The sequence below is a fragment of the Erythranthe guttata genome, chromosome 1, assembly GCF_056151865.1.
Source record: "Erythranthe guttata isolate IM_541 chromosome 1, IM_541, whole genome shotgun sequence".
Classification (NCBI taxonomy): Eukaryota; Viridiplantae; Streptophyta; class Magnoliopsida; order Lamiales; family Phrymaceae; genus Erythranthe; species Erythranthe guttata.
In genome coordinates this window covers 5488167-5559734 of record NC_142533.1, presented here as the reverse complement: position 1 = coordinate 5559734, position 71568 = coordinate 5488167, and the positions used below count along the sequence as shown (strand labels likewise).

Below are 71568 nucleotides of genomic sequence, written 5' to 3'. Positions count from 1 at the left end.
CTCTTCTATATGTTCGCATCTACATTTCGGGCCGGAGCCACGGGAATCTTCCAACCCTCTTCTATATGTTCGCATCAACATTTCGGGCCGGAGCCACGGGAATCTTCCAACCCTCTTCTATATGTTCGCATCTACATTTTGGGCCGGAGCCATGGGAATCTTCCAACCCTTTTCTATATGTTCGCATCTACATTTCGGGCCGGAGCCACGGGAATCTTCCAACCATTTTTCTATATGTTCGCATCTACATTTCGGGCCGGAGCCACGGGGATCTTCCAACCCTTCTTCTATATGTTTGCATCTATATTTTTGGGCCGGAGCCACGGGGATCTTCCAACCCTTCTCTCCCCTTTTTTTTTTTTTTTTTTTTTTTTTTTTTTTTTTTTTTTTTTTTTTGCGATAAATAAATGCTAAGGAAAAAGGACACACGACAGATTTTTTTTACGTGGAAACCTCCCGGAATGAGAGGAAAAACCACGGGGCCGGGGCCCATGTGCGAAAAGATTCACTTATTAGGGAGAATTACAAGTATTTTTTTTTTTTTTTTTTTTTACTAACCTTGTCGATGCGGTCTACTATGCATAGAATTTCCTAAGATGGCATACATTCCATGTTCTTGGTATCTTTTTTCCTTTTCGATCCTGTAGCTCGTATGCGCCGCTTGCTGCGACCTTCGTCACTGTGTAGGGACCTTCCCAATTAGCCTCTAGCTTGCCCGTGGGTTTCAATGCATCGGCTCGCCGTAGTACAAGATCGCCTACTTGAAAATTTCTTGGTTTGACTTTTCGATCGTAGCTAGCTTTGATTCGATTTTTGCTATCTCTCATCTTCAAGTCGGCTGCTTCTCTCTTTTCGTAGCAAAGATCTAAATGTTCTCGTATCATTTCTTCATTCTCGCTATCATCATATTCGCGAACCCTCAAAGACTCCAAGCCTATCTCTGCGGGTATGATTGCTTCCATCCCATAGACTAAGCCGAAAGGTGTTTCTCCGGTAGCCCTTTTGGGTGATGTCCGATAAGACCATAGGACTGAGTCTAATTCTTCTACCCAACCACCTCCCGCCTTTTCCATGCGTTTCTTTATGCCATCTACCAAGATCCTGTTGATTACCTCAACTTGCCCGTTTGCTTGTGGGTGCGCCACGGATGTGAAACGTTGGGCGACCTTCATCTCTGTGCACCATTTCGTTATTTTTTTACCATTGAACTGCGTCCCATTATCTGATATAATAATTCTAGGGATGCCGAATCGGCAACAAATGTTTTTCCAAATAAATTTCATCACCTCATCTTCAGTAATTCGCGATAGCGCCTCGGCTTCTACCCATTTCGTAAAATAATCTACGGCCACGATCAGGTACCTTTTTCTACGAACCGCCATGGTAAAGGGGCCCACTAGATCGATCCCCCACTGCGCGAAAGGACATGGCGACGATATGACTTTCATAGGTTCTCCTGGCTGTCGTGTTACGATGGCATGTGCTTGACAATTAGGGCATCGTCTTACATATTGTGCGGCTTCTGTTTTCATTGTAGGCCAGTAATATCCCGCCCTTAATAGCTTTTGCACTATTGTTCTCGCTCCTTCGTGATTGCTGCACCATCCTTCATGTATTTCTTTTAGCACATATTCAGCTTCGCTGCTCCCTAGACATCTTGCGTCTACATGCGAGTACAATCTTTTAAATAAGGTTTCACCTATCAAATAAAAATGCCGGGCCTTGTATTCTATTCTTTCTCGCGTGCGACGGTCTGAGATTGTGTTGCCTTTGAGATAATTAATGATTGGTGCTCGCCAATCCTCCTGCTCCTCCACTTCTGCGACAAGTTTCTCGCCATTACTCTTTAAAAACCGCCCGTCCGTAGATAATATGGTTACATTCCGCTCGCTACAATCCACAGATGAACTACCAATTTTGGATAAGAAATCAGCTTGTGTGTTTGATTCTCGCGGGATCTGGATGATTTCGCACTCTTCAAAGCCTTCAACCAACGTCTTGATAACTTCCGCATAGGCTTCCAATTGTACTTCCTTAATCTCGTATTCTCCCGCCAATTGTTGCACGACCAATTGGGAATCGGAATGAACTCTGGCCTTTTTTACTCCCATTTTTTGTGCTATCTCCAGTCCCTGTGCCAAGGCTTCGTACTCGGCTTCATTATTTAACGCTCTCGCATTAAACTTTATAGCGAAGTGGAACTCTTCTTTGTTGGGTTTTATGAGTAACACACCTGCTCCTGCGCCTTGATTTGTGGAAGATCCGTCCACATACACCTCCCATGGCTGTGAGTTCTCAATGCGCGTAGTTTCTTGCAGAAAATCCACCAATGCTTGCCCTTTTATGGCGGTCCGGGGCTCGTATTCGACATTGTATTGACCTAATTCTACGGCCCATTTGACCATGCGCCCAGATGCTTCGGCGTTACCTAACGTCTGTCGTAGGGGATAGCTAGTCCTTACTATTATAGTATGTGATAGGAAGTATGGCCTTAATCGTCTTGCCGTTGTGATGAGGGCAAGACCAATCTTTTCAACTTCGGGATAGCGGAGCTCTGCGCCTTGTAAGATTTTACTTACATAATACACGGGCAACTGTTTTCTATCTTTCTCTCTGAATAACACCGAGCTGATAGATTCGTTCCCTGCAGCTAAGTACATGTAAAGAGTCTCTCCCTCCTCTGGGGGGGATAACGAAGGGAGTCTTGAAAGGACCTGTTTCAGATTCTCGAAAGAGATTTGGCACTCCTCCGTCCAGGCGAACGCTTTCCCCTTTCGTAATGCTCGGAAAATTGGAAAGCTATGTTCGGCAAGTCGTGATACGAACCGGCTGAGCGCTACAACTTTCCCCGCCATAGTTTGTACTTCTTTGATTGTCCTTGGGGCAGTCATTGCTGTGATCGCCCTTACTTTTTCCGGGTTAACTTCTATGCCTTGTTTAGTGACCATATATCCAAGGAATTTTCCAGTGCGAACACCGAAAGAGCACTTAGCAGGGTTTAACTTCATGCCATATCTTCGGAGAGTCAAGAAGGTTTCTGCGAGGTCTGCTATATGGGATGTGGCTTTACGACTCTTCACTAACATGTCGTCCACGTATACTTCCAGATTTCGTCCTAACTGCTTGGCGAACACTTTGTCTACTAGCCTCTGATATGTCGCACCCGCATTTTTTAAGCCAAATGGCATAACTTGATAACAGTAGGTGCCTCCCGAGGTGATGAAACTAACCTTAGGCTGGTCTATGACGTCCAGTCTGACTTGGTGATATCCTTGCGATGCATCCATCATGCTTAATAGTTCGCATCCTGCTGTGGCGTCTACCAGCTGATCTATTCTGGGAAGTGGATAGTGATCTTTAGGACATGCGGCGTTGAGGTCGCGAAAGTCTATGCACATACGCCATTTACCACCAGGTTTGGCTACTAGGACAGCGTTGGAAAGCCACTCGGAGAACTGGATTTCGCGTATATGCCCGATTTGTAGGAGTTTGTCTACTTCCTCCTTGATGATTGCGTCTTTGATTGCCCCGAAATGCCTTTTCTTTTGTTTCACTGGTCGAACCTTTGTGTTAATGTGTAGCTTATGCACCATGATGTTTGGGTCTATTCCAGTGAGGTCTTCCGCTTTCCATGCGAACACGTCCGAATTATCTCGCAACAAACCGACCAGCTGTTCCTTTGTTTCTCCGTCTAGCCCAGACCCTATTCGTGTAACACACTCTGGGTGATCGGGTATGATTTCGACCTCGATAAGTTCTTCGCTGGTGCTGGTGCGGGTTGAAGCTGCCTCCGTTGTGTCAGTTCGTACTTTCTTCCCATCTATGGTTCCGCCTTGTGATTCCCTGCCCCTTTTGCTTTTTTCTCCCTGGCGAACTGATTCCACATAACATGACCGAGAGCTCGTTTGGTCTCCGATGACTTCTCCGACCTCCTCTCCTACAGGGAATTTTAGTTTCATGTGGTATGTCGAAGGTATTGCCCGGAAGGTGTTAATCAAAGGTCTTCCGAAGATCATATTATATGAGGATTCCGGCGCATCTACTATCATAAAATTAACTGTTTTAATTTTCACGAGCGGGGCCGTTCCTAGAGACACCGTGAGCTTCACTTGGCCCATTGGACGAACTGACCCTCCATTGAAACCATATAACATGGTGGATACCGGCGCAACGTCCACTTCGAGGTCCATGCGTTGTAGGCAATCGTAAAATAGAACGTTGACCGAACTACCATTGTCCACAAAGATCCTCGAGACATCATAGCCAGCGACGTTAGAGGTTATCACTAGAGCATCTGCGTGCGGCGTATCCAGGGCGCAGCAATCGTGAGGTCCAAAAGAAATAACAGGATGAGCTTCGGCCTTAATGCTGATCTGGTTTACTTCGGCTTTCCTGATGGTTTGAAGGCGGTAACGTCGCGCTCGGTTCGAATCTCCATCCGTCGGGCCGCCAATGATCATACTGATGAACCCCCTTTTCACTATGGGTTCTACCTCGTCTTCCTCGTTTCTCCGCCTTTTCTCGCTATCTCTCCCTCTTTCAGAATTCTCTTCTATGACGTATTCTGACAGAGCTCCTAATCGCACCAACCTTTCCAGTTCGTCCCTTAAGGTGAAGCACCCATTGGTCTCATGACCATAGTCATTATGGAAATGACAATATCCACTAGCGACCGCGGTTCCCCTTGGTGGTTCACTATGTCCCCTTGGCCATCGTAGTTTGGGGTGTTTGGCTATACGTTCGAGAATAACGGATTTGGGTAAAGTGAGTTCCGCATACCTGTCGAACCGGGGATCTCCTATTTTGAATCTGGGTCCTCCTGATGTAGGAAACGGGTTGCTTCTTCTCGCGCTAGCAGAATAATGTGTCTCCGGATGCTCTTCTTGTATCTCCATCAATGAGCGAACATTAGTTCGATATTGTTCGCTATTCCTATGCGAAGCTCGAACGATACGCTTATCGCTACTTCCCATATCTCTAGAACGTTCCCCCTCTTTCATCTTGCGACACTCCTCTAAATTGATGTATTTTTCTGCGCGTTCCAACAATTCTGCGAAGGTTGAGGCGTTTCTTTTGGCTAATGATCGGAAGAAATCGCTGTCTTGCAATCCTTGGACGAATGCACTGACCAGAATTTCGGGGGGTGTCACGGGGATCTCCAGCTTTTCCGTGGAGAAACGCTTCACATACTCGCGCAAATCTTCTCCCTCCTTTTGTTTTAATCTGAATAACACCATTGCCGTTTTCTGCTGTTTTCTTGAACTTGAAAAGTTACGCAGAAATTTCGTGCTAAAATCTTCAAAAGAGGTGATGGACTCTCTGGGCAAACTGTTAAACCAGAGCTGAGCATTCTTTACTAGCGTGGTGGTAAATACGCGGCACCGTATTCCATCGGTATATAGGTGCAACGTTGCTATGCTTTTGAATCGATATAGGTGATCTAAAGGATCACCTATCCCATCATAGAAAAAACCTACAGGGGTGAATGTGGACGGCAGCGGGTCTTGCAAGATATTCCATGCAAATGGTCCGGCTTCTATGACATCAACCGGCCGGCCCACATGGTGTTGCCTCACTTCTCTAGCATTTCTTCTTTCTTTAATTGTATCCTCTTGATCCATGGAACTGAAGCTATCTCCTCTTCCTTCCGAATGGTCTGCGTGTATTCGCACTTCTCGCGGTATGCTAGACGGAGGCTCTCCTTGGCTAGGTATTTGCCGCTCTCGTAATCGAGCGAGTTCTTTCTTCATATCCTCCATTCGAAGAACGCCCCTTTCACGTTCCTGCTCAAGCTTCCGGATGTTTTCTTTTTGAGCAGCGATCTGGGTCGACCAATATTCCTCTTCCTTCGTGCTCCTTTCCGTGGCCGACGCTTCTTTTTCGTTCTCGCGAGCTTCTTTTAACTCGCCTTCCAGTTTATGGACTTCTTCTTTATGCATTGCTAGTCTCCGTTGTTCTACACCCAGGGCGATCTGCTGGTCTAATAGATCCATGAGACCTTGAGTGGTTTCTTTGATTTTATCCCCGTGGATCTCTTTACCCAGCTTGTTTCGATCGGACATAGCGTCCATGGATGCATTGTTCGGGAGGCTCTCCTGCAGGGATACATCCATGATATCTCTCGAATTTTTTGTGGGGGGAGTTTTTGTTCCTAATTCGATTTCCAACCGTTTCGTGATGCCTTCTCCCTTCATAATGTTACTCACGCCTTAGCTCTGACTCGTGTTTCCCACAGACGGCGCCACTTGAAGGTGTCGAAAGCTCGCACCCTCAAGAATTTCCCACCGGGGCTCCGATTATGAGTCCTCCGATAGAAATCCTACTGTATAAATAATGATCGGAATATTTATGAACGTTTTTATTACTCTCTTCTGTATTTTTGTGTGTTCGTGTCCTCGGAATGATTGTTACAAAGGTTTTTTATAGGCTAATTGTTTCCCGGCAATCAAGGGGACAGATTGCGTCCATTGCTCCCCCGCCTCCTATGGGTCTTGATCTTTGGGCCTTATATAGAAGTTCTGATTTGACCCTCAGCCTTATTCTTATGCCAATCTCGCGCAATCCCCCTAACGTCCGCGACTCTCCCAGCCCTAATCATGAGAATTTCGATCGCCCATTAACTCGCTTGGGCCATCGCTCCGTTCTATTGGGCCTTGTTCGAGCGCATCGGGGAGAAAACTGCTAAAAGACATATGTTACCCTTTGGGCTTTAGTTATTACTAAGTTCGTCCGGCTTGGCCCAATCTCTCTGCGGGCTGCCCTTCTCGCTACTGGGCCCATTACAAATGGCTGGGTCGACAAACCGGGCCCTATCATATATATATATGAATATATATATATATATATATATATATATATAATATATATATATATATATATATATATTCTATCTGTTTATGAAAGCATGCATACTATCATACTTATATAAATATAATATTTCAGTTATTCGATCTATAGTATGGTTAAACAAAGTTAAATATTATTTAATTAATCTTAATTTCACAACTAATCCAATCTAATACAAAAAATCCTCTAACTTAAGTAATGTAAGCCGAGGTAATTAATATAAATTAAAGAAAAATATTGTTTAATTAATCTTAATTTCACAACCAATGCAATCTAATACAAAAAGATCCTCTAAATTAAATAATGTAAGCAGAGGTAATTAATATAAATTAAAGAAGTCAAGAATTGTTGTCTTAATATTTCATTAATAATTCATATCCAGTTCATCAACTAATTGTCTATACTCTATACATTAAACTATCTCTATCCAAAAGAGGTTTGTACTTATCCAGGTGCTATTGCAACTATAAACTATGTTTTGATTTTATCTAATTGTTTTCTGAACAAAATAAACTTATATTGTTATTAATATTGTATGTCAGTATGTGTGTGTATATATTTATTTATTTATTATATTACTATGCATTTAATACGAGTGAAATAAGAATCAAATTTCACGTTCCAACCTGATCTGATAACAATTTCATAACATTTCTTTTTTTTTTTCCTTTATGAAATTTTCAGATCGTGCTGAAAATTAGTTCGTAATTTTTGAAAAAAACTATTTTTTTCCCCTAAAAAATAAGGGTAAATTACACACACCCCCTGAGGTATGCTTAAATAACTGTAAGGTCCCTGTGGTATCGATAATTACACTCAGCCCCCTGAAACGTAGTCAGAAACTCTAATGGGACAATGAATTGGATACGTTATTCCGATAGGGTTCTAACGGACTATTGGTTTCAGAAAGTGGTGGAGACAACAAAGAGCTATGGGTGATTTAAGAAATGTTCGGGAATGTTCGGGGAGCCATGTCACCACATAGCTCTTTGTTGTCTTCACCACTTTCTGAAACCAATAGTCCGTTAGAACCCTATCGGAATAACGTATCCAATTCATTATCCCATTAGAGTTTCTGACTACGTTTCAGGGGGCTAAGTGTAATTATCGATACCACAGGGACCTTACAGTTATTTAAGCATACCTCAGGGGGGTGTGTGTAATTTACCCAAAAAATAATGAGATTTTCAATAACCAAGAACTACGTTTGCATTGTTAACGTTGGATGTGTCGGTTACAGCTGTGTAAAGCTAAAAACAAAAGGGTAAATTGACTCCTGTTGAGTGTATATTTTACACTCAATGTATACTTTCTTATGAGGATTTTTGTATACTTTTATTGATTTAATGATGCTTAATGAGTGGATTATTGTATTTTAGGTACAACTTGACGATTTGAGAATTTCAAGGACGAAACGAGCCAAAAAAGGTCAAAAACGGGCAAAAACGGAAGAAAACAAAAATATGCTGAAAATTGGCCCGCGCGGCCGTGCCAAATTTAGCCTATTTTTGGCGCGGCCGCGCCAACTGCAGAACTTGGGCAGAAGGTTTCGGCGATTCTCGTGCGGCCGTGTGATAATTACACTGATTTTCGCGCGGCCGCGCCAAAACACGCTGGAGACAATTTTGGACTTTTAATCACACAAGGAAACCTAAATTCTTCTACCAAGTTGGGGCATCTATTTAAGGGCAAACCAAGCACGAATTAGAGGACTTCTTTTGAACACAATCTTAGAGGAAGAGGAGCGAGAGAACGAATAAACGAAGACGGAGAATTGACAAATCTTCATCATAATTCTTCTTTCACCTCCCTTTACTTTTATTTACAACTTTTATGATTTTTCGTATTTTTATTATGCTTTTCGTTATGAGTAGCTAAGTTTTTAATCTAGGATTTTGTTGGAACCCTATGTGGGGATGGTGAACCCGTTTTCTTGAGATTATGCGATTATGATTTTATGATTATTTCTTCTACTTGTTATGATTGTTAATGCATGAACTTGATCAATTTATGTGCTTTATCTGTGATTATTGGGATTGACTCGGCAGAGCTATTTTGATAATTAGACGGTAAGTATAAGAACCTTCGAGTAGTTTTCACCGGATGAGTGTGTCAATTGCATGTGGTGTCGTAGACATACAGATATCACCTTAGGTAACCATTTACGAGACTTGTTAGTTAATGCTTTATTCATAATTGGTTTGCATAGATATATAGTAAACCGTTTATGAATAATAGACTCATAATACACGCGACAGCGGGTTATGAGTAAATTAGTGTCTCGGGTTAATAATCATGAATCATATATTTCATAATTAAGGGGTTTTGGGTGAGCAATTCTTGCATAGGGGGAAGATAAAATCCTAGGTCCATTTTTATTGATATTTTCTCGTGTTTATTTAATTTCATAATTAGTTTAATTATTTAGTTGATTCGATTTGACATCTTTGCGTAGGCTGGATAAAAATCATAATTGTTAGAGTTTGGTACTTAGGATTAGATAATTTGAGTATTCCCTGTGGGATCAACATCCGACTCTCACGAGTCCACTTTTACTACTTGTTTGCGATACGTGCACTTGCGTGTTAGGTATTTAGCCCCAACAAGTTTTTGGCCTCCACACTGAGGTAAGATTAAATTATGGAAAAATCGTCCCTCTTATGTGAATAATCAAAACCCTTTCCTTAATTATATATTTTATTACGAAAAACTCTCTCCTTCAGTATGCAAATATAACATCGTAAAGGTGGATCATGGATGCGTAAGAAAATACATAGTTAATAGGATGCAGTAGTAGAAAGGTTTTTTTACTACGAATTTTTTTGTTACGGTAAAAAGTCGTAACAAAAGGTACATTTTACTAGGGGACAATCTTGAGAGTCGTAGTAGATGCTAGGATGGCAAAATAGTATTTGCTACGACCATTTACTATAGCAAAATTTTTGTCACTCTTGTATATGCTACGGGGCAAATTCGTAACAAATGCGTAGCAAAAGTTTTTTTACTACGAAATTGGTATCTTTTACTACGATCAGTGGTCGTAGTAAAATACTATTTTTCTACTAGTAGTGGTTGTAATTATCCGACCAGAAAGGGTATTTTCGTAATTTGACCGTACCTTAGTGGAGTTGACATAGTTTGCCCAAACAAAAAACAAATATTGAAGACTAAAAAATAAAGGACACACTCCTCAAGTCATACATACTGTTTAATAATATGTTCATAAGATTGTGATCTAAAGTAGAAGAATACGACGTTTAACGATTGAATTAAGTACGATTTTCGCCGATAATAATATTTTTTTAGATCGATTTTATTACATATGTTTTGTCCAATTCAGTCTACACCTGATCATATGTGGTTTATATGTGAATTTTTAGAGTAAAATTTGTACTCAATTGGCATAGAAATTTTAAAATAGAATAATAGTATAATAATATTGAAGACTAATACAGTATTAGTCTGTTATTAAACATTGTAAGAATCTTTTTATAATTGTTAATGACATTTTAGTCACATGCAGAAGCATTTTTGACAGAGTTGCAGGGAAAACTAACAAGAAAAATAAAATATTATGAGCAAATTGCTCCAAGGATAAAGGAGTTAAACTTAAAATATGTGGATTTAATTTAATCAACACTGTTTTTTCCTTAACCTTTTTTGGCTCTGTTTTATGTGGATTTAATTTAATATTTCTGCATTTATGTTTTCCTTTTTTGGTGGTTGATGTTTCCCAGATGTAGGTGTAACTACATTAAACTCGATTACATTTTATAAAAAATAGGGCAAATTAGGGACGATTTTCTAAGGTGATGCCAAATTTACGAAAAAACTTCGTCATGTTTGAGTAATTACAATCACTTATCAACCATGTATTGTCTTACACATCCACTCGTACAGTGTCAAATTTACTTACTAAATTAAGAGTTTTTTGTAAGAAAATACATAATTGAGGGGGTTGGTTATAATTATTCAAATAAAAAAGATTTTTTCATAATTTGGTTTTGGCATGCACGGTGGCTGTAATTGCCCTAAAAAATATTCAAAACTTTCTTCACATGTGATATAATTTAAAAGTTCGATCCAATCTCAATAAATGATATTTTACTTTTATTAAAATATTTTGTTTTTGAATGTGTAAATAATTATCCACCCCTCTAAATTCCATGTCTAATTAAATCTAAACTCCCGTAAATATTAGAATGACTTTTTCAATTTGAGTCATTCTTGATATTTTTTATATTGTTGTTAAGTTGGAAATTAAAGAGATCAATAAAAAAGGGGGTAATGGCAAATATGCCCATGACAAGGGCACTTAATTAAAAGAGGGACATCCAACTTTTTTGTCTTTCAAATAAATCCACCCCATTCAAACTTATTTGCAAATAAGGAAAATCCTTTTATGTATACCAAAATTACCCCCAATTCATTGAAACCCAATTTAACTCCAATATCATGATTTATACCCCAATTTAGCTCAATTTCATCAATTAACCAATTTTAACCCTAATTTCAATTTTGACCCCAATTTTAACCCTAATTCTTATCAATTCCACCAATTATGCTCTAACTTTCTTAATATTACACATTGACCCCGGATTTAAACAAATATATCACATTAACGCCCAATATTTTTTTTTTCAGATTTTTTTTTTTTTTTCTGAAAGGTTTTTTTTTTTTTTTTCCGGCCAGATTCCGGCGTTGACCGCCGGAGACCGCCGGTCTCCGGCGTTGACTTTTTTTTTTTTTTTTTTTTATAATTTTGTTTTTTCTTAATTTTTTTTAATTAATATTACTGTCTTGGCTGCTCAATTACTGTCTCCGGCAGTTATTTAACTGCCGGAGACAGTAATTTAGCTGTTAATTGATTTTTTTTCTTCAAAAGTATTTTAATTAATATTACTGTATTTGTTGCTAAATTATTGTCTCCAGCAGTTATTTAACTGTCGGGGACAGTAATTTAACTGTTAATTGACTTTTTTATTCTTAAAAAAAATATTTTTAATTAATATTACTGTATTCGTTGCTAAATTACTGTCTCCGACAGTTATTTAACTGGCGGAGACAGTAATTTAACTGTTAATTGACTTTTTTTTTTTTTTTTAATTTTTTTCCTTAAAAAAATTATTTTAATTAATATTACTGCCTTGGATGTTAAATTACTGTCTCCAACAGTAACTTAGCTGTCTTAGACAATAATATTAATAATATTACTGTTCGGAAAAATAATATTCATAATGTTACTGTCCCAAACAGTAATATTACTGACTGAGACAGTAATTTAGTAGCCAAGACAGTAATATTAATTAAAATATTTTTTTTCTAAGAAAAACAATTCAACGCCGGAGACCGGCGGTCAACGGTGGTTGACCGACCGGAAAAAAATTTCAGGAAAAAAAAAGTTTCAAAAAAAAAAAAAAAAAAAAAAAAAGTCAACGCCGGAAGCTGGCCGGAATCTGGCCGGAAAAAAAACATTTCCGAAAAAAAATTATTTTCTGAAAAAAAAAAGTTTTGGGGGTTAATGTGATATATTTGTTTAAATTCGGGGTCAATGTGTAATATTAAGGAAGTTAGAGCATAATGGGTGGAATTGATAAGAATTATATTATTGATGGTATTTTTGACTAAAGACATGGGGATGGGCTTAATTGAGAGACTGTTTTTTTTGTGGACTAAAATGCATTTCAGTCCCATGTGATGGGCCTTTTTGCCATTTGCCCTAAAAAAAAATACAAAGTTTTTAACATTTGGGATTACAATGGAAATATACATGGGATATTAGGGGTGTGCACGGGTCGGTTCGGCTCGGTTTTTGCCAAAAACCGAACCGAACCGAATATATCGGTTTTTGTAAAATTAAAAACCGTGTATGTCGGTTTTTTATCGGTTCGGTTTCTTTCGGTTTCGGTTCTGTTTCGGTTTTTTTCGGTTCGGTTTCGGTTATTTTTCGGTTCAAGTGTCAATATATATTCAAGTTGTACAAACAAAAAAAATACAATTACAATTACTTTCACAACTTACTAATGCAATGGAAATATAAAATCTTTAATTTCATAGGACTTAACGTAATTTAGATGATGTATTATGCTTCATTTTTTTTTTCCTACTTTCATCTACCACATTATTAAAACCATGAACTCAAGTAAATTTTTACTTACTAAATAAATAAAATACAATGTCTCAATTTATGAACAAATGCTTAGAATGAAACAAGTAATTGAAAGATAGAAAATAAATATTAGGGTAAAATAATACATATATAATATAAAATGAAGTCATTTCATAGTTTCGGTTCGGTTCGGTTTTTCGGTTCGGTTATTTACCTTCCCACCATACCGAACCGAATAATTCGGTATTTCAAAAATAAAAAACCGTACATGCGGTTTGCTATTCGGTACGGTTTAAAACGGCTCGGTTTTTCGGTTCGGTTTTTCGGTTTTTCGGTTTTTTTCTCACCCCTATGGGATATGATGTTGCTACCGAGGATAGCAATTGTTGGGATATGTCTTATTTGTAGATATTTAAGAGTTTTTCGTGAATGTATATGTTATTTGTAAAGAATTATTTCATAAATAGACGTGTTGTTTGAAAAGAAACCCATTCATTCTAAACATGCATTTATTTGAAATACCATAATTATAATAAGCATAGGGTCAAATACTCACACAATTAAGTCCCTTGTGATGAGACACATAACATCTATAAATGGTGGTCACTTTCGGAATTTCTAACAACTTTCATGATATATCCTCTGATTTCCATCGACCGAATGGATTGAAAGAAGACGATCTCGATGGTACATTCGTAAAACTTAATCGAAATGTTATGCGACATGGATAAATTATTTGTTTATGATTATATATTTAGTTTTTTTATTTACTTAATGAAAAATAATCTTAAAGTATTAAGTGTATTGGACAACTCATTACATATATAACACATAAGGTCTCAATCATAGACTTTAAGATAAGTAATTGAGTATCAACGATAGGATTGACTGAAGTCCGCTCGGACATATTTGAATATATATATATATATATATATATATATATATAGAGGTAATGGCAAATAGGCCCATGACAAGGGCACTTAATTAAAATAGGGACATCCAACTTTTTTGTCTTTCAAATAAATCCAGCCCATTCAAACTTATTTGCAAATAAGGAAAATCTTTTTATATATACCAAAATTACCCTTAATTCATTGAAACCCAATTCAACTCCAATTTCATGATTTACACCCCAATTTAGCTCAATTTCATCAATTAACCAATTTTAACCCTAATTTCAATTTTGACCCCAATTTTGACCCGCCACCACCGGAGACCGCCGGTCGCCGCCGTTGACTTTTTATTTATTTATTTTTTTGAATTTTTTTTTTCCTGAATTTTTTTTTCGGCCGGTCAACTGCCGTTGACCGCCGGGTCTCCGGCGTTGACTTTTTTTTTTTTTTTTTTTATAATTTTGTTTTTTCTTAAAAAAAAAAATTAATTAATATTACTGTCTTGGCTGCTAAATTACTGTCTCCTGCAGTTATTTAACTGTCGGAGACAGTAATTTAACTATTAATTGACTCTTTTGTTTTTTTTTTTCTTCAAAAATATTTTAATTAATATTACTGTATTCGTTGCTAAATTACTGTCTCCATCAGTTATTTAACTGTCGGAGACAGTAATTTAACTGTTAATTGACTTTTTTATTCTTAAAAAAATATTTTTAATTAATATTACTGTATTCGTTGCTAAATTACTGTCTCCGGCAGTTATTTAACTGGTGGAGACAGTAATTTAACTGTTAATTGACTTTTTTTTTTTTCCTTAAAAAAAATTATTTTAATTAATATTACTGCCTTGGATGTTAAATTACTGTCTCCAACAGTAATTTAACTGTCTTAGACAATAATATTAATAATATTACTGTTCGGAAAAAATAATATTCATAATATTACTGTCCCAAACAGTAATATTACTGTCTGAGACAGTAATTTAGTAGCCAAGACAGTAATATTAATTAAAATATTTTTTTTCTAAGAAAAACAATTCAATAAAAAAAAAAAAAAAAAGTCAACGCAACGGTGGTTAACCGGCCGGAAAAAAAATTCAGGAAAAAAAAAGTTTCAAAACAAAAAAAAAAAAAAAGTCAACGCCGGAATCTGGCCAGAAAAAAAACATTTCAGAAAAAAAATTATTTTCTGAAAAAAAAAAGTTTTGGGTGTTAATGTGATATATTTGTTTAAATTCGGGGTCAATGTGTAATATTAAGGAAGTTAGAGTATAATGGGTGGAATTGATAAGAATTATATTATTGAGGATATTTTAGACTAAAGACATGGGGATGGGCTTAATTGAGAGACTGTTTTTTTTGTGGACCAAAATGCATTTAAGTCCCATGTGATGGGCCTTTTTGCCATTTGCCTATATATATATATATATATATAAGGGATAATTAGCAAGAACCCCCATCTAGGAAAATGAGTTAAGAAAACACCTCATCCCAAAAATAATTAGAGAAAACCCCTTAGGTAATATTCCACCCATGTGATATTTTCATAATTCAAAAACTACCCTTAATTGTCTATTATACTCTTTCAAAACCCTAATCTTATTTTTATTTTGTCATCCGCCGTTTTCACGCTCCAGACGTTTCTCTTCTTCTCTCTTTTCTCTTCTTCTATCTTTTCTCTTCTTGGTTTTTTTTTCCTCTGTTTTCTCTGGCAATCTTCTCCGCCACTGCCGACGCCGCCGCCGGGAGATGGAGAAAGAAAGAAGAAGAAGCAGCCATCAAACATTATAAATGATTTTGATAGCGATTCTGAATTCGAATGCCAGGATTGCTACATCGGAGGCGAATAGAGATAAGATTGTTGATTTGTCGCCGGAATCGGATTTCGATGGGTGGGTTGGTGGTGCGAGTTGTGATTTTATTTATTTATTCGTAATAAAAAAAAACCGTCATAATGTCAAAGTAAGGTGGTGATGGTGTATTGTGGCGGCGGTGTGGTGACGACGGGGAGGCAGATTTAGGGTTTTTTTGTGAATCGGGCGGAGGACGGCGCCTGTAGAGAATTTATCGCAGGCTGAAACCTAAATCGACTATGTACATGTTCATAGTCGATTAAGTTAATCGATTATGCTTTGGCAGTCGATTAAGGTTGATCGACTCCCAATTTTTTTATTTTTTTTGAATTTTTTGTTTGTTAATTCCAATTGTATAAATCATTTATAATATTTGTATATTTTTTTTGTTTTTGTAATATATATTTTATTCCAATTCATTGTCTATTTATTATCTTTTGTAGGATCAAACAAAGCAATTATTATTATTTATTTTTCTTATTTCTTTTTATTTTGTCAAGATTGATTGGTATGGTAATAAAAATAAAATGTGTACGTTGGCATGTCTATCCAACAAAACTCGTAGACGCTCACCCATGTGGCATGCGAGTTTTATAATGATTGAATTATATTGTAGTACAAAAAATATAGTAATGAAAAATAATGAAACACGTTGTTTTTCTTTATGTGTTTTTAACTTTCTTATTTTTCTAACTAAATTTTAGTTATGGAACAAGTAAGTGCTTAGTGGGTTAAGTATAGGGCTTAGTGGGTTAAGTATAGTGCTTAGTGGGCTAAGTAGTGCTTAAGTGGGTTTAATTGTGAATATTATTCTAACTCCTTAAACTAACCCACTAACCCACTAACCCATGTTCTTGAGTGCTCTTGTAGTTGGTTTTTCTTGCAGATCATGGGCTGAGGAGTGGATGCTTGGAATGTCTATAAATACCGACTTCAAGACTCAAGGAAATTAATCGATTCTACGAATTAAAAACCAAGGGCTGAAGAGAATACACGAGTGTTTTAGTTAGGTTTTAGAATCGGTTGTTTGTACTCTTCGTGAGTACATTCTTTACGTACTCCTTATGAGTACATTCTTTACGTACTCCTTATGAGTACATTCTTTACGTACTTCTCATAAGTACATTCTTTGTAGTCTAGATTGTTTAGTATATATGTTTCTAGACTTGGTTGTAAGAATGATCAAGATAGTGATTCATTCATAAGTTCTTTACGTACTCCTCACGAGTACATCTTTGAAATCTAGAATTTTTAATATTTTTCTTTTAGTATCTAGATTTGATTGTAAGAATGATCTTGAAAAAGATTCATTCGTAAGGAAGAAGTTTTCGCACCTCTTCTGTTTGTATTCTTGGAATACTGATTTTAATATATATTTTTCTGTCCTGTAAAGGACAAGTTCACAAGTCTTTACTTGTGAACGTGTTTAATTCTGAGTATTGTTCTTTTGTCTTTATATTTCCGCTGCATGTTTGTTCAAGTGTCATAACACTTAAGACAACACCTCTGTATTAAACGAATTCGGGACCATAAATTATTTCAATTGGCATCAAGAGCCAACACTTGACGTATACTAAGTGTTTGTTCCTATTTTCTTTACAGAAACGAATTCGTGATGGATACTCAGATGACTGCTTCTATGCGACCTCCTGTACTTGATGGCACGAACTACACCTACTGGAAAGTCAAGATGAGGGCGTACATCAAAGCCATTGATGAGAGAGCCTGGAGATCTATCCTTACAGGATGGAAGCCACCAACGATGACAGATGCGGATGGGGATGTTTCTCCAACACCAGAATTACGGTGGACAGCAGATGATCTATCGAATGCCAATCAAAACTCAAAGGCGTTAAATGCAATCTTCAATTCAGTAGATTTAACAATGTTTAAATTGATTTCAGTGTGCACTTCTGCAAAGGATGCATGGGAGGTTCTTCAGCTACATTGTGAAGGATCAGATAGTGTCAGGAGAACCAAGCTCAGATTACTCTCTTCCAAATTTGAGAGACTGAGGATGGAAGAAACCGAAACAATTTCTCAATACAATGAGAAATTGATTGATTTAGCTAATGAATTTCAATCCTTAGGTGGTCCTTTAAGCAACGAGACACTGGTGAACAAGGTATTGAGAACTCTTCCAGAAAGGTTCAGCATGACGGTTACTGCTATTGAAGAGGCCAAAGACACATCATCTCTACGGCTGGACGAATTAATTGGTAGTCTAAAGTCTAGAGAGATGAACTTTGAAGATCAAAGAAAGGAGAAAGGAAAGGCTATCTCAAATGCACTCCAGGCAGAATTGGAGAAGGAAGATGTTGCTCCGGAATATGTTGATGATGCAGAGGAATGTCTCAACAATGTGGCATTTCAGATTCAGAAATTCAACAGGGCGTTCAGGCGAAGTGGAATCAAGCCCAGGCAGTTATTCTCAGAAGGGTCTCCACAAAATCGACAAACTCAGCCCCGGAACAGATCTATTCCACAGAGAACATTTCCTCAAACACCTTCTCAAAACAATTTAAAAAAATCTTCTTTTATTCGTTCAAATTCTGAACCACCTAACTTGGATCATATTAAATGCAGGGCCTGTTCAGGATTTGGACATTATGCTAATGAATGTGCAAATACCTTGAGAAGGAGAGGAATGAGTTTGATTTGTGCTGTCAGTGATGAGGAGGAAGAACAACCTGAACAGACAGAGGAACAACAATCCTCTAAACAAGCTCTTTCTGTCAGATATCTTACTGGAAGTTCCACTGAAACAGAATCCCAAGGAGTCTCCCTGGATGCTGCAACACTTTCTGAAACACTTTCAATTTGTGAGTTAAATACTGATCAATATACATGTTTAAACTCTATTTCTGTGAATGCAGCAGAATCCAGTAATGAAGCAGTCAGTGATGATGAAGAAATGTGTAAAAAGCTGATCAGAAACTTGGAGAATAAGACTCAAGCTCTAGATGCAGCCAACAAAGAAAATTCCTCCCTCAAAGAAACAATCACACATTTGGAGGTTGGAATCACCAGGAAGGATCTTGAACTGGCAAAGGTGAAAGATGAACTTAAAAAGGCAACTCTAGCAATCAAGAGGATGAACACTGGCACAACTAAACTCGAAGAGATTGTGTCACTGGAGAAGTACAACAAGAATGAAGGTCTAGGGTTCAACAAACAAGTGAAGAAACACAAGCCAGTAAAGAAGAAAGAAGTTGTCTTTGTAAAAGAGAAGGGTTCAAATGGAAAAGAATGCAGAAATTCCACAGTCATCACTCCAGAGTCCAGAATAAGGGAATACATTTGTCATTACTGTTTCTCACCAGGACATATTCGTCCATTTTGTGAAAAACACAGTAGTGATAAAATGTTGTACAGAATGAGTCACATCACTCCAGGCAACACCTCACAGAAAAAGGTAGAATTTACCAAAAATGAGTGGAGAATATGGACTCCCAAAGGTAAACTTATGTGCAAAGCAGTATACACTTCTTTAGATGCTAACATTTCAGGTTCATGGTACTTTGATAGTGGATGCTCTAGGCACATAACTGGAACAAAAGAATTTCTATCAAACTACCATACACTCAATGGAGGACGTGTAACCTATGGAGGAGGAGCTAAAGGCAAAGTGGTTGGACGTGGAACACTCAGTCTTGAGGGACTTCCAAAACTTTCAAATGTCTTACATGTTGAAGGATTGGGGTCAAATCTCATCAGTATTAGTAAATTGTGAGATGATGATCTGCGTGTTCAATTTGATAAATACTGTTGTTCTGTGTTTGATAATCAAAATCATTGTGTACTTACAGGTTCCAGATCAATGGATAATTGCTATCAAACAGGTGACACCATCTCATGCAAGAGCTCAAGAGTAAGTGAAGTAGAGTTGTGGCAACCGAAACTAGAGCACACAAACTTCAAAAATCTGAAGCTGCTCAACAAGTACAATGCCATAAGAGGAATTCCTGATCTCAAGATCAAGGACATTCCTATATGCGGAATGTGCCAGAAGGGAAAGCAAACTAGAGTACCACACAAAGTGTTACAACCCGTTGGTACCACCATTTGTTTTGAACTTGTACATATGGATCTTATGGGTCCTATAGAGGTAGAAAGCCTAGGTGGTAAAAAATATGTATTTGTGTGTGTTGATGATTTTTCAAGATATACTTTGGTGTATTTTTTAAGAGAAAAATCTGGTCTAGAATACATGCATGTGTTTGGATGTGTTTGCTATGTCCTAAATGATAGAGATCATCAAGCTAAATTTGATTCAAAAAGTGATTTGAGTTTGTTTATGGGATACTCTAATAACAGTCATGCTTATAGAGTATATAACTTAAGAACTCGAACCATTATTGAATCTGTAAATGTGGTATTTAATGACTTTGTTAATCTCCGCAGTAAAACAGCTGAAGATGAAGTTGATGATCTGATTGCTGAAGGAGAAACAACAGGAGGAGACACTACTGCCACAGATGCTCCAGATATAAACAGTCCAGTATCAAGAGAAGAGGGTGTTGAGCCAAGTGTTACCACATCTGACTCAATACTTCCTACAGAGAGCACAGAAGCTGAATTGCAGCCAACTCATGATGTCTGCAGAAAGGAACCATCAAGTAGAATCCAGAAAAATCACCCATCAACTCAAGTTGTAGGAGATATCTTTGATGGGATAAGGACCAGAAGAAAAGAGAGAGTGAATTACAGAGATATGGTAAGATTTGCAAATTTATCTTCTGAATGTACACTAACTGGAACTACTTGTTTTGTATCTTCAGTCGAACCAAAGAATATTGCAGAAGCACTGAATGATGAGTTTTGGATTAATGCAATGCATGAAGAGCTGAATCAGTTCATCAGGAATGATGTTTGGTACTTAGTTCCCAGACCAAGTCGTATAAATGTGATAGGAACTAAGTGGATCTTCAAAAACAAAACTGATGAAAAAGGTACAGTTGTTAGAAATAAGGCTAGGTTAGTAGCACAAGGTTATACTCATATTGAAGGTATAGATTTTGATGAAACCTTTGCTCCAGTAGCTAGAATTGAATCTATTAGGTTACTTCTTGATATAGCCTGTTTTCTTAAAATCAAATTGTATCAGATGGATATCAAAAGTGCATTTCTAAATGTTTTTTTTAATGAAGTAGCATATGTAGAGCAGCCCAAGGGTTTTGAAGATTCTGCCAAACCTGATCATGTGTTCAAGCTTAAGAAGGCTTTGTATGGTCTTAAACAAGCTCCTAGAACTTGGTATCAAAGACTCACTGACTTCTTACTTGAAATACAATTTTCTAGAGGAAAAGCAGACAGAACTCTATTTGTTAGAAGAACAAATAACCATATCATTATTGTACAGATATATGTTGATGATATTGTTTTTGGTTCTACTTGTGCTAACCTCTTACAGTTTTTTGTAGATTCTATGTCTCACACTTTTGAAATGAGCATTGTAGGAGAGTTGAATTACTTCCTAGGACTCCAGATCAAACAGACAGGTGAAGGAATCTTTGTAAATAAAATGAAGTATGCTCCAAATCTGGTCAAAAGGTTTGAGTTGGAGTCAGTCAAGCACATGAAAACTCCAATGGGTTCAAGTCAAAAACTGTCCAAGGATGATGTTGCTGAAGATGTTGACAGCACCCTATACAGAAGCATGATTGGAAGTCTTCTGTATCTAACTGCAAGCAGGCCTGACATTATGTTTAGTGGTTGTGTGTGTGCCAGGTATCAAGCTAATTCCAAAGTCACTCATCTTAAAGCTGTGAAGAGGATTATTAGGTATGTTGCAGGTACAGTAGACTTAGGGATTCAGTTTTTCAAAGACACTAATACAAACTTGATAGGTTTTAGTGATTCTGATTGGGCTGGGGATATTAGTGACAGAAAAAGTGCATCAGGTGCATGTTTCTTTTTGGGGAATAATCTGGTTTCTTGGTTTAGTAGAAAACAAAATTGTGTATCACCTTCAACAGCTGAATCAGAATATGTAGCTGCTGGAGGATGTTGTGGTCAACTAATTTGGATGAAACAAATGTTGGGGGATTATGGGTTAACCAGTAACACCCTGACCATATATTGTGATAATTCAAGTGCTATTGATATTTCAAAAAATCTGGTTCAACACTCACGAACTAAACACATAGATATTAAACATCATTTTATTCGTGATATAGTTGAGAAAAATATTGTGTGCTTAAAGTACATTTCCACAGAAGATCAGCTGGCTGACATCTTTACAAAGGCATTAGATTATGAGAGGTTTTCTAAACTTAGAAAATCTCTCGGGATGTGTACTCAATAAACATGTCCTGAAAAATGTTGCAGCACCTCATCAAATATCTTAAGCTGCAACATAATTTACTGAAGCTTAGCTTCTTTAAATAATGACTTCACTATGATGAATTATTTTTCTAAATAAGTAACTGGAAGTCTTTCACCTTGAAACGTGATCATGCTTCATGTAAACATTTGGGGAATAATTACACTCACATAAGTCAAACTCCTCTATTTTGATAGTCATATCTTAGTAACTGAGGAACCTTCAAACTGAACACTTGATCATGTTCCATGTGAATTGTTTGACTTGAAAATAAGAGTTTAAAAAAAAAAAAAAAAAAAAAAAAAAAATATATATATATATATATATATATATATATATATATATATATATATATATATATATATATATATATATATATATATATATATATATATATATATATATATATATATATATATATATATATATATATATATATATAATAAAATCTATGCCTGTCAGCCAATTTATTTTTTTTCTCACACTATTAATCATTAGTAAATGTGTTTCTTATTTTTGTGAAAATTTCGTGAGTGCTACTATTTTTATTATTATTTTATTTATTATTGAATTATCACTATTTATATGGGTCATGGGGTACATGGGTTAGTCTTTTATTTTCCACTAAGTCCACTCCTTATTATGCCATGTGTCACGTTTTGTTTTAAACTGCCACATAGACCTTTATTCTCCTTAATCACACTTTCTCCAAGAAAAACGCACACCACTTCTTCACCTTCTCCACTTCATTTTTTTTCTGCAAATTAGGGCTTATAAATTTCATGCTTTTTTTTTCGAAAATTCACACTCAAATCAAAAGCACAAGAAGCAATTTTTTATCTACTGTATCATGGCATCTTCTCCTAGAAATCCTCTTCCAGCCGTTGGTGATGTCCACAAGGATGCTGCAACACCTGAACCAGCAGACCCTAATCTAGCCATCATCGTTCATCCTGTCAACCTTGAAGCTATGCCGATCAGCTTCATTGAGCCCGAGACGAGCTGAATCCAATTGACCCAGACAACTTCCAGAACGTGGGTCCCTCTTCCACTGCAGAAAGGTTTCCTACTCGCCGGTCCAAGTGCATGAATCCATTCCATGATCTGAATGCAACGGAGTCACAACGTCGAAGGGGAGGAAATTCTCCCAGCAGAGGCGGCAGAGGTCGAAGAAGAGGCGGCAGAGGCAGTCGTACTCCAGTTAGGTCAAATCCACCAAGAGGCTTTCACTTGGTTGATGAAGAAACGGATGATGAAGAAGGAGATCCTACCTTTGCAGAATCAGAAGCCCAAGTTCTCTCCTCAAGATCCACTGAGTCATCCTCCAAAGACTCGACTTCACGAGTATCAACTCAGGGGGAGACACTTCAGCATAACTCTTCTCAACATCCGGTTTCCGAAGATGTTGCTGCACATGTTCCTGAAGATGCTGCTGCACCCACTGACTCAGCCAATGTTTCACAGAGTGCTGCTGAGGATGCTGCTCCCTACCAGGAAGAAGAAATGCCTGATTTTTCAGGGATGTCATCTGCCGAGCATGTTGACATTCCCTCTGTTGATGCTCAGGATCTCACTACCACTGAAGAAACACTCTCAGCACCACATGCAGACCCTCTGGAAACTCTTGCAGAAGCAGCTGTTCAAGTCGATACATCACCTCCTCAGGCTGATGAACCAGAGAAAAGTGATGACAGCTGGGAAGTTCTCCTTGCCTCATTTCGCAAAAAAATTGCCACCTTCAGAGTCAAACAGTGACTCGTCTGAGGAATTCTCTCAGATGCAGGAAGATGTTGCCCCACGTGTTGCATCACCTGAGCCAGCATGCATCCCAGATGAACTTGAAGACTCAGAAGAAGAGGAATCTTCTGAGGAAGAAGAGCTGAACTTGGATGGGAAGGATCTGTCAACTCTTTTTGAGGTAAACAATGCTTTCAGTACAACCTTTTATTTTGAATCTGATTCAAATTTGAGTCCTCAAATCATGAATTGCCAATTCATTGAGGAGAAGAAAATTTCCAAGGATGAGTTTGATAGACATAGGATTACTGATTTTCTTGATCAAAGAAAAATCCTTAGTCTAGTTGAGATTGCCTGTCCTTATGATCCTTCTGTTGTGAAGGAATTTTATGCCTATTTACAAACCTCTTTGTTTTAAAGAAAAAATACTCCAAACTTTGGCAAAGTTTTTGTGCGAAATTCCATTTTTTTTTCGTCCAAAATTATCAACTCTCATTTACAAACTCCTACTGTGATTGATGAAGATAATTATGGTGATTTTACTAAGGTTTGTAAAACTATTTTTGGCAATCGTTTTAAATTCTTCTCTCATCTACTCCATTCTGCTTTCTCACACTTGGCATGATAATTATTTTTCAAAATTTTCTCAAAGCTCCTCATGTCCAAGATTTCCCTGGAATGGAGATAATTTCCTCTCAACTGAATCAGGTCAAAATAATCTTGGTACTGAAGGTGTTGCTCCTCATGTTGACAACATCCCTGACATTCTTGTTTCTGTTCCTCGAGATCTTGTGTTACAACAGCTTACTCACTCTCTAGCTCAGATTACCAGTCCATGGTGGAAATGATCCAAAAAGCTCTTTCTGATCAAAAAGGGGGAGAAAAAGGTAGTCATGAAGTTGAAGCAACCAGAGGCAGAGAGCAAGGAGTTAATGAAGCTGAAGGAGCAGAGGAAAGTAGTGGATCCAGTACTAGTGATGGAGGAACAACAGCTGATACTGAGGAGACTTTGGATTGCGCTATTTTTGTTATTTGCTATATTGGTTGTCATATTCAGGGGGAGTTCAAGCAATGACTCAGGGGGAGTTAAGCGAAAATTTAGTTTTGATCAGAAAGTTAAAAAGGGGGAGTTTGAAACACGTTGTTTTTCTTTATGTGTTTTTAACTTTCTTATTTTTCTAACTAAATTTTAGTTATGGAACAAGTAAGTGCTTAGTGGGTTAAGTATAGGGCTTAGTGGGTTAAGTATAGTGCTTAGTGGGCTAAGTAGTGCTTAAGTGGGTTTAATTGTGAATATTATTCTAACTCCTTAAACTAACCCACTAACCCACTAACCCATGTTCTTGAGTGCTCTTGTAGTTGGTTTTTCTTGCAGATCATGGGCTGAGGAGTGGATGCTTGGAATGTCTATAAATACCGACTTCAAGACTCAAGGAAATTAATCGATTCTACGAATTAAAAACCAAGGGCTGAAGAGAATACACGAGTGTTTTAGTTAGGTTTTAGAATCGGTTGTTTGTACTCTTCGTGAGTACATTCTTTACGTACTCCTTATGAGTACATTCTTTACGTACTCCTTATGAGTACATTCTTTACGTACTTCTCATAAGTACATTCTTTGTAGTCTAGATTGTTTAGTATATATGTTTCTAGACTTGGTTGTAAGAATGATCAAGATAGTGATTCATTCATAAGTTCTTTACGTACTCCTCACGAGTACATCTTTGAAATCTAGAATTTTTAATATTTTTCTTTTAGTATCTAGATTTGATTGTAAGAATGATCTTGAAAAAGATTCATTCGTAAGGAAGAAGTTTTCGCACCTCTTCTGTTTGTATTCTTGGAATACTGATTTTAATATATATTTTTCTGTCCTGTAAAGGACAAGTTCACAAGTCTTTACTTGTGAACGTGTTTAATTCTGAGTATTGTTCTTTTGTCTTTATATTTCCGCTGCATGTTTGTTCAAGTGTCATAACACTTAAGACAACACCTCTGTATTAAACGAATTCGGGACCATAAATTATTTCAAATAAATTAATAAATTGGCTAATGTGTGGTCATCAAATTTGGATGCCAACATTTTTTAATTTATATGGTGTAGTTACCAAATAGTCATAGCCCATGGATGGTTGATGCCAAATTTTAGATATTTTAATGTGATTGCCAAATTATCATAGTTTGGGGGTGTGAATGCAAATTACCCGTAAATTATACATGAAAATCAATTAAAAAACTATGAATATATTATATAGGGTAAATCACAACAACCCCTCAGGTAATGTCAAATTACGAAAAACTCACTCATGTTTGGATAATTACAATCACCTTCTTTAACTATATGAATCTTCTTACATGTCTACCCTTATGGTGTCAAATTCAACATAATCTTTTAGATTCCGATGAATGATCTCCAGTTTTTAGTCGTTTTGTACAAAAATGCAGTTTCTGATGCACCATAATTTGATACATACAAGCGAATAAACACATCTTATTATCATCTTACTTCAAAATGTGGAGATCGAATGGGATAAAATGGGTACAAACTTGAGAATATTCTATATAATCTAGAAGATTCTACTAAATTTAACACCGCAAGGGTGAACGTGTAAGAAAATTCATAGTTGATGGGTTAGTTACAATCATCGAAACATAAGAGATTTTTTCGTAATTTGACCCCTATTATATATATATATATATGAATATGGTAGAGATGAAGAAAAAATGTACTCAAGTCTTTTCAATTTTAAATGTATAATAATAAAAAAGGTTGAACCAAGTTGCTCCAATCTACAGTGTGAGTCACGTGAGCTATCACACGTGAATCAAGAGAAACTTTTCCAAGTTCAAAACGGCCCAGATATATTTAATTTAACGTGACTTTCATTAATTAAATAATTCAAAAAAGAAAAGAGAGGGAAATATAATTTTCCCATGCGCGCCACGTCAGCCATAAGCACGTGTCCAGCATGCAGCGCCACGTAAGTTTCAGGCACGTCGTTTCTTGTCTCACGTACTACACTATTGGCTGCCACCTCGGTATGACACATCTGTCACATCATTCTGACGTGGACATCATGAAGAAAAATTAAAAACAAACTTCCAATAATTAAATCTAAAAACCTAATTTAAGTATTTTAATTCATTAACATAATCATAGTTTGAATATGAATTAAGAAGTTGGATACAATTCACGGTCAATTCTAACATAATTTTGTGAATTAGGAAATTTAATTTTGATGCAAATTCAATTCTATCTAATCTCTAACAAATTCTGATATAAAGGTTTGATTGTGTATCGCCTCGATTAAAATAGCTCGAACTCAATTTCATTTATAATCATGATATTGGGGTTGTAAATATTAAATATGATTTAACCATCGATTTAAACGGTTTGTTATGTGCTACATTCGTCACCATATAAGATCTCATTACGTACATGTATGATGTATGCATCGGTAAACTACCTATTGCGCACATATTCATATGTATATGTTTACGATTGAGTCGATGTTGGCGTAAAATTACCGAATGTATTCTCACGCAACGTAATATCTATGAGATTTTAACGAGGAAAAAAGATTATTCTCAGATTTTTTATGGCGTAGTTACAATTTTTCTTATAGATAGTAGACAATCTAATATTGCTTTTTTACTTTCTAAATTAATCTTTACTATTCTCCTATGTGATTTTCTATGATAAAATATAATTTTTATAAAGCCACATTAGGTTACATATATCGGATTAATTTAAATTAGATTGGACTAAATTTATTATTTTTATTGACCAATAACTAATTAGGTAGTAAATAACATATTTGATTCCATATATTAAATGTGATTTTTCAACAACATCCTTATTTTACTAATAAATATATTCTAATTCATATTTATGGTTAAAATCATATTTTTTTCCTCTTCATTAACTATACAAAATTAATAATAATAATAATAATAATAATAATAATAATAATAATAATAATAATAATAATAATAATAATAATAATAATAATAATAATAATAATAATAATAATAATAATAATAATAATAATAATAATAATAATAATAATAATAATAATAATAATAATTTCTAGGGTAAGTAGCTAATAATTTTATTAAAAAATTAGTGAATGGTATATTCCATTAACTTTTACTATTAAAACCATAGAACTTTGAGAATGACATGGAATTAGAACTAAATATTTTTTTAACAAATGTGATGTACAACTCTAAGGCCCCGTTTGCTGATTAGTCAAAATAAGATTAAATAATTTAATAAAAAATTTATTATTTTATCGGATCTCGAGACATAAAAAAGGGAAAAAAACTCTTAAAAGGCAAGATAAACCATGAAAACATAATATTTGCAGGTTAAAATCGACCAAGTTATTGGGGTACCAAACATCATACAAAATCAAATTATTCAGTTAATAATAGTTAATCTTCCAAGCAAACGAGGCCTAAATTGCAAAATAGTAGCAATGTTTGGAAGCGTTTTGGATCTTATTTTGATTTCATTTTGATGAAATATATTTTGGGGGAATAATTTGAGAATATAAGTAATGTTTGTTTGTATTTTGGAAGGAGACAAAATACACTCTAGCAGTCAAATCATGTTTAAATGTGTTAGAAAAATGTATTTTTTAAGAAAAAAATTGAAAGATGAAGTGATGTTTATTTGTTTTTTAGTGAAGCCATCATGTATGAAGGAGAGAGAAACTTTTAAAATTGTTTTGAGAAAATGATTTGAAAATTGTAATAAATCCCATTTTGTTTTGGGGAAACAATGAAAACATTTAATAATCGTTCTTCTTCTTCAACAACCCCTCCTCACTTGGTTTCTTTTTTCAGAAAAGAAAAAAAAAACAGCTACTTGACCAATGCTGCAAGAACCAAAAACGCATACCTCTTTTGATAGCTACAATTAATAATTTTAAATAAAATAAACATATGGTTATTCATAGTTGATTGTACTTCATGATTTATTATTAATTTCTAGTACAACAAATTGTTCTTAAATATATACCCAAAAAATTATATATATATAAAATATAAATAAAAAAATAATATATTCAACGAACGGAGGAGAGCTTGCCTTGTTTGGCACGTCTTTTTTTCTTTTTTTGGCTCAATCAAAACTCTATAAATACATTGCCTTTTCACCTTCTCTTTTCTTTTTTTCCCTTTCTCTCTCTCTCTCCCTTTTTTTCAGTTTTCTGTTGCTATAATTATTCCTGTTTCTAGGGTTTCTCCTAAACCTGCCGTTGTTCGTTTTGAGGTAGATTTTCCTTCTTTTTTTTTTTCTTTTTTTTTTTTTTTTTTTTTTTTTCTTGGAATTAATTCCCATTCTCATTTTCATTATTCATTATTTTTTGTGATGTAAATCATTTCAGGCTATTATCATTACCAATTGAATCCTTCGCCATTGCATTTGTTCAGAATTCTTCAAATATCATCAGGTATGTATCTAATCTGGCAATGCTCATGGAATTAATTAGGAATTAAATAGAAAAAAAAATTAAAAATCCAATCTTTATTCATATACATATATATTTTTTAATTTTACTTTAGGATCTGTTTAATTTTCTTGCTGCCCATGAATATATTGTTCCTTATGATTGTGATTTTGTGTTAAAAATCGAGTCTTTTTCGCTCTTCCTTTCTGGGTTTCTCACCAGAATTACGAAATTATTTTTTATTTAATTTTTTTTCACAATTTTTATTATTATTATTACTGAGTTCTTCTGATTAGCTGTCATGTGTGTGTGTGTGTGTGTGTGTTTAGTTTGGTAGATTTCTTGATTTGACTGAATCATAATCTAGAGTGCTTTTGTTTTGTCGGTTGATGTTAGAAATGTTGGTTTTGTGTCTTAATCAGTTGGTTTATTAATATTTACTACTAACACCACCATTGAAATATTGCAGTATATACTTACATCAATTCTTTTTTAAATTGTATTTAATAATTACTTCTGTTTATATTATCAACTCCATCCACACACACACACAACCGTATCTGTGTTCTTTTTTTAACTGTTTTAAGTCAAACGCCGTTTGGGGGTTCCGTGGGGGCCAATTGCATGAGAGACAATTTTAACTACTATTTCACCTTTTTAATGTGCAAAAATCATTAATAAACGGATTTTTTTCGATTGCTTAGCATTTTGAAAAGGGATACTTCGTATCGAAAGGATATTTTCGTGTTTTTAGTGATTAGGTCGATTCTTTTACGTTAAATTTGAGGATTTCGGGTCGATTCGAAGTTTTACGATGTTATATGTAGTAACAGTTATTTACATGCATTAAGTTTATTTCGTTTACTTTTTTTATGATGTCGATTAATATTTGAAGATCGTGTGCGACGATCCACCTTACAAGCAGTGCTTATTAGGTGATGCATTTATTTAAATTTCTTTAGTATATGATTTTTAATTGATTCATTAGTTTATGAATAAATTTAGAAGTTAGGACCATCACCAGAAAATAATATTCTGTGACAATATATAAGTCTTTAATAAGATGGCTGAGGAGGCTTCCCATGTGATTTTTAAAATATTTACTTATTACATTTTAATATATATTTTAGGTAGTTGCTGAGTCATGTTCCTTACAATAAGAAGATCAAATAACTTGTCTGAATTCTGCTGGTTTTAATTTATTGTAATTTGGTTTAAATAACTTGACTGAATACCCGTTTTCTTTTTTAGATCGGTCGAAAGTGGTAAATTTTTATTGGGGTTGAAAATATTGCTTATAGTTACTAGGTTTAATTCTTAGTGTGCATGCATATATATATTTGTTAGTACACGGTCTTCTCGAACGTGCATTTTTTGTACACGTGCGTGTTTGTATATATATTGTATGGCAAATAGGAAAGTGGATATACAAGTCGAATTTGCACATGGTACAACATCGATTCGAATCCGTAGGCACACTCAGATCTGATTGTAAAAGATTTCGGTCCTCGTGGATTTTATTTTCTTTATTAACCTCATTAATTCGATGGATCTAAGATATATTTTTCGTTCCATACTAAAACTTATTTGATTCTTGTTTGGTATTCGAAATTTCACGTTTTTCGCAGCCGATTGCTAATTATTACTATTTTTTTCTTATTTGTCTAATATTTAAAAAAAATCATTTGTTTTTCTCTTCTTAAACCAAATTCGACGTCGTTTTGGTTTGCTTGAGAAACGAGGAAATGGCGTGAAAACCAGGATGCTTTCGATGCTTTTTTTTCCCCCCTCATTCTTTCGAGTTTTCTTTATCATTTTTCCTTTTTTATTTTTTATTTTTTTTTGCGCATTCCGACATAAGTTATAATTAAATCTGCTCAAAGGTCTCATTTTATGGAAGAAAAGGCCAAGAAGTAACTGCATCCACTTGGAGTATTCTATTCCTTCACGTTTTGTATCTACGTGTGTAAATGAATCGAGTCGAGTTGAACCCATTACTACTCAAACCTTCTTTGAGTATTTATCGAGTTTCCATTTTCTTTCTAGCTTGATCAGATTATTAGTCAATTCGAACTCGAATGAGCTTTACTCGAGTCAAAAGTGAATTGAACTCGCGTATCTAGACATATTTAATCTTTTTTTAGTAATCAAATCTCGATCATATCTAATTGATCGAAAAAAGTTTGTGTTCAAGCTTGATTTGTTATGTTAACAAATCGAGCTCAAACGAGATTGCTCGAATAAAATTTCTCGAACGAGATTTCAGTAATCGGATTGTGTAATTTCTTTATTTATTATTTATTTCCACACGAGCGTTACACCGGGAATATTGTGCTTACGTTGCGTTAGGTGTGATACATAGCCATTATTTTATTCTCACTTCACTAACTTTCGCGCAAGAATCCATAACTCCACACCAACTTTTTCCATCGGCAAATTTTGTATTTTTCTCGTAATATGAAAATTGAAATCAGATTTCGTTGATCGCGTCATTGCTTAGAGCATCCGTTTTTTCTTCTATAAAAGGCACACAAGCGTAGCACATAAACCACACACTAATATACTTCTCAACAAAGCTTCTCTTGTAATTTGTAAGATCGTTTTTTTATTTACTTTTTTTAATCAAAATATTCGATGAATTTTGTGTTTATTACATTTCATGTGTGCTTTATTTATGTATGCATGTTTATACTTTTCGCTCGGTCACTAATTATATGCTAATTGCCTGTTGATTCAATTTTAATTTTCTTATTTCAGGTGAAAAAGGCAGTCGAGATAGCCTTAATATATATTTAGCGATGAGGTATATATAATATTACGAATTGCAGAAATTAATTATTGTTTCTAAATTAAAGAAAAAATCGTTTATCGGATTTGCATGTTAATTATTCCTTTATTTGATTTTCCAGATCATCTTAAATGGACTGTTTGCAAATTAGTAGCGAAGAAAAGACGTTGAAGAAATTTTTGGTTTTTTCGTAAATTACTTTTTGCTCATTTTAAATAATATTTGGTTGATTAAAAAACATAAAGCAAAAATAAAAAATGGACGTGAAATCGACAAAAGCTTCTTCGATTCTGGCCGATCCATCACCGATGAACAAATCCCGTCTCGGGATCCGTTCAAATCTCTTGCCATGCTCACAATCGGGGCCGTCATTCACTACAAGTGTCCCCACCGTAACAAGAAAGAAACCTGGAAAACTTGACGATGTTCGATCCAACGGCTGGTTGGACGCCATGCAATCATCTTCACCTCCTCGCAAGAAAGTCAACAAGGATTTCAACGGTGTAGATCTCGTCTCTGATGAAGCTGAAATCGCCTACCAGTTTTGGATGGTAAAATTAAATTTTCGAATGTGAAATTGATTTTTTTTATTTTATTCGATATAATTTGTTTCTTATTTAATTTTTTTTTTAATTATTTTTGCAGATTAGGTATCCATCTGCGTTGAACTCGTTTCAGACAATAACGGGGCGTGAGATGAATAAGAAATTAGTGATTTTCTTGGATTACGACGGCACACTTTCCCCCATTGTGGATGATCCCGATCGAGCTTTTATGTCCGATGATGTAATAAATTAATTATTCGGGCATTTAATTTATCGTCACTTTCACAATCTTTTTAATTTTTTACTTTTTTATCTGTGTAATTAAATGTAACGGCATTTTTTTTGTAGATGCGGTCTGCTTTAAGGAATGTTGCAAAATACTTTCCGACCGCTATCATCAGTGGGAGAAGCCGCAATAAGGTGGACACACAAATTCGATATATAATCGCTATATTATTTATTTATTTTCTACTATTTAATAATTATAATTTAATCGCTTTATTTCGATTTTTTTTTAGGTTTACGAATTGGTGGGCCTAACGGAGCTGTACTATGCCGGTAGTCATGGGATGGACATTGTATTCCCGGCCAAAGATTTGGTTCCGGAAAAACATGTTAAATGTGTTAAGTCTACTGACAACAAGGTATCGATTTTTTTCGTTTTGTCTTTATTAATTTTTGTCTCGATTCGTTTTATGTTAATTTGATCTTTTATTACAGGGCAAGGAAGCAAATTTATTCCAGCCGGCTAGTGAATTTATACCCATGATCAACGAGGTTTGTGTGATATTTGTACGAATTATTAAGAAAACGGGGATGTTTAATGAATAATTGTGGTCCTAATTAATTTATTGTCGATTTTTGCAGGTTTTTAGAAACCTCGTCGAGATTACGAAAGATATAAAAGGGGCAAAAGTGGAAGACCATAAATTTTGTGTCTCTGTGCACTATCGCAATGTCGACGAGAATGTGAGTTCGTTTTTTTCCCTTAATTTTTTTTAAATGTCTGAAAATTGTTCTTATTTATTTGATTTAGTTCTGATTATTCAAAATTCCAGAGTTGGCCTGTAATTGCTCAAAATGTTCATGATATTCTGAAAGGCTATCCTCGACTTCGACTTACTCATGGACGGAAGGTAAATTTACGACGATACCCTTGGGGGTGATTATAATTGTTACCATCATTGTTTCTAATAATGTCTTTATGCGTAAATAATAAAATAAATTAGGTTTTGGAGGTGCGTCCGGTGATCGACTGGGATAAAGGAAAAGCTGTCGAATTTCTTCTTGAATCTCTAGGTAAGTATTTATTTATTACTCCAAAATTCATGTATCAATTGAAAATTAAAAACAACAAAAAAATAAAAATTGCGTGGTACAGGATTTAGCAACCGTAGCGATGTGCTCCCGATTTATATCGGAGACGACAGGACCGACGAGGATGCATTCAAGGTAACACATTGATTAAACATAAATCCCGTAAATTTATAATTTAATTACTAATATCAATAACTGATATAACAACGCAATTTTTTTTTTAAAAAAAATGTAGGTGCTGAGGAAAAAGAATCGCGGTTATGGAATCTTGGTATCGACCGTACCGAAAGAAAGCAATGCTTCGTTCTCGTTAAGGGATACTTCTGAAGTTCAAGATTTTCTGGAATCATTGGTTAAAATGGCTCAAGAAGATGATGATGAAGATGCTTCTTATGATACAAATTAATTATTTAGCAATAATAATATTCCTTGAAAATAGGTCTTTTAATTATTATAGTTTTTTATTTATTTATTTTTATTTTATTTTCTTACCTTAGTATGGCTGCTGGAAGTTTATTCCATTACTAGGCCTCTAGTACCACCCCACCCCTACCCTACCCCACCCCACCCCATGTATGGGGTGGTTGTTTGTAAGTTTTTATTACTTTAGTAATTTTAATTCGAGTATTGTAAATCTTTGTTTTAGTTGATGATCTTGATGGATGCATGGTGGCATTTGTGTCAACATATCCTTAGAAATGCTTTTAATTATTTGATTTAATTATAGTTTTAGTGAATAAGTGTACAAAGTATTTAATTGTGCATTACATATAGTTTTTTGGAGTTAGGAAACTATTTTTTGGGTTTTTAATTTGCATCAACTTAACCTATTAAAGATTATTCCAAGGGAAAGTATATATATATATATATATATATATATATATATATATATATATATATATATATATATATATATATATATATATATATATATATATATATATATATATATATATATATATATATATATATATATATACTTTCCTTGGACTAAATAAAATATACTTTTCTCTACTAAATTATAATTATTATATAATAGTTAGCGTCAAATTAAATTTTGGATTGGAACTTCTCTACTTTTCTAAAGAGCTAATAAATTGGAAAATACAAACTTTATTATATGATAATAAAAAATAATCATATTAATGTAATTTCTTTTATCAAACATAAACAAGATGCGCACTTAGACAATAAAAGCTCGATGAGTTTGGGCTCGTGAAATCAGGCTTGAGCTCACAAAATTTTCCACCACGCTTGGTTCAGTTTACCATTTATGATATTTCTTTGTATTTTACATATTTTAGTAACAAAAAAAGAAAAGAAAAAAGGATTGGGATGCTTATAAAAAAAAAGGCAATTTGCTATAGGTCCCTCCATATTATAATTTATGTGTATAAATCCAAGTCGAAATTTAATATTTTAATAAATTAATAATATTTATTATGGCAAAAATACCCTTAATTAAATTAAATCAAATCCCAAAAAATCTCTCTATCAAAAAAAATTTCCAAACATATCTCTTTCAAATATTAACTAAAACAAATAAATTAATTCATAATAAAAATATCCAATTTATTCTACAAACTCATAATCTAAAAACGCCACCGCAGCCCCACCACCGCCTATGACCCGGGAACTGCGACGCCTATGACTCCGCGAACTGCAAATAGCAAACAGAAAATTAGATTTTATATTAATGAATTGCAAACAACAAAGTACCTATGATTTCGCCAAATGCAAACAGCAAACTGAAAAAACAAAATCCATAATTTGTATTATTGAATTACAAACAAAAAATTACCTATGACTTCGCCAAATGCAAATAGCAAACTGAAGAAAAACATTCAGCAAAACTTGCATTATTGAATTGCAAGCAATAAACTACCTATACGACGTGGCCAAATGCAAACAGCAAACTGAAAAAAAATAAAAAAATCAGCATCATTAAAAACATTAACCAAAAAATTGTTTATTGAACAATTTGCAAACAACTAAAACATTAAACAAAATGTTTGTAAAATGTAACTTAAGACATACCTTGCAAATTGTAAACCAGAGGAATCGAATCTCAACATCAAACGCAATTCTTCAAACAACAAACGAAGTTAAACCAACCTGGAAACGGAAATTACTAACAACAAAAACGATGGGAAGGTTCTACGTACGGGAGACACAATGTGAATTTTGGCTATGATTTTGGATTTCTGATTTTTTTTTTGGGAGGGGATGTTTATTGTCCTCTTTAATTATTTCACCAAGAAATCATGATCTAAAAAGATCCTTGTTTTTTTCCTTCTCTAGAATATTTTTTCATTAAAAAAAGAAAAAGAAAAAAAAAAAAAAAAAGAAGCACGAGACACAGAGAGAGGCGTGAGAATGGAAATGCAGAAGAAGAGATAGATGAGGAATTAAATATAGAGGGGATTAACGTGAGATTGGGGAGAGAAGATATATAAGATTTGTTTTCTTATTAATTGAGGGTATTTATGTATATTAGTATATATACTAATTATTTTAATTTATTTATATTAATTTATTGGGTCAAATGACCTATACCTATATTTATCTAGTAACTAGGATCTCTACCTATTTAAGTCCAAAATTAGGAAATTCTTCTTATTTTCTAGGGTCATATTGGAATTACGGTAAACTTATGAAAACTAGAGTCATTCATTATTCTTCTTTTTATGAGGGAAATTTATTCATTAGCCTAAAAAAATTAGAATATTAAACTTATGAAAATTGATAGTAAACTGAGGTACTTGAGTACTTGATGTACTCATTATTAAATGTAGGCTTGGCTATGGAACAAGTCAGGCAATTATCTATCAATTATATATCCAATTCGACCAACTAATTTTGCTGCATATTTAAAATTATTATTGGCTCGATTATTATGGGTCGGACAATGGTTGCCAACCGACTTTATTGGACAAACAATGGATTGGTTGGTTGGTATTATCCGTCATTTATTTATTGATTTTTTAATTCTTTTTTCTTTTACAATAATAAGATTTTTATAAAAGTATTTTCAGAAGATATTCAAAATTTTGAAAAAAATGTTATTGCAAAAATCTTTATCTTTAAAAATTATATTAAGAGTCTTTTTTTTCTTTTTTTTTAACTTCTACAATAAGTAAATTTATAACGAAGAATATGAAATAAAAATTATAAAATAGAAATATTAGGTAGATATTTATAAATGTGTATTTTGGGTTTTGAGTTTTGTTATATATTATTTTAACATTAAGAAAATAAGAATTATGATTACTATTAAAAAGTTGATTGATCGATAGTACCCGACCAATCGACTATAAACTGAGAACCATCGAGCGACGCATTTCTATATGGGTCGGTTAAAATTACATGTTCGACTATATGGTCCGATATTACCTTTTTATTTATTTTTATTTATTTATTTTTTTCAAAAAAAAAAAGTAGGTGATCTAAAACTACAAGTACCATGAACTTTATACTCCAAAAATTATAGCGTAAATAGAACTTAACCCCCCGTGGTTACAAAATTTTGCAGATGACTCCATTGTGCTCGTAATATCGGCACATAACCCCCTTGTGGTTTATGGAGTAGTTTTCGTTAGTTTTTCCGTCAAACTTAACCGCGTGTGTCAAACTTCAAGGGGGTAAATCTGCAAAAATGAAAGCAGAAGGGTTCATCTGAAAAAAAAAAAATTACTTTAATGTTTGACATAAGCGGTTAAGTTTGACGGAAAAACGGAAGCTACCCCATCAACATCAAGGGGGGTTGTGTGCTGATATTGCAAGCACAATGGAATAATCCGCAAAAGCTTGTAACCACGGGGTTAAGTGCTATTTACCCAAAATTATAAGGAAAAAAACAAATAAAATAAATAAATGGCATACATGTGTACATGCAAACCAATTTATCTTCTTCCTAAAGATGTGGCTCTGAACTTTCAGTAGAATAAAAAAGAAAAAAAAAAAAAAAAACATTATCCAAAATCATTCTCTGCTTTGTCTCCATCTCCAACAAATCCTTCAATCAAGAACCAAATCAAGAAAATAAAAAACCCTAGTTATTGAAAAAAACAAAAAAAAATGGCCCTCTCTTCAATCTCCTTACTACCCTTGAAATCCATCAATGGCGGAATTTCTTCTTCATCTCTCCACACCCCTTCAAAAGAATCAAAACCCTTGTCCGTTTCTTGCCAATTCGAAACCCACAACAGCAGAAATCAAACAGGTGAATGAATCTTCTTCTTGCCCTGTAATAAATTATTATTCATTTTAAGACAAACCCATTTGATAAATTGATTTATTAAATTGAAGCAGAACCCAAGAAATGGATAAAGCTTGTTTCAACTTCACTAGCAGCAGCTGTAATTGCCTTCAGCTCTGTCAACGTACCCGCCATGGCCGAGCTTAACAAGTTCGAAGCAGAAACCAGAGGCGAATTCGGAATCGGATCCGCCGCTCAATTTGGTTCTGCTGATCTCAAGTCAGTTTTTTTTTTCGAATTAATTTTGGGGAAATTGCAGTTTTCGTCCCTAGAGTTTGTACCGATTTCACATTTGATCCCTCATGTTAAAAAAAAGACACATTTGGTCCCTCGTGTTGGAATAAGTTAACACTTTTGATCATTCCCGTCTATTTACTGTTGGGAAAAATATAGTTTTCATTCCTCAAGTTTGTATCAGTTTCACATTTGATCCCCATGTTCAAAACATATTTGGTCCCTTATGTTTCAAAAATTCAACACTTTCAGTCATTTCTGTCAAGTTCATGTTAAACCTAACGAAATCAAGCGTGTGCCCATCACTGCCTTAACTAACGGACTAACAGTAAATTGACGGAAATGACCAAAAGTGTTAAATTATTTTAACATTAGGGACCAATTGTATTTTTTGTGAACATGGGGGACCAAATGTGAAATTGGTGCAAACTTGAGGGATAAAAAATGTAACTTCCTCATTTACCGTTAGTCCGTCAGTTAAGGAAGTGATGGGCACACGCTTGATTCTGTGGTTTTAATGTGAAATTGACGGAAATGACTAAAAGTCTTGAATTTCTGAATCATGAGGGACCAAATGTGTTTTTTGTGAATATGGGGACTAAATGTGAAATCAGTGCAAACTTGAGGGACAAAAACTGTATTATTCCCAATTAATTTTTTTTATTTTCATATTAAGAAAAAAATGTTTAAATAATGTTTTTTTTTCTTATTTTGCAGGAAAGCAGTTCATGTGAATGAAAATTTCAGGTAATAAAATATCTTCCTCGAATGTATGGAACATTACGGAAAATAAACGAGAATGGGGTTTTCGACTTTAGTATATGATAACAGTTTTAAGTGTATGTATATATATAAGTAGTTAAAATAAAATAAAGGGGAGTTTATCTTATGCTGCAGAATTGTATTTACAGAAGAGCGAATTTCACGTCTGCCGATATGAGGGAATCGAATTTCAGCGGCTCGACTTTCAACGGTGCTTATCTTGAGAAAGCTGTTGCATACAAAGCCAATTTCACAGGTATTAACTTATCGAAATAATGATTTAATACATTTTTACCGAGTCGGGACCTGAAGAAATTATTATTTTAGCGAGCTTATTAATTTATCGAGTATTAATTTATTGAGGTTATACTGTACTCCACATTTTAGAGTAAATGATCGAATGAGCGTAAAAACTCATCTATATGATAACCAAATCATCGATTTTCTAATCAATGTTAATCCCGCTGTTTAATTATCAAACACGTAAATTTTCGACTCGCCTTTCTCGAGAACATTTTTTTTAAACAATGATCCCAAGTAACCAAAATTGAAACTCTTTTCGTAACTCAAACTCCATAATTTACCACATAATAATTTGTCGAAATGGTGTTGTTGCGCAGGTGCGGATTTCAGCGACACTCTAATGGACCGCATGGTAAGTTAGTCAATTTTTGTGGTCTCTTTTGTCCATTGATTACAAGTTTCTTTATTATTTTAAATCGATTTTATTAATTAATTTATTTTATCACGGTGTAAGGTTCTAAATGAAGCTAATCTGACGAATGCGGTGCTAGTTAGATCGGTGTTGACACGTAGTGATCTCGGGGGTGCTATAATTGAAGGTGCCGATTTTAGCGATGCTGTTTTAGACCTTCTTCAGAAACAGGTAAATTTCCCTTCGTCTTGGCTTTTTTATTTTTATTTTCGTTTTCTTGATAGTGTGTTTAAATCCCATTTAAGCATTGGACTTACCAAATTTATACAGTCAACAATTCGATTCAATGAAGAAATTATACATTCTGAATGAATAAAATTGTAATGAATCATCGTTTTATTTTGTTAAACTTTAATCATTGCTTCTTTAAAAAACTTTACGCATTTCAATTTTTAAATTTTAAACCCAATATCGAACCAACTTATATTGCATTTAGCATAGACTCCCTTATGATGTTATTTTTTTTGGGCAAATTATGTCCCCCCTTGAGGTAATGTCAAATTACGAAAAACTCCCTCCCGTTTGGGTAATTACAACCGTCCCTTACGGTGTTAAATTTACCTACTAGAGGAGGGCTTTTTTTGTAAGAAAATACATATTTGAGGAAGTGGTTGTATATATCCAAGCATGAGGGGTTTTATCGTAATTTGATCTTATCTGAGGGGGTGCCCATAATTTATCCTATTTTTTTAGCAGACAACCCCCCCTAAAAAGATTGAATCTTAGAGAAAATAAGTTTTTCTTTTTAGCAATTAGAGACAATACAGGGGTGTAGAATGCAATAAACATTATATTGGTCGATTAAGTTTCCTATATGCAGGCACTTTGCAAGTACGCAAACGGCACAAATCCGATAACGGGAGTGAGTACGAGAAAAAGCCTAGGTTGTGGGAATAGCAGAAGAAATGCATACGGATCGCCTTCTTCCCCTTTGCTAAGTTCACCGCCACAGAAACTCCTCGATCGAGATGGTTTTTGCGATCCCGCCACCGGTCTCTGTGAAGCTAGCTAGCTAGCTGAATTCATTGTTCATGTTTGAGTGTGCTTCACAATAAGAACTGTGTTTTTTTTTTTTTTTTGGAATTGCTAAAAAATGTACAATTATTTTGACATTGAAAGTGTGTATAAAAGAAGACATCAAGAATGTAAATTTTAATTTCACTTCTAAATGTATCAAAACCTTTTGTTTATTGTTATAATTTAAGATAAAAGAAAGCCAAAATCTAGAACACATTGTTGTTGGAGATATTTTACATAACTTTTATGAAATGAACTTCTACAATATTAAACAATTCTGACAATAATTAGTTATTAAAAAAGATTTCCAATGTGTTTGTCCAACTTTGCATAACTAGGGATGGTAGGGTCTCAAATCGGGAACCGACTCGTTTGGAGCAGGTCTGTGTATGTTAAATGGGGTCGGGTAATATTCGGTTTAGTTTCTAGCACTAGATGGTTTTGGATCGGGTTACAAGCCTTATTGCAACCGACCCATAACATTATTCAGAACTTTTTAAAATATCCAAAAAGAAAAAAATAAAAAAAGAGAGAGATGTTTAGAGCTTTAGCTCCTAATAAAAATAAGTCGAGCTCGGTTTTCAAATACGGTTATCGATTTTGTACATTTTCTTTAAATCCAGCCGAACTAATTCTAAATTAGGGTTGATGCTATAATCATTTTTGTTTCAATCTATTTGTACTAATCATTCAAAAAACTAGGTCATATGTGGGTTAGAGATATGTTGTTTTTAAGTAATCATTAATTAATCTTAGTATGCATTTCTTTCTTGTTACACTTACTCGACCAAAAGTTTGTACTTCTCATACATTCATTATGAAAACGTTGTTTGCCTAAGTGAATGTGTGGTTATAACATTATCCAATTATCATGGTTTAATTTTCTTGAATTCTCAACAATTAATGTTATTTTATATAAGAACATTTTTTGTTCTATAAGCTTTTGGGATCGTGGTGCTTAAATCACATTAGACATGACCGCGGTACGGCTCGTGGTCAATTAGTTTTTTTTTATTATTTTTTTTTACCAAAAGTAAGTGTAAATTACAACCATCCATGAGGTATGGTCAAATTATGAAAAAACCCTCTCTTGTTTGGATGATTACATCTACTCCCTTAATTATGAATCTTCTTACATCCATCCTTATGGTGTCAAATTCAACATAATCATCTAGATTTCGTGGAATGCGCTCTAGTTTGTACTCGTTTTGTGTAAAAATACAGTTTCTGATACACCACAATCTGATATATACAGGCCAAAAAAACACATATTATGATCATCTTGCTTCAATATGTGGAGCTCGAATGTGATAAAACGGGTACAAAAGTGATAATATTTCATATAATCAAGAAGATTCTACTAAATTTGAAACCGCAACAATAGTAGACGTATAAGAAAATTTATAGTTGAAGTGGGTTGTTGTAATTACCCAAATAGGAGGTGGGGTTTAGTAATTTTACTATACCTCAGGGGTAGTTGTAATTTACCCAAAAAATAAATTCAACTCCTATCGATAACTTTGTGTGATCAATCAAAATCAAGAAACACATGATTAGGTAAAATTGTAATTATCTTAATTTTATTTTGATTAATCTTATTTTGACAACCAAACGAGTTCGTATAATTTTCCTGGATAACATTATTTATTCGGCAGCATTTTGTACTAAAATTGGAAGCAAAATGCCAAACAAAAATTCCTTTTGGCGCCACGATTTTCATATAATGTGTACACGTGTTATTTCTTAGTTATTTCTTACCGTTGAGTGTTGATCCTGCTTTCCCCATTTCTCCATTTTCTGTTATTCCTAACTGTTCCCTTTTTTCTTGCCTTTTTTCGAGTTTCCGTTTTCGCAGTCACTTAATTTCCATATAATAGAATATCTATAAATTATTAAACTCGCTTAAATAATATTTTTTGTGGTCTTAAGTCGGTACAAATATATTAAATTATTAGTTCGATAATTTAATATTTCGCTGAATTAAGAAAATTTTGTTAGTTCCCAACTATTTTTTTTATATAAGTCCAGAAATGTGATGTAAAAGAAATCGATAAAATAGGTTTTTTCATTCTACTTATATTCAATTTGTCGATAAAGTTACTCTTAACCCTTTACATTTCGAATCGTTCAAGAATGGGAATTATATTACTTTTTTCTAAATAATAAATAATAGGATTAATTTACTCCAAAAAAAAAGTAATAGGATTAATAATTGGAATCATTTAAATTTAAAAGACTGCCAAAAAAACGTACAAATCAACACGGTATGAAATATCTTAATTCTTTATGAATTGAATCGAAAAGTTTAAAACTCGAAAATAATCGATAAATGAATTGAATCGTAAATCGTATTAATTTAACGAGATCATACTTTTCAAAATACCGAATTGAGCTATCCTTTTTTTAATGCCACGTGTTGTGTGGATTGATCGTCGAACAAAATTCCAATTCATATTTGATATTTTTATTTTCTTTATTTTATTTTGTTCCATTTCCAAAATCCCAATCTTGGAAATTATTTCTATCTTTTTCTTAGTGGATGATACGTCTACTCCTCACACTCCATAAATGGGAAATAACACTATTGCTTTTTCTTCTTCTTTTTTGGCTTTTCACTTTTCACTTATCTTAGCACTAGATAGATTAACACTTTTAGTCCCTCTTGTTCTAAAGTGAACAAAGTTTACCTCCAAGTTTCAATTTTAAATACTTTTGGTCTCTGCCATTACATGTCCGTTAGCAACGGAAAACACTATTTCAGGGTAAAAATTGAAATTTTAAATTTTTTTGAGGCTGCAAAATAATTATAAATTTAAAATAGACTACGTATAATTTTTAATAATAAAAAAATAGTAACCAAACAAATTATTTTTATTATACTTAATATTATTATAATTATAAAACTTATAATTAGATTTTTAATAATAAAAAAATTAACTAAACAAATTATTTGTAATCATACTTAATACTATTTTTAATTATACTATTTAGGATAAAAAAATTAACAACAAAAAAAATAATTAACTAAAAAAATTATTTGTAATTATACTTCATTTTATTATAATTATACCACATATAATTAATTTTTTAATGATAACATTTTTTGCCAAAAAAATTTATTTTTCCACTATCATAAAAAGTTTTGGGCCCTCGTCAGTAATAAAAAATCCGAAGCAACCCTATCAATTCTTTTATTTTTAATAATAAAAAAGAAATTAACTAAATAAATTATTTTGAATTATACTTAATATAGTTTTAATTATACTACTTATGATTATTTTTTCTAATAATAAAAAAAAAGTAACTAAATAAATTTCATTATACTTATTTTTTTTTTTAAAATAATTATAAGTAGGCTATTTTAAATTTATAATTATTTTTCAGCCCTAAAACAATTTAAAATTTCAATTTTCACCCCAAAATATTGTTTTCCGTTACTTGCTAACGGACAGATAACGGCGGGGACCAAAAGTGTTTAAAATTGAAACTTGGAGGTGAACTTTGTTCACTTTTGAATAAGGGGAACCAAAAATGAAATCGGACCAAACACGAGGGACCAAAAGTGTAATCATCCCCTTAGCACTATTTAATAAACAAATTAAATTACAATAATGTATTACTATATCTATTGATTGATGCATCGTATTTTCAATACCACGCAAAACCGCAACGTACCACAATTTATATTTTGTCAACATTTTATACACTTATTTCTCTATTATTAGTTTTGAATGTTGTGAATCAACATGATCAATTTTATTATAGTTATTAGTTTTCTCATTGAAATATGTAAATTTTCTCACTTTTTTTTTCTTCATATCACTACAAGTTCGGTTGAATACCATATACCAAATTAATATACCGTACCAAATAGTGGTATGCCACAATTTTTGGTACGGTAATGAATTTAAATTGTTTAGCACAATAAAATACTGTAGGTACTCGATATTGATTCAAATGTTTGGTGATCGGTAACAAAATCACCCCTTAGTAAAAGGAAAGTTCCGGTGTAAATGTCAACAACTTGCAACGAAAATATCGATCAATAGCCTTTAACTAATTCAAATTTGAAATTTGAATATAGACATCTATTACTATTTTGTTGTCAATATTTAATGAGAATTAGGTAACAATGGAAATTGAAGTAGTCTTCATAAATGTTGTCTAAATATCACAAACAATGTCTCCTTAATACGTGCCCTTAATCTTCACCAATGTATCGTACGTATATCATACGTACGGATGATTGTAATCTTTGGTGTAGACATTTATGCACAATAATAAAAAAAAAAAGAAAATTAAATCGTGTTCTTCTAAATGTTAAATCGGGTAAAATGCGTATAAATTGACCACGTGTATAAGATGTGTAATGAATATGGTGATAATTAGATTGTAATCTTTAGTGTAGACATTTATGCACAATAATAAAAAAAGAAATTAAATCGTGTTCTTCTAAATGTTAAATCGGGTAAAATGCGTATAAATTGACCACGTGTATAAGATGTGTAATGAATATGGTGATAATTAAATTCCGTTTGATTCTGATTCGAGATACTTATTACGGATGAGTATATCTCATTCTGTACTCCGAATATTTGGTTTTACGTTTTTCATCCAACTTTTTCTTTTTTTTATGTAATTGGAATATATACATGATTTTGATTTTCGGTCAGATACTAATTTCCGAAAATAATTTCAAAAATTATGCGTCCTTTTCTTCTCTCCAATAAATACACTAATAACATTATTATTTATTATGTACTCCCTCTGTCCCATATTATATGTCTTTTTAGAGAGTTTTTTTTGTCCCAAATTATTTGTCATTTTAGATTTTCAATGCATTATTAATTGCACTATTTTCAATTTTACCCTTTATCACTCCTAATTAGTTAGTTGTAAAACAATTAATGTCAAGGATATATTAGTATTTTCCTATGTTTTTTACTATAATCTATACACATTTATTGATTTTCTTAATATGTGTGAAACAACCCAAAACGTCACTTAAATTGGGACGGAGGGAGTATGTCTTTTATACTATATGTTCATACAAATGAAATTTTCGAATTACGTATATGATTTTCAATATTACCGGAGTTTATTGTAACATAATTGGAATAAGTTTTTCGATCCCGAAAAATTCTAGATTATAATTAGCATATTGGTAAATATTGAATTATGTGTCTCGTTGTAATTAACTTTACTATAAACAAAATCAAAATTAAAATTACTCAACACATATATAATTATATTGAAATTAATTTTCATAGGAAAAGTAAACAGGAAATTAAACCAGAAAATGGTTGACACGTCACTCTACCGTACAATAGGGGGTGGCGTTGTTATAAAACCTTCATTAAACTCGCCCCCATTTCCAATATATATATACGTACATAATCCATAAGTATGTCATTAAGACATTATTAACCGATTTTTTTATTTTTTTTTAATTCAGACCGCCATTTAATTAATTAAGCAATTATTAAACCTCTTTATTCTTTTTTCAAATTAAACCAATATGGGGAAGACCAGGGGATTAAGGCTGGGGCGGAAGCTGGTCAAAGTCATCAAATGGTGCATCCACCGCCGCACGCGGCGGCGGAGAGCCACCGTCCACCGGCAGCTTGAACCGTCAACGCCGGGTCCGATTTCGAAGGTCCGTAAATGGGTTCGTTCGTTGAGGCGCGGATCCGGGTTTTTTCTCTGCTCTGGAAAAACAGAACCGGGTCGTTATGTGGAATTCGGGAGAGAATTTCCGGCTGAGCAGCCGAAGTTGCCGAAGGGACACCTGGCGGTGTACGTGGCCGACGGAGACGACGACACGTGTCGGGTCCATGTGCCAGTTATGTACTTTAACCACCCGTTGTTTGGTGAGCTGTTGAGAGAGGCTGAGAAGGTTTACGGGTTCGATCATCCGGGTGGGATCCAGATTCCTTGCCCCAAATCCGAGTTGGAGAGCGTTCAGATGAAGATTGCCGCCGCGAGTGGTGGCGGTATCTGGCGGAGGAGGCGGTGCTAAGTTTGGACCACCGCGAACTTTTTTTTTTCTTTCCGAGTATTGGCCTCGTGAAGTCGATATTTGTTAAAATTATTGTACAAAATTTATGGCTTCTTCGACCCTACACCTGGTGATTATCATCGGTTGGGTCTTCTGCTGACACGTGTCCTTTTTTTTATTTTTCTACAATTCCTAAAGGTAAACCCTAGCGGGAATATATTTAAAAATACAAAAAAAAGATACGTGGCAGCAGAAGACCCACCCGATATTTATCACCGGGTGTGGTCGAACAAATCAAAATTTACCGGGGCCGGTAGCTAACTAGCAATAAAATTTCAAATATCTCCGAGTAAACACAAATGTTCGAGTTTTTAAATAAACAAACAAGAAATAACATACAAAATACAATTCTATTGATTTAAATAGATATTGAGGGTTTCCGTCTCTATCTAAAATCTCTTAATTCTTCTTCTCAAGAATAGTAATTATGGACTCCGGATATTAATTTGTAATTCAATAATATTAATTTGTGGATTATGCAACTTTTATTATCGAATCGAACATTAAAGCTTTGATGAACGGGTAATGAACGCTTTGTAAAATTTGACGGAGTTAATACTTTGATCTCGTCCCTTTTTTTATACTTCAATAACATTAATTTATAATTGCTTGTTCCAAATTAGAATATAAGGGGATTTTTCTGATTATTTTTCTAACCTTTCCGAATTTCCAACAAAATGCAAGAAATCCTAAACATAGTTCAATGCAATGTAAACACATTTCTCAAAGGAGAGAAAAAACATAAATAAAACACGGTTAAAAAAAACTAATATAACAAATGAATAAAAACATGTGAAGAGTGATTATAGAAAATTGGGTTAATAAGGTCTCAATTTACTTAGGCCTAATTGTATACTTATATTTTTCATGTAATACATATCATAAATATATATATATATATATATATATATATATATATATATATATATATATATATATATATACTTTATATTTCAGAATTAAAATCGGATTGGAAATCGGAAATTTCGATAATTTTAAATACAATTCCAATTCCGTTAAAAAATAATCGGAAAAATCGAAAATTTGAAATTTCGGAAATTGGAATGATAAAAGCATTTCCAATCAGAATATTTTGAAATTGAAATCGGCTGAATTCAAAAATTATATTCCGATTTCCACCCTCGGTAAAATAGTATATTTGTTTATTCTATTTACCAGTTCAAACAATAATTTATGTGGATCTCATCATATACATAATTAGATATATAATTTCCACATCCTTTAGTACTTATAAAGAATGATGCTCCACAATCTATATGACAGATTAACTCATAAATTATCATTTAATATATTCTATACATTGATTGGATACTTCAATTTTAATTTGGAAACTTTAATTTATTACTAATAAAAATATGCAAATTCATCAAAATTCAAGACAATAATACAGTATAAATAATATGTGCTTGAACACACACACACACACACACACACACACACACACACACACACACACACACACACACACACACACACACACACACACACACACACACACACACACACACACTCAAATGAAGAACACTCTAAACAAGGTGGCTTTCCTCTTCACTCTCTTGTTGATTGCATCTGGTATGTGCTTCTCCAATCCTTGTAAATTTACTTCAAATTATCATAGATTTAACAATTATTAATAATGAATTTTACTTATATGAATTTCAAATTTATAATAGTAATTTCTTTTTATTTAAGATCTTATAATGAGTAAAAATAGTTTATTAGATTATTATCCAAACACTTTAAAAAATAAATCTAAAAATAAGATGTAACAACTTATCAGCTCTTAAAACAGCTTATCAGTTGTTTAAAATAAGTTTAGGCAAACAGGCTCTTAGGGAGAAATTAAATGGTACTATATATATATATATATATATATATATATATTTTTAATGAAAATAGGAATAATTATATGATTTATTTATCATGCTTATTTTGCAGGTTGCCACTTCTCAATGGGTTTAGACAAAGCAGATTATGGTGTAATAAAAGATAATGTGAAAAGTTGCAAGAGTGACAAAGATTGTGCTAAACTTTGTCCTCCTAAGTGCACTAGCAAAAATTGTATTGGTGCCAAATGTTTTTGTTCTGGCTGTAGTCATTTATTCAACCATGCCAAATTTTAGGCTGCGTTTAATTTGACTCAAAATAAATCAATAAATGGTTCTATTTCATTATATATAATTATATATGATTTCTTTCTTGTTTGTTTGAGTTATTGCATTGTTTTGTACATTTAATTTGCTTATCATATAATATATATTGTAAAATTTATCAAAGACGATAATTATTAATTGCTACATATATTCATGGATTTTTTTACGTCATGTGATTTATTTCATGTTTGACGCGTGTTCCAGTCCTTGTTGTTATGTAAATATGAAGGGATATGATAAATGTCGTTTTAGATTAAATAATATTGTTCAATTTCAAACGTGATTTTGATATTTTTGAAACTGAATTTAGCAAAACTCGAAATACGGAATTTATAATTCTGTAAGTAAACTTTCTAATCCAGCTTGGATCACCATAATTGGACATCGGGTAAAGATATGTATGAATCAATGAACATTAACACAATTTTGATGATGTGAGTTATCTAAAATTCAAAATGTAACTCATTTGATGCACAACTTTGTCTCCCGATATCCGGTCTAGTTAATTTAGAAAGTTATTTCAACGAATTACAATTTTTGAGTTCTGAATCTTGCCAAAATCAAACTAGAAAAATGTTAAAAACATGTTCGAAGTCAAAATAGTATTATTAAAATTGAAACAACATTTAATTTTTTCACATATATGGATAATAGATACTCGATGTGCAGTCATCTAATACCCAATCTACTTTATTTGAATTTATAATCCAAATATATAATGTCCTTTCCATTATCTGGATTGATTATTTTGCACTTGACTCTCTTAATACCCTTGTAACTTGAACTATCAAAAATAGGATTTTAACTTTTGACTAGTTTCTTTATGAGGAATTATCAATAACTTGGAGAGTAATTAGTAGGAAAATTTAAATTATATCTACAAATTGTAATTGTGAATTTACCTTTACAAGGTTATGTTAATTAGAAAAATATATAGAAATACAATAATAAATTAGTTGGAATAGCTTAGTTGGTTAGAGTGTGTGGCTGTTAACCACAAGGTCGAAGGTTCAACCCCTTTTTCTAGTGTATTTAAAAAATTAAATTTTAGAAGTTATATATATGAGATATTTTCATATAAGTTTATTTTTTTATTTTTTATGATTAGCATATTTAAAATTTTATTTCATCGTATTGTTCAAAATTAAAATTTAGAAGTTATATATATGAGATACTTTCATATAAGTTACTTTTTTATTTTTTTATGATTAGCGTATTTAAAATTTTATTTTATTGTATTGTTCAAAATTAAATTTTAGAAGTTATATATATGAGATACTTTTTTATTTTTTATGATTAGCGTTTATTGTGTGCTGGAGTTGTAACGGCACAACCAGAAGTAATTAAATGTAATTTTCCACTATTATATAATGTAATTTTATTAATGTTATTATCAGATTTTTATGAATGTTGATGTTGTTAGTGTAATCCAAATATTTATAATAAATTTTATTATAATAGTGTATATATTTTTTGTTATAATTTTTATTATCATGTACATAAATTTTTTTTTTTTCGACTTTGAAATTCTATTCCGTGCATAACACAATCACAAAATCATAAAAATTAGTTGCACACTAAATATATTTGAATATGTAAAATTATATAGTAAGAAAGCTGGAATAGCTCAGTTGGTTAGAGCGTGTGGCTGTTAACCACAAGGTCAGAGGTTCGACCCCTCTTTCTAGCGAACATTCAATTTTTTTCCTATTGAATATGCATAAATAATAAAATTATAGGGGTGCATTCGTAATTTTTTTTTAAATATTATTTTGTTTAATATCATTCCACGAATGTATTTTCCTATTGAATACGCGTAAATAATAAAATAATAGGGGTGCATTCATAATTTTTTTTTTAAATATTATTTTGTTTAATATCATTCCGATCCACAAATTACATTCGGGGCGTATAAATTTATTTTAGTATAGAATTAAGATATACAAAAATATTAAAACACCACTAGAAGAAGTAAAAAGAAGACATAATATATAAGATTTTTTTCAACTTTTTAATTCTACTTCTTTTTTTAATTGCAAATTTTCCTATTGAATACGCGTAAATAATAAAATTATAGGGGCGCATTCATAATTTCTAAAAAAATATTATTTTGTTTAATATCATTCCACAACTTACATTCGGGGCGTATAAATTTATTTTAGTATAGAATTAACATATGCAAAAATATTAAAACACCATTAGAAGTAAAAAGAAGACATAATATATAAGATTTTTTTAAACGCATGCAATTCGGAGTTTTTATTTACAATGAAATTTGGATTTATTTTGTGGGGAAATGCGTTTTCAACTTTTCATTATTATCAGAATTGTCCCCAAAACTTTTAAATATTTATGGAAACGGCCCCGATACATTTCCGACAAATGTCATGAAGTTCCGATTTCCGAAACGTGAAAACGTGTGTGAGTTGAAGTTTCTGTGCATCATAGGTAGATACTGTTATAATCGTCTCACCTAATTTATAATTCTATACTATCTTACATATTTTAAGCTTTAGTTGGTTTTACCACAATTACTTAGTTAACCATAATTCATAACATTTACATGTACTCAAGTAATATGTATTTCCTTGTACAATACTAATATATATTATATATATTCATTTTATAAGTTCGATTGTTGTCCAATATAAACCGAAGGCCGAAGTAAATATGAGATGAGTTTGACCCTACAACTATAAAACATGATATATATATATATATATATATATATATATATATATATATATATATATATATATATATATATATATATATATATATATATATATATATATATATATATATATGAATTTGAACTTTTAGTCATGAAGTCTAATGATATTTGAGTTTGTGCAGACTTTGATTCGGTTCATACGACCCGATTACCGTCCATATTTATAACCATGTATTTCTTTAATTTATCTTTTGAATGGCCCAATATCTCTAAAATTCATTTAAAACTAGATTCGATTTTGAAAGACATCGTAAGGTGAAAATCAATTTCTCTTCAACTCCTTCGAATTTTTCTTTCATTACTCTACAATAATTAGTAATTACCCCCAAACTATAGTATTGGATGAGCGTGAAAGTTGGATTAACAAATTGAGATTAAACTTTTTAAAGAAAAAATAATTATTTTCGGAAGTATAAAACAAATTTTATTCGGGTCTTTTATAGGAAAAAAATATAACAATTTATATAATTTAATTCAATACAAAAAGTAGTCTTTAATGTTTTTTTACAGAGTGAAAGGGCAACAATTATGTGTAAAAAGTCAACAAAACTAAAAAATAATTGAAATGAGAGTAAAATAGAAAGTTTATTATGTTAATTTTTTTATGTTATTTTTTTTAAATGAAGTAATTTGTAGCCAATCATATATGAGAACTGCATAAACCTATATTTTTGTATCATAACTTGTAAATTATACGAGAGATATAAACCACACTAGACTAACCACGAGTAACAAGCTCAACCTAGCGACCGTTGGCAAATGGACTGGAACCTGGGTCTATCGATACAGGTTTCACTTGTTCCAACCACTAAGACTCCATTCTCGTACAATAACTTGCAAATCATACGAGAGACGTAAACCACACTAGGTTAACCATGTGTGACAAATGCGACTTAGCGACCGTTGTCAAATGTATTCAAACTTGAATCAATTAACACAAACTCACTTGCTCCTACCGTTAGGCCATCCCTTACGGTTTTTTTTACATACATCATATGTTGCTACTTCCACATTATTTACATCAATTTTCCACATGATTTATAATTCAATATTTTTATCACATTTTCCAGCTCAAAACTTAAAGTCACAAAACTATCTATGAAATGTTGGCGTACCGAAATTTTTGTTTAGTTTTACCGATTTAACATTCTTAGAGCATCTCCCACCCATCACCAAATCCCATATTTATCACCTAATTAAGGTGTTTTTATACTCCAAACCTAAATCTTTAAATCACCATTACACCTAAAATTATAGTGATTTAGTTTAGTCTTCCACCCTGGTCAAACTCTATATCACTATATCCCTAAATCCTATATTTTCACCAAATTTTTTGGTGAAAAATTTTTCATCTCCCACCCTTCCACCATTTTACCATTGTTTCCACCAAATCCTATTTTTTCTATTCTATAATTAGCATATAAAAATATTATATTAACTAATTTCAAGTGATTACCAATCAAATATTTTTTTTGGCAAAAAAAAATGTTGTAATGTTTTTATGATTAATTTATGTTGTAACGTTTTTATGCAATATTTTATGAAATTGTTGTTTATGTGTGGTTTTATTGTATGTATAAAGGCAAATTACGGCCGCCCCCCTGAGATATGACCAAATTACGAAAAACCCTCTTGTTTGGGTAATTACAGTCACCCCCTCCCTTTTAATACTTTTACATAAAATTCATGTAATTCGATTATTTACCGAACCCAAATTGTATATTCAGTTCGGTAAACGGTATGAAATGTTGGCATACCGAAAGTTCGGTTCGGTTTTATCGATTTAACATCCCTAAATTTATCCGTGGAGGATATTTTTATACGATAATACATAGTTGAGAGAGGTGACTGTAATTACCCAAATATGAGGGGAGTTTTCATTCATGTTTCAATATTTTTATTTATTTATCATAATTTTTAAATTATACACTTAATAAAATAATTGTTTATGACTAAATTCATAGTCAATATTTTGGTAATAAAATAGACTAAATTTATAATTAACATTAAACTTAGAATTTTGTAATATATTTGGTGAAATGTCATGGGAGACCAAACCAAATCCTATTATCTATAAATGGCAAAATGGTAAAATATTAATATTTTATTATTTGGTGTAAAATTTGATGGAATTGGTGGGAGACCAAATACACTATTTTGTCACTAAAAATAGAGAAATTATAGAATGGTGTGCTAAGAGCATCTTCGACCGGACGCCATAACGCCATTTTTTCATCTAATTAGGTTTTTTTGGCCTCCCATCCGAAATTTCTATATCACCATTACACCTAAAATTATAGAGATTTGGTTTTAGCCTCCCACCGTGGTCAACCCCTATATCACCAAATACTCAAATTTCATTTTTCCACCAAATTTTTTGGTGAAGGAATTTTCATCTCCCACCGGTCCACCATTTTCCTATTTTTTCCACCAAATCCTATTTTTCTTACCAAATATAGAGGTGAAAATAGGATTCGCCGTAATTAACACCATTTTATTAAGTATCATATAAAATGACGATTTTAACTAATTGCACCCGATTACCAACTTATTAGCATATTTATCGTAAATACATTTGTATTAATTATTAAATTAGTTTTTAAAATATAAATACGTTTGTTATTATTAACAAAACATTAATTCTAATAATATAAATATGCTTATTTTTAATTAATCTGCATATTTTGTTAGCATCAATGTTTATTAGTTCATTTCTTTATTTAACTAATACGCTATTTGCTATTAATAAAATATAATAAGCAACAATAAAATGATTAACGAAACACATTTTAATTGATGAAATACAGGACGACACATTTATAGACATTTAATAGAATGATAACATAATTTGTAAATTATATAGTTAAGAAAATTTATTACTTAGCGTTGGATCTATAATTAATATTTATGAAATAAAATATTATAAAATTATGATTAATATTAGATTTACATTTTTTGTGCATATATGGTGAAATGCTATGGGAGACCAAACCAAATCCCATTTCCTTTAAGTGGTGAAATGGTGAAATATTATTATTTTAATATTTGGTCTAAATTTTGGTGAAACCCATTGGAGACCAAAAACACCATTTTTCCACCAAAAATAGTGGAGGAGTAAAATGGTGTGCTACCGGTGGGAGATGAACCCATTTTCTCACCACCATAAATGGGATTTGGTGAAAAAATGGTGAGACCGGTCGGAGATGCTCTAAGGGTGGGAGATAACACCATTTTTTTTACCACTAAAAATAGGATTTGGTCGAAAAATGGTGTTAAGGGTGGAAGATGCTCTTATATTTACCTTTAGAGGAGTTTTCTCGTAAGATAATTCATAGCTGATGGGACTGTAATTACCCAAATAAAAGAAGGTTTTTCGTAATTTGACTATAGCTCAGGAGTAGCCGTCCATATCTTATCTACCAAAATTGTTTCCAAATGGTAATTATTTCTTGGGTGAATGGCAAGCAAAAAGGCATATTCCAAGGGACTTAAATGGACATTGGTCCACAAAAAAAAAAAAAAAAAAAAAAAAAAAAAATCAGACTTTCAAATAAACCCATCCCCATGTCTTTAGTCAAAAATACCATCCATAATATAATTTTTGTCGATTCCATCCATTATGCTCTAACTTCCTTAATATTACACATTAACTCGGATTTAAACAAATATATCACATTAACCCCCATTTTTTGATTTTTTTTCTTCAGAAAATAATTTTTTTCTGAATTTTTTTTTCCGGCCAGATTCCGGCGTCGACCGCCTGTTTTCAGCATTGACTATGTTTTTTGAATTTTTTTTCCGTCCAGTCAGCCACCGTTGATCGTTAGTCTCCGACGTTGACTTTTTTTTTTTTTTAAAAATTTTGTTTTTTCTTAGAAAAAAATATTTTAATTAATATTACTGTCTCGACTGTTAAATTACTGTCTGGGACAGTAATATTATGAATATTATTTTTTCCGAACAGTAATATTACTAATATTACTGTCTCAAATAGTAATATTATTGAATGAGACAGTAATATTACGGTCGGAGACATTAATATTACAGTCGAAGACGATAAAAATGCAGGCGAAGACGATAAAATTAATTAATACAGTAATATTACTGTCTCAGACAATTAAATTACTGGTGGAGACAGTAATTTAGCAGCCAAGACAATAATATTAATGAAAATAATTATTTTTAAGAAAAAATAAAATTTCAAAAAAGAAGTCAACTAACAGTTAAATTACTGTATCCGACAGTTAAATAACTGCCGGAGACAGTAATTTAGCAGCCAAGACAGTAATATTAATTAAAATATTTTTTAAGAAAAAAAAGTTAATTAACAGTTAAATTACTGTCTCCGACAATTGAATAACTGCTGGAGACAGTAGTTTAGCAGGCAAGACAGTAATATTAATTAAAATATTTTGTTAAGAAAAAAAATCAATTAACAGTCAAATTACTGCTTGAGACAGTAATTTAACAGACGAGACAATAATATTAATTAAAAATATTTTTTTAAGAAAAAACAAAATTATATATTAAAAAAGTCAACGCCGGAGACCCGACGGTCAACGACGATTGACCTACCGAAAAAAAATTTCAGAAAAAAAAAAGAAAAGTCAACGGCGGTTGACCGGCGGTCTCCGATGGTGGCTGGTCAAAATTGTGGTCAAATTTGAAATTATGGTAGAAATTGGTTAATTGGTGAAATTGGGCTAATTGGAGTGTAAATCATGAAGTTGGAGTTTAATTCAATGAATTAGAGGTAATTTTGATATATATAGAAGAATGTTTCTTATTTACAAATAAGTTTGAATGAACTGGATTTATTTGAAAGACATAAAAGTTGAATGTCCCTATTTTAATTAAGTACATTTGCCATGGGCCTATTTGCTGTTTGCCCTTATTTCTTGCAGTCCATTAGGAAAAAAAAATAAAGCCCAAAATAAGGCCCGAACACCGATGGTACACCATAGGCTTGACGTGGTTCCCCACACCCAATCAAATCCTCGCTCTCCTCGAACGTTCTAGAAACCCTAACCCTCTCCCTAGAACTCTCTCGTCTCTCACTCATCATTTTCTTCCCCATTTTATTATGCTCTTCGTTTTCAAATTCTCTGCATATTTTGTAATTCTCTGAGATTCCCAAAACCCTGCTACTGCTATTCGATTTAACCTCACAATTTGATCAACAATGGCAGACGAAGCTAAGGCGAAAGGAAACGCCGCGTTCTCCGCCGGCAATTTCGACGACGCCGTCGCCCACTTCACCGACGCCATCGGCTTAGCCCCGACCAACCACGTCCTCTACTCCAACCGATCCGCCGCCTACGCCTCCCTCAACAAATTCTCCGAGGCACTCTCCGATGCGGAGAAGACCGTCGAGCTCAAGCCCGATTGGGGCAAGGGCTACTCTCGCCTCGGCGCGGCGCACATGGGCCTCCGCAGCTACGACGACGCCGTTTCGTCATACAAAAGGGGCCTCGAGATCGATCCCAACAACGACGCCCTCAAGTCGGGTCTCGCCGATGCGGAGGCCGCTTCTTCCCGGAGCTCCAGGACCCGGGGAGGCGGACCCGGGTCGAACCCGTTCGGGGAGGCGTTCGGGCCGGAGATGTGGGTCAGGCTTTCCAGCGATGCGGGTACACGGGAGCTTCTTCAGCAGCCGGATTTCGTCAAAATGATGCAGGATATTCAGAAGAGCCCGAATAATCTGAACTTGTATTTGAAAGATCCGAGGGTTATGCAGGCTTTGGGGGTTCTGTTGAACCTCAAGTTCCAGGCAAGGGGAGCAGAGGATGATGATGCAGAAACGGCGTCGCAGTCGACATCTGGTGGCGGTGGTGGTGGTTCGCCGGAGAGGAAGAGGGCCGCGGAATCTGAGGCGGTGAAGGAGGAGAAGAGTTCGGAAACGGAGGGTGAGACCGAACCGGAGCCCATGGAGGTTATGGATGAAGAGAAGGAGAAGAGGGAAAGAAAAGCTTTGGCTCAGAAAGAGAAGGAAACTGGGAATGCTGCTTATAAAAAGAAGGATTTCGACACAGCCATTGATCATTATTCCAAGGCTATCGAGCTCGACGATGAGGATATCTCGTTCCTTACTAACCGTGCTGCTGTTTATCTTGAGATGGGAAAGGTACATTTTATATTTCATAAATTTTTGGTGCATTAATAATAACTAGTTTTATTGAAGCAAAATTCCCTGCTGTGTGTGTTTTAAGTTCTTTAGTAGCTGATTTATCTCATACTCTGGTGCTGATTTGCTGTAGTTATGCCCTAGATTCTGTTTTGATTCTAGTTAAACGTTGAGTTTTATCGTACATGATGTTCGGGGATGTGTTTGTTCAGTTACTCTTGTGTATTGAACCGAAATATACCCTAGTAGTTGCGATCGAGTTGCTTTAGGTGGTGTTTGCAAAAGCTTCTAGAAATAGATTTTGAACTTCTTTTTAGATCATAATCTGTTTTTAGGTGTTTGCAAACTCGGCTTTTGCTTTTGCTTCTATTAAAGTAAGTTGTTTCATGCTGTAATTTTATAAGCACCCATAGATCTGCTTTGTCAATTTTAGTTGATTTTTAAGAGTATTTGCAAACACGCCCAACTTCTACAAATAAGCACTTAAAACCAGCTTATTTACAATCAGTAACTTCTGTTTTTAAATTAGCATTTGCAAACACCACCTTAATTTATTGCAAATTGCTTGACAGGCACTATGTAGTTGCCCGTTGGCCATTATTTGATGAAGACCTTTTGTTCTTTGTAAAAGGTTTGTAGATTTAGAATTTCTGTTCTGAATTGGCATTCGTAATGTGCTGAATGATTCTTTCGATTGACTGACAATGCTCATAATTACGTTGGGGACGTCGTTTAGTATTAGTGACCCTTCTGAGATAAAAAGATTCTTTTAGGTTAATTATTTAGGGTCAATATTTTGTTACTTTATGTGTCTATCAAAGAATTCGCGTACTCTTATCACCCTTTGAAGTGCCTTCGGTGAAGTTTAGGTGCAACGGAATGTAAATTGGGAATATGCTTAGCCTTTGAGTACTTTGATTCTTGTAGTTTTCTTCGTAAAAAAAAAAAACAAGAAACTCACCATTGGAACTAGTTTTCTCGTCGCCTTTCTTATCGATATGTTGTCGGCTTTTCTTCTTGCAAAGTTTTGTCACTATTTATGGGTCTGTTTATCTTTTGTCCCTAATTATCGCTAATTGAAAATCTCGCATGCGCTGCATTTCAAGTCTAATACCCTTATTGATTTCTCCAATTTCAGCTTGAGGACTGCATTAAAGACTGCGACAAAGCCGTTGAAAGGGGCAGAGAATTGAGATCAGATTACAAGATGGTAGCTAGGGCTTTGACTAGAAAGGGAACTGCGCTGTCGAAGATGGCCAAGTCTTCAAAGGATTACGAACCCGCCATTGAAGCTTTCCAGAAAGCTCTAACCGAGCATCGGAATCCAGACACCCTCAAAAAGCTCAATGATGCTGAGAAAGCTAAGAAAGAGTTAGAGCAGCAGGAGTACTTTGATCCACAAATAGCCGACGAGGAGCGCGATAAAGGTGTTTCCTCCTGTCTTTTATTAAATCATTGTTAATTAATTAATTAAAGAAATGTCGATACGTACGAAATTTGAACTTGTTATAAACAATTTCGGGTGATGATTTCTAGGCAACCAGTATTTTAAAGAGCAGAAGTACCCTGAGGCGATTAAGCACTACACTGAAGCGATTAAGAGGAACCCTAAGGATTTCAAGGTACTTATATTTTTAAAATAATATTTTAAAGATGTTTTTTTGTACTGCATTTCTGAACCGATGAATTTGCAGGCGTACAGTAACAGAGCTGCTTGTTACACGAAACTCGGGGCGATGCCTGAGGGACTGAAAGATGCTGAGAAGTGCATTGATCTCGATCCGACATTTACGAAAGGATATACCAGAAAAGGTGCTGTTCAGTTTTTCATGAAAGAGTACGAGAAAGCCCTTGAAACTTACCAGGAAGGGTTGAAGCATGATCCTAGAAACCAGGAATTGCTCGACGGTGTCAGAAGGTACAAAGCACAATTTTTTTTTAATTTTTTTTTTAACTTTTAATTCTTTTTTACGGATAGCTCAAACGGCTCTTGCACATTTTTCTGCAGATGTGTGGAACAGATAAACAAGGCTAGCCGTGGAGATTTGACCCCCGATGAATTGAAAGAGAGACAGGTTTTGATATTACATATTTATTGGTCTCTTGTTTAGCTAGATTTCGACTGTATTTAGTACTTACACAAATATATATTTATTTATTTTTCAGGCCAAGGGAATGCATGATCCTGAGATTCAAAACATCTTAAAAGATCCAGTGATGCAACAGGTACGTATAGAATCAATGTTTCGTTAGGTTTTGAATCCATGATTACAAAGAGTGGGGCCCCGGTTATAATGATTATACAATTCTATACGTATTACATTATGTTATGTAATATAACAAATTAATCAATCGTATTCCTGAATTCTTGTTGCTTATATATATGTGTATATAGGTGTTGTCGGATTTCCAAGAGGATCCGAGTGCAGCGCAGGCTCACATGAAGAACCCACTTGTGATGAACAAAATTCAGAAGCTGATAAGTGCTGGAATCGTTCAAGTCAAATAGGCGATCGGGGGAAATTGGAGATCTTTGTTCCTAAATGAAATGGTTAATACGATCGATTACACCTTTTGATGTTTCACTGATTTAATTTAATTACTATTCTGTAATCGCATTTTGTCCATAAACTACTCTTCACTAGCTCTCGGGTTTGTCCGTACAGTTTAGAAATTGCCATGGCATTTTTTTGGTGATGTGGGCTTGGATTTGGAAACGATGTCGATGAGATACTATTTTCCATGGTTAGAATACTTCTTTTGGTTCTTAAAAGTTTTGTGCTAGTAATATTTTGGAAGTTGTTTTTGCTGAATGGATATTATCAAATGTCTGAATTATATTGACTTGTAGTAAATTTTTGATGGGGTTTAATGATTCTAAGTTTTAAGGAGAATGGATTACTAGATTGTGGTAATATTTTGTTTATGCTTTCTTCTTGTTTAACATTCAAGCTAAAATTTGATTCTTGTTGACATAAATAGGGGTGTAAATCGAACGGATCGAATTGGAATTAGCCGTTTCGGAAAAATTTTGATTGTTTTTTCGAAAGTGAAGCTAGTTCTGATTTAGTTCCAAAATAATTGGAAATTGGATTGAAAAAATTAGTTCCATAATTGGGAACTTTTGTATCAAAAATTGGCGGAAATGGGAAAATTCATATTTTTGGTCACCTAAAATATAATATACACAATAAGATTGGTAATTTAAGTGTAATATTCAGAAAAACAATCGGAAGTTTCGGAAGTATTTTTGAAACTTAAATTGGATAGGAAATTGGAATTTCATAGTATATTCTAATTCCGGTCCAAATAATTTTGGAAATATGGGAAGTCGGAATTTTGGAATTCGGATTGAATAATTTTATTACATAATTAGATTGAAATCGGCGGAAATCGGAAATTCCATTCCAATTTCCACCCCGAAACGGAATTGACAAATTCCTTCTTCTAAAGATGCTAAAACTGAGAGTATCATTGTTTTTGCTGTGTTTTTTTTTCTTTCTATTTTAGTTGGATGAATAGAAATTAAGTGACTCTTGTTCGTTAGATTTCTTTCAAATGTTTCTTAATTATTAAAAAAAATTAAAACAATTAAAAAAAAAATCGACGAGTATGGAATATTGATATGAAGTTCCTAATCGATCGTCGATTAATCTAGTCCTCCGTCGGATTAAATTGAAGAATCTACAATAATCATCAAATCATTAACAAATAATTCAATTAAACTCCCCTTTCTATAGTAAAAAACTCATTTGGCAAGTCCACAGATAAAAAAGCAGACAACCGAAGCTGTCTCTTCTATACCTTCACCATTCAATTGTTCTATGTGCAAAAAATCTGCTCATCGTTCCCCCGAACAAAAAAAAAAATTATAAACGAAAAGAACATCAATCTTTGCAATAGTGAATTGTATTTATACTTTTTGTTTAGTACTAGGAATCAAGATCAGGCAGTAACAGCCTCCTCTTTCGTAGCGAGCTGGTTCTGAATATGCTGAGGCACAACGTCAAATTTAGCCAACTGCATCGTATACGAAGCTCGCCCTTTTGTCATTCCTCTTAATGTACTCACATACTGAAACATCTCCGCTAGCGGCACCAAAGCATCCACCACCTTCACCAAAAAATCATTATTCACAAGCCATCAAATTTATAACTTTAATAATAAAAAGAACTGAAACGTTGAATGTCGTCTCAATTTTATTAATTTTTTTTTTTTTTTATTTAGAACGTGTTTTTGACCATTTTCTAGTCTAATATTGGTACTCAAACAATTTTTTTTTTTTTTTGCAGTCCTTTGAGTTGACTTTCTAATCCAACTTGAATCAGCTAGATTGGATGTCGGCAGACAAAGTTATGCATGAATGAGTTGACTTCTTGCCCTTTGAATTTTAGATAACTCAAATCAAAGTTGTGGGCAATTTTCATTGATTCATGCATATCTTTCTCACCCGATATCCAACTTCGGTGATTCGAGTTTGATCAGAAAGCTAACTCAAAGAACTACAAATTCCGTTTTCTGAGTATTGCCAAATTCATACTAAAAAACGGTCAAAATCACGTTAAAAGTCAAAACGGTATTGTTAAAACTGAAACGAAATTTTGCCACATCGCATTAAATTACCTTCAAGCCACCAGGTTTATCTCCAAAATTCTCGATTTGCCCTCTCCTTGAGTTGAGGTCACCAATGACATCACCCAAATGGTCTTCGGGCGTAACAACCTCCACCTTCATAATAGGCTCGAGCATGCGTGGGCCCGCCTTCCTAATACCTTCCCTAAACGCCCCTCTGGCCGCCAGCTGGAACGCCAAGACGCTGGAGTCAACATCGTGGTATGACCCATCGACCAATACAGCACGAACATCAACGACAGGGTATCCGGCCAAAACACCGTTGCTCATGCTCTCCTCCAATCCCTTGACGACACCTGGAATGTACTCCCTGGGCACAGCTCCACCCTTGATCTCGCTCTTGAACTCGTACCCGCTGCCAGCTTCCAACGGCTCGAATCGTACGGTGATGTCAGCGAACTGACCCGACCCGCCCGATTGCTTCTTGTGGACGTATTTGACTTCCGTTATCTTTGATATGCTCTCCCGGTAGTTGACTTGTGGCGCTCCCACGTTTGCTTCCACCTTTTTAAGCAAAACAAATTTACTTCGTAAAATAGAATATTCTCCTTATTTTCCCTTATTCTTGTTTTACGTACTTTTTTTTTTAATTTATCGAAATACGAAAATAATTCGTCCAACGCGAACTAAGGTGGGCAGAGATGATGATAACGACAAAAAAAAAAAAATTAAAATTCCGATAAAAAATAAAACATCAGTAAAAAGAATCGAACCTTATACTCCCTTTTGAGACGATCAACGATAATCTCAAGATGCAACTCTCCCATCCCTTCAATAACCGTCTGATTAATCTCTTCATCTCTCGAAAAATGGAAAGAAGGATCCTCTTGCGCGAGCTTAATCAACCCAACCGCCATCTTATCGATATCCGCTTTCGTCTTAGGTTCAATCGCAACCTTAATAACAGGGTCCGGGAAATCCATTCTTTCAAGAACAATCGGCTTTTCCGGGTCGCACAAAGTCTCGCCGGTAACAGTGTCTTTCAGACCAGCAAGCGCAATAATATCCCCCGTTAGGGCAACCTTGACATCCTCTCTACTATTCGCGTGCATTTCAAGAAGTCTTCCAATTCTCTCTTTTTTCCCTTTATTCGAGTTGAGCACGTAAGAACCCGCCTCGAGCTTTCCCGCGTAAACCCTAACGAAAGTGAGTGAACCCACAAAAGGGTCGCTCATAATCTTGAAAGCCAATCCAGCAAAGGGCTCGCTGTCGTTCGCCCCTCGTTCAATTATCAATTCCGGGTCGTCGGGGTCGGTTCCTTTCATTGGCGGCACCTCCTCGGGAGAAGGCAAATAGTCCACCACGGAATCCAATAATGGCTGCACACCTTTATTTTTAAAAGCGGACCCACACAAAACCGGAACGAAAGATCCCCCAATAGTCCCTTTCCGAATTAGCTTCTTGATAGTTTCTTCATCTGGCTCGAGCCCTTCTAGGTACCCCTCCATCGCCACGTCATCGAGCTCAACTATGTTTTCGATCATTTGGGCGCGATACTCTTGAGCCATATCTTGAAGATCTTCGGGTATTTCCTCGTAGGAGAACTTCGCGCCCAATTCTTCGCCGGACCAAATAATTGCTTGCATTCTTACAATGTCGATTACGCCCTTAAAAGTGTCTTCGGCTCCGACGGGTATTTGGAGGACCAAGGGTTTGGCTCCGAGGTTACTTACAATCATGTCGATTGTGCGGAAGAAATTTGCTCCCAAGCGGTCCATTTTGTTGACGAAGCATATACGGGGAACCCCGTATTTATCGGCCTGCCGCCAGACGGTCTCCGACTGGGGCTCGACTCCGGCGACGCTGTCGAAGAGACAGATGGCGCCGTCGAGGACACGTAGGGCCCGCTCGACCTCGAGGGTGAAGTCCACGTGGCCCGGTGTGTCGATGATGTTGATGCGGTGCTTGTTCCAGAATGTGGTGGTCGCAGCGGAAGTTATGGTGATCCCTCGCTCTTGCTCTTGCTCCATCCAGTCCATTGTGGCGGTACCCTCGTGCACCTCTCCGATCTTGTAGTTACGGCCCGTGTAGTAGAGGATGCGCTCGGTTGTGGTGGTTTTGCCCGCGTCTATGTGGGCCATGATTCCGATGTTGCGGTAGTCTCTTAGTGGGACTGTTCTTTTTTCCTCTGTCCGACAAAAACGTCGAGAGGGAATAGTGAGAAAATTGTGTTGAGTGTTTTTTGGGTGAAAGAGAGGATTGAGGGAGAACATAAAAATTGAATCTTTAGAGAACATAACAAATGAATCTTTAGAGAACATAAAAATTAAATCTTTAGAGAACATAAAAATTGAATCTTTAGAGAATATAACAAATGAATCTTTAGAGAACATAAAAATTGAATCTTTAGAGAACATAACAAATGAATCTTTAGAGAACATAAAAATTGAATCTTTAGAGAACATAAAAATTGAATCTTAGAGAACATAAAAATTGAATCTTTAGAGAACATAACAAATGAATCTTTAGAGAACATAAAAATTGAATCTTTAGAGAACATAAAAAATGGATCTTTAGAGAACATAAAGAATGAATCTTGAGAGAACATAAAAGATGTCTGAAAATATGGTAACAAAGAAAAAGTATCAAGCCAACCCTATGCAATGATTTAGAACAACAATTAAATTCGGTCGTGAGAGTTATAGATCATTGCATCATTTTCAGTTTGTAATAACTTTCATACGGATTATCAGAAAAAAAAAGGGTCGAATTTACAAGAAAAGACAACAATGGATTCCAATTATGCTTGTTCTCTTGTGATCCTTATCATACAATTGTAATTTTCCGTGTTGATCCAAATACAAACAGTTGGAAACTAGAACCATTCGTCTGAAAATTCGTATAACTCCGTTAAATATTAGCGACGAACGATAAAATGCAGCGCGCTCGAGTTTTGCACATATTGAAAAAACCCACAATCAAACAATGGAATGTGTGAATTAGCTTCTGCTTTTTTCGAACCATTTCCAATTGAGCAAAAAGAACACTCATATAACAAATACAGAGACGGAATAATTCATAAATCAATACTAATAAATTAAAATTAGAGAAATAGGTCAATAATCTGTTAACAAAAACCATGAAACGACGACGTTTTAGATTAAACATTCGGAAATGCAATTCACAGTTATGAGAGAGAGAGAGAGAGAGAGAGAGAGAGAGAGAGAGAGAGAGAGAGAGAGAGAGAGAGAGAGAGAATTGTACCAACAGGGGCAGCAGCCATGGCAAATACAGACAAGTTCCTTCTCTGCTGCAAAGTCGAGAGCTTTGCGGTGGCGGAGCTGAGGCGGACGGTGCCAAGAAACGATGAAGAAAGGGCCCGAACTCTGGAAGAAGGGTTACACCTACGGCGGCGCGTGGATTGAGAGACGGGCGGCAGAGGCCTACGGGAAGAGCCATTTAAGTTGCAGAGGGCTGAAGAAGAGTTGGGTGATATTTTCATAATCGATTCCGCAGAAGCTGCCGCCATAGCTGCTGCTTCTTGTTTTCACACACACAGCGGCACACTGTGAGTGTGTGTTGATGATGGTGGATAACGGGAAAAGGAATTGGGGATGGGTTCTGTGGAGGGGATATGGGTTTTTGTAATTATCAAAAAAAAAAAAAAAAATATGAATTTTTGTGTGGCCCGAAATCTATTGCGAATATGTTAGATAATAATAATTTGTTATTCTTTTTCACTTGTTCTTTTTGGCCCCTAAATTTCATTTATGTAATTTTTTCTCCTCATAAATATAATGTATCATTTGCAATTAAAATTCAATAAATTAAAATAAACTTAATTATCCCAACAAAAAGGGATTTTTCGTAATTTAGCCATACCTCAGGGGTGGCCATAGTCTGCTTTTTTTTTTTTTTTTTTTTTTTTTTTTTATATCTTCTTTCTCCTTATAAATATAAATAATATACCATTTGCAATTAAAATTCAATAAATTAAAATAAGCCCCTGATGGACAAACTTTTTATAATCTAACCAAATTATAATTAATTCAATAAATATTATTAGAGAAATAATTATCGGGAATCAATGAACGTCGAATATGGCTTCACTTAGGTTGATTTGTAGATAAGTGAAAATATATCATTCAAACTGATGAGTATTACAATGTTTCCTTCACACACGGAAACTCTTGAAACAACCATCATATTTGAGTAATTTTTCGTTGAGTTCTAAGAAACCAACAAGTAAATATTAGTTTTTTTTTAGGAAAAAGTTAATACCAAGTTAAGAAAATTTAGAAATTGGATTCTAATTAATATGATTATCAAAAAAGAAAAAAATGATTTCTCTTAAAAAAAAAGAAGAGAAAATTGCATTTTAAATTATTGTTCATAAAGTCTTCACATCTCAATCATGGATGAATTTAGTTTTAAATTTAGTGAATTACTCGCTTATTTTAAAATTATTTGTCATTTAAAGTTTCGGCACAAATATTAAAAATTAATAAATATGCATGAACTGTTTTCAAAATTTATTATAGTATACTGGGGTGCAAGTTGGATGGATCGGATTGGAATTAGCATTTTCGGAAGATTTTCAAAAAAATTCGGAAGTACAAAATCAATTCCAATTCCAATTCCAATTCCAAAATTTTCGGAATCTAAAAACTCATTCTAATTCCAAAAGGCCCGGAAATATCGGAATTTCGGAAAAAAATTGGGAATCACAGAAGCTATAAAATTTCAAAACTTAGCGGATTTTTTTGAAAATGTTCATAATTTTCAAAAAATAAGAACATCCACGTCGATAAAAGTAAAACTAATAATTACTAACTTTTAGTTCAAAAAAATAAATAAAAATAAACACAACACAATATCCAATAAAACTTCTAACAACAATTCATTATCTCAAAATCCTAAAAACAAATTTATAGGTGTATTTTTCGGAAAATAAATATTATATAATATATATTATTTATGGGTGTATTTTTCGGAAAAAAACAGATTTTTTCGGAATTAATTTCGGAAATTAAATCGGATCGGAAACCGGAAATTCCAAATTTATTTTATATAATTCCAATTCCAATCTAAAAAAATCGGAAAAATTCGGAAATTAGAATTTCGGAAATCGGAATGAAAAAAATTGTTCCAAAATCGAAACTCTTTGAATCAAAACCGAAGAAAATTGAAATTTTCGTTCCAGACTTGAACCCCTAAGTATACATTAGAGAGTCTAAAAGTGGCCACGTCTCCTCAAGAGTTTCAACCTCAGAAGTAAACAAATGATGCGAATCTACTGAGCTTACAATAGAAGCATTATCAAAAAAAAAAAAGAGCTTACAATAGAAGCCAAAATCTAGTGGATATGCCAGCCCAAAGCCCCATTAGTTTTTTTTTTTTCGTTTTAGAACGTCGCTTTAGCCACACCGAGCCTAATGAATCGTAATGCTCACGTAGATGGTATACCGTATGCTCGGTGAACTATATTTGCCGATATTTATTGGACAATTTTATACGATATTATACACTATACACATGATGGTGTAAATAATCGAGTGTGTGCTGAGCTCAAGTCAAGCCGCTCGAGTTCAGGTAAAATTATACGAGCTCGAATAAAAAACTTTAGGGCTCCAGATCAAGCATCACTATAGCCCATAAGCCTTCATTACCCTAAACAAATCTGATTTTTGAATTATAGATTTTATTTTATTAGATATTTATAATAGGATAATTTCTTAAAAAAAAAAAAAAAAGGATAATAAGAATAATAAATGGGATGGCTAGAACTAATACCAAAATTTTATTACTTTAATACCATAAAAAAAATTAGATAATAAATAGTTTATGACATAAATACTATTAATGAAAATTAAAACCAAAAATACATTACAAATCTCATTTTTCTTTCTTCAAAACCAAACACACAAACCCCCCATCAAACCATCTCCCTCTTTACAAACTCCTCACCTTCTTCCTCTTCTTCTTCTTCTTCTTCTTCTTCCAACAAACAAACCCTCCTAAAAAATCTCAAAACTAAAGAAATCAAAACCTTACACAACTTGTAAAATGCAATCAAATAACAATAAAATGGTAGTTTACGAGTAAGGAGAACCCATTAAGGTATGTAGTCATGTCTTTTTTTAGCTTAAAAGTCGATTTTGAGGTTTTTCTTTAGACCCGCCATAGATTTTCGACAAATACAGATCGAATTTTTGGTCAATTTTCGACACCAACTTGTCGAAAATTGTATTTTAAAAAAACAGACCAAATTCGATACATACATGTCGAAATTTCTCAAAATTTCGACATGTATGTGTCGAATTTGGTTTTTTTTTTAATACAATTTTCGACAAGTTGGTGGCGAAAATTCACCAAAAATTCGACCTGTATGTGTCGAAAATTGTATGTGAATTTCAGAAAAAAAAAAAAAAAAAAAAAACTAAAAAATCGACTTTGAAACTCAAAAAAGACATGAATACATACTTTAATGGGTTCTCCTTCCATGTAAACCACCATTTATTGTCTTGTGACTCCATTTTATAAGTTTTGTGAGGTTTTAATTTTTTTGAATTTTTGAGTTTTTTCGGAGGGTTTGTAAGAAGATGAAGAAGAGAGGGTTGGGTTTGGGTTTGTGTTTGGAGAGAAGAAGAGAGGATTTGGGTTTGAGTTTGAGTTTGAGTTTGAGTTTGAGTTTGGGTTTAGGGGAGAAGAAAGTTTTTTAATTTTTGGTATTGAAATGAGGAAAAATAATATTGTATAAATTGTATTTTGTTTGATGAGGGATATTTTAGTACTTTGCTATTAAAAAAAAACTATTTGCGGTATTAATCTAAAAAAAATTATAAAACCTTCTCTAAAATATGGTATTAAACTTGTGGTATTGAAGTGAGGAAATTTTGGTATTAATTCTAGCCACCCTATAATAAATCATAGGTGTTATTGTTCATGTTACACCAGTGGCGGATCCAGGACGAAAATTCAGGGTATGCCGAGTTCAGAAATTTACTGTATAGTGGGGTTAAATTTTTGGGGGTTCGGGGGCAGCGCCCTCGGAAAAAAAAATTTGAACCTTTTTTTGTTGAATAAATTAGGAGAAGGGAAAAAAAATTGAATTTTTTTTTCTTTTTTGGATAAATTAGGAGAGGAAAAAATTTGGGACTTTTTTTGTATATTTTGAATTTTGGGTGGACTAAATAATAATATAGATATAATATAATGTGTTTTTGGGGAGAGGGGCTAAAAAAAAAAGAAAAATTTTAGGACTTTTTTTGTATATTTTGAATTTTGTGTGGACTAAATAATAATATAAATATAATATAATGTGTTTTTGGGGAGAGGGGCTAAAAAAAAAAAGAAAAAAGTTAGGACTTTTTTTGTATATTTTGAATTTTGGGTGGACTAAATAGTAATATAGATATAATATAATGTGTTTATGGGAGAGGGGGTCAAAAGAAATTTAGACAAAAAAATTAAACAATACTTGTTTGTACCATAATGGAGTCGAACACTCATGACCTCATCTAACAACTTGGAGATCTTTGCTACTAAGGCAAATTTATTTTCGTTATTTGGGGTGGTCCATGGCATACTTGGCCACCCCCTAGATCCGCCCCTGTGTTAGACTCATTATGTTAAAATGCAATAATATTCTAATTATTATAATTAGTATTATTAGTATTTTTATGTATATTTCACGAGTTGCTTCATGAGCTTTGGAACAATAAAAAATGGGGCCATTTGAGAGAACACCTCTATAATTTTTTATAATAGAACTAGATATTGCACATTTTTTTTTTTTAAATTTAGTTAATCCACTTATTTTATAGTGCATTTTTTTGAAGTATTACGAATATAAAACACTTGTAGAAACACAAATATGAGTGACATATCACATGTAGGCCCTTTGTGGTTTGATGGATATGATAAATTAGTATTCCACAATTAGTAAAAAAGAATTACGGTTGAAACTAGCTATCAAGCTCACCTAATAGAACTAGCTATTCAAAACTTCTACACTATTGTCCCACATCGAATTTTTACAAGAAACTAGCTATCAAGCTCACCTATAAATACAAGGTATTGTTCACTTGATAACTTAACTCTCTCTTGAATGATATTTGAGCATTTGCAAAATATATATCTCGATATCTAACTTAACTCTCTCTTGAATGATATTTTTGTATTTGCAAAATATATATCTCAATATCTGACCTCTCTAAAATATATATCTCAATATTTGACCTCTCTCTTGAATGATATTTGAGCATTTTCAAAATATATATCTCGATATCTGACTTGAGCTCGTGAGACTTGTTGATGAGGAATCAAAACCCCCAGCAGTAAAGCCCAGTTCCAGTAGTAGCAGCTTAGAGTCGGTTCCATCAGTAGAACCCCAGCAGTATAGCCCAGTTCCAGGAGTCGGTTCCAGTAGTAGAACCCCAGCAGTAAGAGGGTGTTTGGCTAAACTTATAAGATGTTAAAAGGAGTTTATAAAATGTTTTAGAGCTTATAATCTCTTCCAAAGTGTTTGGTAAATTTTTTAAAAAAGATCTTTTTTTTTTTTTATAAATAAGCTGTTGGAGACCAAATAAGATCTTTTAAAAAAAGTACCTCTACCCCACCTTTTTATTTAAGATCTTATAATGAGTAAAAATAGGAAATAATCTCATTATCCAAACACTCTAAAACTTAATCTTAAAAATAAGATGTAACAGCTTATCAGCTCTAAAAACATCTTATCAGACGTTAGTGCTTATCAGCTGTTTAAAATAAGCTTAGCCAAATACCCTCTAAAGCCCAGTTCCAGCATTAGCAACTTAGAGTCGGTTCCAGCAGTAGAACCCAACCATGGACCAATCAGTATGTGAACCTAGAGCAGCCGGTTCCAGCAGCAGAACCCCAATAGAGCCGGTTCTACCAGTAGAACCCAACCATTGTAAACCAATCAGTATGTGAACTTAGAGGGGTCAAAACCCATTGTGAACCAATCAATATGTATCTTCAAAAGGTAACCCAGTTCCTGCACCCATTGTCGATGAGGAATCAGTAGACG

At 33.8% G+C, this 71568-nt stretch overlaps 6 protein-coding genes and 1 non-coding gene across 10 annotated transcripts; 5 read left to right on the top strand and 2 right to left on the bottom strand.

Annotated features, from left to right (window-relative positions):
* Positions 1-575: 575 nt before the first annotated feature.
* LOC148772677 (uncharacterized) lies at positions 576-6194 on the bottom strand. Its single transcript, XM_088820685.1, has one exon. The coding sequence runs from the start codon at positions 6192-6194 to the stop codon at positions 576-578; it is 5619 nt and encodes a 1872-aa protein (XP_088676811.1).
* Positions 6195-28948: 22754 nt separating this feature from the next.
* Positions 28949-34567, top strand: TPPG (Haloacid dehalogenase-like hydrolase (HAD) superfamily protein). 2 transcript variants are annotated; one of them, XM_012990437.2, is made up of 13 exons: positions 28949-29040; positions 29156-29221; positions 31976-32021; positions 32128-32557; positions 32652-32792; positions 32900-32971; positions 33070-33195; positions 33272-33328; positions 33419-33520; positions 33610-33687; positions 33781-33850; positions 33933-34003; positions 34104-34567. In XM_012990437.2, exons 4-13 carry the CDS (start codon positions 32264-32266, stop codon positions 34272-34274), a joined length of 1182 nt encoding a protein of 393 aa, XP_012845891.1. In that variant the 5' UTR covers positions 28949-29040; positions 29156-29221; positions 31976-32021; positions 32128-32263; the 3' UTR covers positions 34275-34567. The 2 variants fall into 2 exon arrangements, with proteins under 2 accessions (XP_012845891.1, XP_088674823.1); XM_088818697.1 differs by lacking the exons at positions 28949-29040; positions 29156-29221 and adding an exon at positions 31713-31809.
* Positions 34568-37720: 3153 nt separating this feature from the next.
* On the top strand, positions 37721-41059 carry LOC105965884 (Pentapeptide repeat-containing protein). 3 transcript variants are annotated; one of them, XM_012990429.2, is made up of 7 exons: positions 37721-38090; positions 38180-38345; positions 39078-39107; positions 39272-39378; positions 39743-39777; positions 39880-40008; positions 40658-41059. In XM_012990429.2, the coding sequence occupies exons 1-7, from the start codon at positions 37946-37948 to the stop codon at positions 40847-40849; spliced, it is 804 nt and encodes a 267-aa protein (XP_012845883.2). In that variant the 5' UTR covers positions 37721-37945; the 3' UTR covers positions 40850-41059. The 3 variants fall into 3 exon arrangements, with proteins under 3 accessions (XP_012845883.2, XP_088674843.1, XP_088674835.1); XM_088818717.1 differs by having other exon boundaries at positions 37740-38090; positions 39258-39378; XM_088818709.1 differs by having other exon boundaries at positions 37768-38090; positions 38177-38345.
* Positions 41060-46237: 5178 nt separating this feature from the next.
* LOC148772676 (auxin-responsive protein SAUR36-like) lies at positions 46238-46955 on the top strand. The gene has a single exon (XM_088821073.1). The coding sequence runs from the start codon at positions 46373-46375 to the stop codon at positions 46871-46873; it is 501 nt and encodes a 166-aa protein (XP_088677199.1). The 5' UTR covers positions 46238-46372; the 3' UTR covers positions 46874-46955.
* A 3747-nt stretch (positions 46956-50702) lies between these two features.
* On the top strand, positions 50703-50776 carry TRNAN-GUU (transfer RNA asparagine (anticodon GUU)). The gene has a single exon. It is a non-coding gene; the product is annotated as a tRNA-Asn (tRNA).
* A 5999-nt stretch (positions 50777-56775) lies between these two features.
* Positions 56776-60799, top strand: LOC105969807 (hsp70-Hsp90 organizing protein 2). Its single transcript, XM_012994583.2, has 7 exons — positions 56776-57944; positions 59083-59371; positions 59481-59566; positions 59639-59862; positions 59953-60019; positions 60111-60170; positions 60340-60799. Exons 1-7 carry the CDS (start codon positions 57003-57005, stop codon positions 60451-60453), a joined length of 1782 nt encoding a protein of 593 aa, XP_012850037.2. The 5' UTR covers positions 56776-57002; the 3' UTR covers positions 60454-60799.
* A 914-nt stretch (positions 60800-61713) lies between these two features.
* On the bottom strand, positions 61714-66330 carry SCO1 (Translation elongation factor EFG/EF2 protein). The gene is made up of 4 exons (XM_012994582.2): positions 65781-66330; positions 63290-64704; positions 62568-63080; positions 61714-62057 (listed from the first exon to the last, which is right to left on the bottom strand). The coding sequence occupies exons 1-4, from the start codon at positions 66043-66045 to the stop codon at positions 61890-61892; spliced, it is 2361 nt and encodes a 786-aa protein (XP_012850036.2). The 5' UTR covers positions 66046-66330; the 3' UTR covers positions 61714-61889.
* Positions 66331-71568: the final 5238 nt, after the last annotated feature.

What these genes read in the sequence shown, in the direction of transcription:
- LOC148772677 (XM_088820685.1), bottom strand. Translation starts at nt 6,194, where the DNA reads ATGAAGGGAGAAGGCATCACGAAACGGTTGGAAATCGAATTAGGAACA.
- SCO1 (XM_012994582.2), bottom strand. Translation starts at nt 66,045, where the DNA reads ATGGCGGCAGCTTCTGCGGAATCGATTATGAAAATATCACCCAACTCT. An exon ending in CATGGCTGCTGCCCCTGTTG is followed by an intron (nt 64,705 to 65,780) that starts GTACAATTCTCT and finishes TTTGTCGGACAG; the next exon opens with AGGAAAAAAGAACAGTCCCA. An exon ending in GTCTCAAAAGGGAGTATAAG is followed by an intron (nt 63,081 to 63,289) that starts GTTCGATTCTTT and finishes TTGCTTAAAAAG; the next exon opens with GTGGAAGCAAACGTGGGAGC.
- LOC105969807 (XM_012994583.2), top strand. Translation starts at nt 57,003, where the DNA reads ATGGCAGACGAAGCTAAGGCGAAAGGAAACGCCGCGTTCTCCGCCGGC. An exon ending in GGAACCCTAAGGATTTCAAG is followed by an intron (nt 59,567 to 59,638) that starts GTACTTATATTT and finishes ATGAATTTGCAG; the next exon opens with GCGTACAGTAACAGAGCTGC. An exon ending in ATGAATTGAAAGAGAGACAG is followed by an intron (nt 60,020 to 60,110) that starts GTTTTGATATTA and finishes TTTATTTTTCAG; the next exon opens with GCCAAGGGAATGCATGATCC.
- TPPG (XM_012990437.2), top strand. Translation starts at nt 32,264, where the DNA reads ATGGACGTGAAATCGACAAAAGCTTCTTCGATTCTGGCCGATCCATCA. An exon ending in GTGGGAGAAGCCGCAATAAG is followed by an intron (nt 32,972 to 33,069) that starts GTGGACACACAA and finishes ATTTTTTTTTAG; the next exon opens with GTTTACGAATTGGTGGGCCT. An exon ending in TTAAGTCTACTGACAACAAG is followed by an intron (nt 33,196 to 33,271) that starts GTATCGATTTTT and finishes CTTTTATTACAG; the next exon opens with GGCAAGGAAGCAAATTTATT.
- LOC105965884 (XM_088818709.1), top strand. Translation starts at nt 37,946, where the DNA reads ATGGCCCTCTCTTCAATCTCCTTACTACCCTTGAAATCCATCAATGGC. An exon ending in CATGTGAATGAAAATTTCAG is followed by an intron (nt 39,108 to 39,271) that starts GTAATAAAATAT and finishes TTGTATTTACAG; the next exon opens with AAGAGCGAATTTCACGTCTG. An exon ending in ATACAAAGCCAATTTCACAG is followed by an intron (nt 39,379 to 39,742) that starts GTATTAACTTAT and finishes GTTGTTGCGCAG; the next exon opens with GTGCGGATTTCAGCGACACT.
- LOC148772676 (XM_088821073.1), top strand. Translation starts at nt 46,373, where the DNA reads ATGGGGAAGACCAGGGGATTAAGGCTGGGGCGGAAGCTGGTCAAAGTC.